Source organism: Patella vulgata, chromosome 7, assembly GCF_932274485.2.
Source record: "Patella vulgata chromosome 7, xgPatVulg1.2, whole genome shotgun sequence".
Lineage (NCBI taxonomy): Eukaryota > Metazoa > Mollusca > Gastropoda > Patellidae > Patella > Patella vulgata.
In genome coordinates this window covers 27,598,018-27,670,106 of record NC_065885.2, presented here as the reverse complement: position 1 = coordinate 27,670,106, position 72,089 = coordinate 27,598,018, and the positions used below count along the sequence as shown (strand labels likewise).

The following is a 72,089-nucleotide window of genomic DNA, read 5'->3' as shown; positions in this document are numbered from 1 at the left end:
AAGTTCACATTCATCGATTTATTCCAAATGATCGTTAGACTAAGTAAGGCACAGACTGACCATTATAAGGGTAAAATGATACCCGGGGTCAAACAGCAAAGTTACCACAGCATCACAACCAAGTCAGTAACGGGTAAATCCTCCTCTGTTTGCCAAACAAGCATTGATCCGACGTGGCATACTCCTAATGAGACGTCTAAGGTCATTTTGGTCCAGATTGTCCCATTCCTGTTGCAGCGCAGCAGCAAGTTCTTGGACATTGGCAGGACGTTGTTGACGTTGACGTAACCTCTGTCCAAGCATGTCCCGGACATGCTCGATGGGGGAGAGGTCGGGACTCAGTGCTGGCCAAGGTAATGTGGTGATGTTCTGTTGTTGGAGGTGACCTGTAACGATCCTGGCCCTGTGACATCTTGCGTTGTCATCCTGGAAGATGAAACGGCGGCCATGACGTCGTGCGAACGGCACAACATGGACTGCCAAGATGTTGTCCCGGTAGTACTGGCCTGTAACACGCCCTGCAACAACATGTAAAGCCGTTCTTCCAGCAACAGTGATGCCTCCCCACACCATAACAGAACCACCCCCAAATCGATCATGTCTGATGACGTTAACGTCTTGGAAGCGCTCGTTTCGACGACGCCACACCCTCCTACGTCTGTCCAAAAAATCAACAGTGAACCTTGACTCATCTGAAAACATCACATTGCTCCAGCGTCGATTATCCCAGTGTTGACGATCCCTACACCAACGACTTCTTGCCTGAATGTGATGATCTCTCAAACAAGGGATCACGCGAGGACGTCGGGCGCGAAGGTGACCCCTATGCAGTCGATTCCGAATCGTCTGGCCACTCACTCTCACACCAGTGTCTGTTTGAAGACGAGCGCTGATCTGATTTGCTGTGATGACACGATTTCTCAAGGCCAAGGTACGGATAAATCGATCCTGGGCTTGAGTTGTCGCCCTTGGTCGACCTGAGCGTGGTCTGTCCTGTACAGATTGTGTATCACGGTATCTGGACCATAGCCTGCTTATGACAGACTGAGAAACATTCATCGTCCGCGCACCACAACCGCCTGTGTTGTGCCGATCTGTAGCATGCCAAGGGCACGTAACCTTTCATTTTGGGTAAGCCGACGCATATCAAAATTTGTTTCTGGTCACTAAAACAATTAAACTGATGTTTCCACCCTGGAATTCAATGCCACAATGACTGTAACATTCAAAGTCAGAGTCGTGCAAATCTTGGGTTGGACCCCCATGATGATCCCAAGCATCACCTGCATTCCATGCGGTAGCTATTGGTGCGTTTGGGCGTCACATGTAACTGGAAATGTTTCTTCTGTTAGGTTCTATAGTGACTTTTTTCGTAGTCATTTGCATATTTTAGTATTATGCCCCCAAAATCAAATATCCCCTACTTTTTTTGAATATATTAGATTATACTGGGAGAAGATTCATAAATTGTATAATTTGTTCTGATCCGTTTGTATTATACGCATATACTTATATGTATGTATTTGCAAATAAACTAATTAATTATAACTGTCTGTTTTACAATAGAAGCGAACGTTACAAAAGGTATACCCTTGATCATCGTGAATCAAAGTTCTCTAAAGGTATTGCATAATTACAAACCACACTACATATGCTCCACCCCAGCTTGCAAAGATAAATCTTACGCATGGCAAATACCTCGCTGAAAGCTGGACTGGTCCCAATACCGTGACACTCAAAAACAGTGTACTGGGACATTATCTAAACTACATACAAAATGAATACATAAAACTGGTTATCGTAAAATTCACATTACCTAGTGTACACAAAATAAGGATTCAGTTTGTTAAAAAGAAAATTATTTGATGCTCGCCAACGTGTTCTAACTAGCTATGCATTTGAAAACTGTCACCGTTCAATTACAATCTGTCCTAATGATGAGACTGCCTAGAATGTAACACAAAGTCACCATCGTTACTATCTGTAATGCTTTCGTGGATTAATGTTAGGACAGTCATGTCAATTGCTTGAAAATAGAGTTGAACACCGGGGCTTGTATATTTTAGAGGGAGCAATATAACCAAGAGGGAGCAAACATGACGCAAAGCCCGCAATATACGCCTTAGGTTGGCCCCTGGAGTTGTTGTCTAATGAAGTTGAAGGGAAATTTAATAAGAGGGTGGTGATTTGAGAACAGCTAGAGAGGATCAACTTTCATTAAGAAAAGACATGTTAAACTGGGAGATTATGATACAAATACTGTACGGTAAACGGTAAGCAAATACATAAAGCGAGGGAAACACCTCTAGAAAAGTGTAAATTTTTATTATTCTTATTTCATTCTCTAGTTTAATAGTTAATAAATGTTGTATTTTTACCCTTTTTTGTAACAAAACTGAGAAGCAGATAAGATGTCTTGTAGAGTTTAAAGGAAAAAAATTTTTAGCGGAATTATTTCAGACATCAAATCAGTAAGGACTTTATGTTGTTTTGACTGGTGGAATAAGGATTATTATTTTTGTAACTCGACAAACCACCAAGGTGAAAAAATATATACCCACCTTCGCATGTTTTTAAACATGGGGAAAACTCAATATTTATACGGTCTTTTGATTTTTGGGTCACACATTACCGTCGCCTCCAGCAGATTTGCTCAGGGTTTGCAATACCTCACTAAACGAAAAGTGGTACGTGCTTCGAGTGTTCTAAACAGAATAAGCATACCGTGCTTCCTGAACAAAACCTATTAGTAATCATTGTTGGGTATTATGTTCATCGGCAAACTTTCGAATAGAATTTAAAGAGTCGAAGCTACTTCTTCAATAGTTAACCGAGTGTGTGTGTGTTTCTGTGTTTCAAGGATGGGGTTGGGTACACAGTGAAGTTTATATAATACAGAGACACTAAGAAAATTGTATCTAATCATCAACACATTAATGTAACAGATATGATAAGAAAGTTTATTTGGCTTATTCCAATGTCTAAACATGAAATAATGATGACGTAGTGGTTATGATGGTAAATTGAGATTAGAGTATTCTTTAATACGACTGGGGTCGAATAGGGCTTATCGAGAATTGAACTATTCATTAAATATATTCCATCTTCAGATAAGGCGCTCATTAATCACAGAACTAATCGTAACACCATAATATACATCTAGATTTTCTGGGTCGTGATAGTCATACGGACAAGGCACTGAACTGTATACGGGATGCCATGTATTCAAATCCCGGTGTGGTACTTGGCAAACAAGTATTCGAAAACATTTCTCACATGTGAGGGGCATCCCTGTTTAAATTAGTGCTAGCATCATACACGAAATAGAACTCTTGAATTAGAAACATTGTAGATGCCAAAGTTATACACGTCGGCATTGTTAACGTGATCATTATGATAAGCGGATACCACTCCGATGTATTGGGTTGATGAAGATTAGAACATTTTATCCTGGAACATTGTTTTTGTACAATATCTGATGAGAAAGAGTTTAGATTCTAGTACATAAAACGATCCAAAATTCTAATAGGTACTGGACCAGGTCTTGATTGCAAAGAAATTCTACGGACGGTGGTGGGTTAATGCCACCGCGAACCCTTTTGTCATCATTTTCATTTCTTGTTCAAACCCGTGAACTTTGAATTGGTAAAGCTAAACACAGTGGACCAGGAAAGCATAGTTGGGGAAAGTGTAGCACACATAAGTCTAGGGATGCGTGTGTGAAAATTGAGTACTTACCCAGTTCTTGCTTGTCTGCAACAACAGCTGATAAAGACGGACATATGCCATGTGTGTGCTATGAGAGAAGTGTCCCCTTACAGCGTTGTTAAAACGTCTACAGTGTTGCGATTATACTTGCGCACAACTACAAATATCGCTATGTTGATTCAAGCGACATTTTCGCTTGTGTACTAGTCTCGCCGTTAGTCTGTCTATATGACGTATTTTGATTGGCTGTTGCCATCTTATCATTTAGGCCCCTGCGTAGAATTATATGCGTATTTGGTTTTCGCAAATTCAATAAATGACAATAATAATCAATGATAGATTATGCTCAGTTCATGCCGCTGTGATTTACAGACTTGAGGGGTCGACAGCTGAGGTGCTTTATCTGATGTTCATTGTTGCATCAACGACCGTATGAACTAAATCGTTGCCCTGATACGATTGTTTATGCAGCACGCTAGTCATCTTGATAGAAACATGGGGGGGGCAGTGTATACCCATCAACACACAGTACGGATCAAAGATTTACATACACACACGGAATCCTAGCTTCCAAGTGACATTTTATAATACGTGCACTATTACAATTTACGTGCACTATAACAATTTACGTGCACGAAGTTCTGATTGTTGGCCAGATGTGTATATCCCGTTTCTGGTTAATGACCCACCTTAATCAAACTGCTCGTGTTAACAGCATAATTATGTTTTTCAAGGCTACGATTTCTTTGATTCAGGTCGGACATAAGAGTGTCGATTTGTTTAACTTTTTGCGTTATAAAAGTACCATATCACCAGATAAAGCTGAGTTTTCTTGGAAAACTTGGAGTGTTTTCTTTCCAATTGCTAACGGTTTTGGTAAATAACGAACCACAAGAAATTTCTGAGCCCAACTCTGAACTTTTTGTTTTTTCAACAGTTTTCGAATACAATGCATCTCAAATAATTAAGAAGACCCACTCCTGTTTCTGGACAGAAATGAACAGTGTGCAGTACTGTTCCCGTAAGCAATTAAATGGCCCAACAAAGGACTTAGAAGCTTTATTTGGACCTAAATCAAGAACGCTGTGAAAACTTGTATTCACCGTGTTAGACGGGTATGTGGGATCTGTTGCATCATATCGCCTCAATCACCAAACCAGTTTGGTTAGAATAGGGATCAATATTTGGAAATAGGTTAATTTGATATCTTTGCTGATAATATAAAACTGATCAGTTTCAAAATCATTATAATCCATAAGTTATCACTGCTATTATAGCTATATTGTTAACGCTTTATGGTCAGAAGTTTTAAAGATGCTATAAAAACTTTACCATACATGTTTAGTTAATCAGACAAAAGAAATAAGGTCTCCCTGACATTAACACCTTGTGCGTGCAGACATAATGTGGTGTGATTTTTTAAAACATAAATATATCCAGGGTCTCATGAATGGCTGTCTATTTCCTTTTATTGGATAGTGCAAATCATGACGAGTCAACCAAAAGTCGACAATCGAGTGTTGTAACATTTATAAGATTATTTCACGAAATACTGGCTATGGTAACACACTTTCTAAAACGAGACAGTCAATTGATACAATTTTTCTGGTGATCCAAAACTTCCAAGGAAGGTGCAATTCCTCTTTATTTCATATAACAATCGTGAGTGGATTGGTCACGTATTATAACTTTCTTGAGACTCATAACTGATGACACATCATTTCATAGCCAAGTCACACGCAACCTAATTAATGTAGAATGTAACATGACATAGGAAGATAATTAATGAACTCATAATAACGTATGCATTCGACTCTGTTTTCTTGTAGAACCCATATTTATACCCGCCCAGAATTGATTTATCTTCTTTGTTCGGTCTGTCTTGACGCCTCTTTTAGAGAGAATTTCAACATCCCAAATTTTTATTATTACAACGTATTTGTTTTGGTTTTTTTCGTGTTGTATTTATTATTTATTTTCATTTTTTAAAAATTTAATTACTTTTATTAGGTCTGTTCAGTAATTCAGTGCATATTATGGAAGCGGAACAGTAGGACGTTATACACCATTTCACTTCATCTCATACCATTCAACTTGCAAAAACATCACAGTGAAGGTCGCTTCCTCGTCTTTTCTTACTGGGATCACGGTGGCTAATTGGGTAAGACACTGGCTCGCTAGCCTGGAGGTCGGGTGTTCGATCCCTGCATTGACCGAGAAAGTTCATTCAGATTTTCCGGCGTGGTTCCCCCTTGTCAGTGATGCAGGGCGGACAGCTGTCTAGTTCTTTCGGATGGTACGAAAAACAAGGATCCCGTGTACATATTGGCGTGCACGTAAAAGATCCCTTGATAGTCGGAATTCGATATAAGAATTGGCCGTAGCACACTGTATGGCGTATGCCCGTCTTAATTAGCCCAGTTCGGAGCAGAACAGTAGGACCCCATTTCTTTTTATTTCTTACTTTAAAAAGTGGGCGGATAAAAACGGGTAGTTGTTTTATTCTGAGTTGATAACCTTTAATGAACCCGGACAAAGTCAAATTATCTCATTATCTCCTCTGGAAAGAATAAACCCACTTGATTTTATTTGGACAGGTTATCTTACTACAATGTGTACACTAGTATTAAATTTCTTGATTGGTTCTATTCTATTTGACCATAAAATCACTAGTATAATTAACTGGTTTGACTCTAGAACAGGGTGTCAAACTCATTTCGATTCAGGGGCCACATGAACACATGGGTCGGAGATATACAAAAATTCTGAACTTCCTTGACACAGGTAATTTTTATACGCCCACATTTTCATGTGGATGTATATTGTCGTCGCCCCTGTTTGTCCGTCCGGACGTCCGTCCACAATTTGTTTGTGGACAATCTACAGGTCACTATTTTTATCCAATTTCAACGAAACTTGAAATATAGCTTTATCTCCCTAAGATCTCGGTTCCTTTCGATATTGGCATGTATCAGACAATAACTTCATGGATTATGGCCCCTGATTGTACGAAAAATCGTGTGTTTAGCTTGTTGACACTATAGAGGTCACAATTTTGATCCGATTTTGATGAAACTTGAAATGCATGTTTATAACCCAAAGATATTGGTTCCTTTCGATATTCGCGCATATCGGATCGTAACTTCCTGAATTATGGCCCCTGAATGTACGAAAAATCGAGTTTTTAGATTGTGGACCCTATAGTAGACCGGAGGCTCAGCGCGGGTGGGTGTCCATCAAATGGGCACAAAACCAGACCCAACTTTTCTAGAGTAAAATTTTGCGTAGAATACGATGCCGAGTGGTAATCAGTCCGCCGCTGGGGCGTTTTCGAGATATTCGGGGTATTAGGAAAAGAAGCTGAAAATGATCGAAAGTAATTAAACTTTCAATAAAAATGTAAACTTGCTAAATTCACCTTTAGTCTTAGTGACCCTGGAGGTCAAAATGTGAAATTTACCGTTTTTGCACTAAAATGTCAACGTAAAATATAAAAATTAAAGCGAAAACTGTTCTAATTAATAATAGGAACATTTCAAATTTATCTTTAGGGGGTCTTAGCACCGAACTTTTACTTTGGAACGTCGAAAATGATCTTGCATAACAGAACCAACACACTTTGAAACCTGTTTCAAAAATACGTAAAAACTGTCAAATCGAAATCTCTCCGATTTATTTTCACAACGATTGTTATACATAATGATACTAGTTATCTGAAAAACAATTGAATAGTTTCAGTGTTGGACTCCAGCCTGCAGGCCGCGTGGATTTCCGAGAATCCCAGTATAGGAAAACCTACGTTAATCCGTGACGGGAAAACACGTATCTGGCGACGAGATTAAAAGTTTGCAAACTTTTAATGAGTTTTTATGAATTTCGCCGGAACATGGACGCAGATAAAACCGACGAATGCATTGTACATAGTAGTTCACAGGATATATATGTCGTATTGGTAAATGTTAGCGGGGAAAATTTTGGCAGGCTTTGTGACGCGGCCTGCAGGCTGGAGACCAGCCATTGAACTATTTACTTGTTTTTTTCAGACAACTAGTATCATTATGTATAGCATTCGTTGTAAAACTAATTCGGAGAGATTTTGATTTAACAGTTTTTACGTATTTTTGAAACAGGCTCCGAAGCGTTTTGGTTCTGTTATGCAAGATCATTTTCGACGTTCCAAAGTAAAGGTTTGGTGCTAAGACCATCTAAAGATAAATTTTAAATGTTCCTTTTATTAATTAGAATATATTTTACGCCAACATTTAAATCTTCCTAGTGCTAAAACGGAAAATGTGACCTTTTGACTCCTGGGGTCACAAAGAAAAAAGGTGAATTTAGCAAGTTTACATTTTTATTGAAAGTGTGATTACTTTCGATCATTTTCAGCTTATTTTCATGATACAAGAATGACCGCGCATTCACTTTCAGTGCAAATGAACTCATTTGACCTTTGACCCCGAATATCTCGAAAAAACCCCAACGGCGGATTGATTACCACTCGGCATCGTATTCTACGCAAAATTTTACTCTAGAAAAGTTGGGTCCTTTTTTTGTGCCCATTTGATGGACCCCCCCCCCCCCTCCCCGCGCTAAGCCTCCAGACTATAGAGGTCATAATTTTTATCCGATTTAAAAAAAACGTATTATTATATCACCGTTACACCCTAAGAACGGCTGAGTTCGAATTTTGTGAAATCGGCCCAAAACTGACAGACAAAATGGCCGCCCTTCGTTCTCAAATAGCGTAAAACTATGGTATATCAAGGTTGTGGACCCTATAGAGGTCACAATTTTAATCCGATTTTGTTGAAACTTGAAATGTAAGTTTATAACTCAAAGATCTTGGTTCCTTTCGATATTCGCGCATATCGGACCGTAACTTCCTGAATTATGACCCCTGATTGTACGAAAAATCGCGTAATTAGCTTGTGGACCCTATAGAGGTCATAATTTTTATCCTATTTAAAAAACCGTATTATTATATCACCGTTACACACTACGGACGGCTGAGTTCGAATTTCGTGAAAATCGGCCCAAAATTAACAGACAAAATGGCCGCCGTTAGTTCTCAAATAGCGTCAAAATATGGTATATCAAGGTTGTGGACCCTATAATGGTCACAATTTTTATCCGATTTTGTTGAAACTTGAAATGTAAGTTTTTAACACAAAGATTGTATGAAAAATCGCGTCTTTAGCTTGTGGACCCTATAGAGGTCATAATTTTTATTCGATTTAAAAAAACGTTTTAGTGTATCACCGTTACACCCCAAGGACGGCGGAGTTCGAATTTTGTGAAAATCGGCCCAAAACCGATTGGCAAAATGGCCGCCCCTCGTTCTCCAATAGCGTAAAAATATGGTATATCAAAGTTGTGGACCCTATAGAGGTCACAATTTTTATCCAATTTTGTTGAAACTTGAAATGTAAGTTTATAACCCAAAGATCTCGGTTTCTTTCGATATTTGCGCATATCGAATTGTAATTTCCTGAATTATGGCCCTTGATTGTAGGAAAAATCACTTTCTTTTTAGCTTGTTCTCTATCCATCTCTCGAAAATGTAGGCGTATCCTGCCTGGCAGCCGCTGGTTGAGACTGGTTTCGAAATTGCCAAGGTATAATATTGAAAACAACATTCCCTTGTAGAACACAGAACTTAGATATCTATGACATGTAGTACAGAAGTCGGGGTTTTACTGAAACCGGAAAAACAATAATAAATGATTTCCACCGCTAGTTTCTAAGAATTATCGACACGTCAGTTTGTTGAAAATTGTTGCACGGGCCATATTTAAACCCTTGGCAGGCCGGATCCGGCTGCATGTTTGACACCCCTGTTCTAGAAGTTTACATTTAACATAATTTTTGGAGAAGCCTAAAATTAGGAAATCAATTCTATATCTATTTCCACTGAACCCGAGAAAATAACCCCTTTTACAGAAACTGCCCTGTTGGAAAGCAGTTTTGGCCATTAATAATATTTTTTTTACCTTGCTGGTGTTTGTAATCTGGAAGTGAGTCATAAAGGTTTTCGTAGTTCCTACATGCGTTTTTGATCAGTCGTTATTCAACCGCAAAAATAATAGAACATTCAACCCCATTGACATTAGATAAGTTAATTCATTACGCTTGGAGATTTTATCTCTGCATTATATATGAATATTTCAGCTTGGCTTGGCATCACTAATCACAGTCCCGTTTCGTCCTATATCATCACAAAAGTTAATACTCTAACCTTGTTATAATTCTATCTTTCTATGTTAAACCTTTGAAACCGCCTAAGGATACAGAATTGCACGGAAAAACTCGCGTTACCCACTTCTTCAATATGCCATTTTCATCTAACATAATGATTAATCCTTGTATAACATATAGAAATAAATTTCACTAAAAATAAACACACTTGTATGGATATACTACTTATGAATTTTATTAACATGCTACGTTTCAATACACATACATGTATTGTTATCAAGCAAATAATGATTAATTAACAAAAACGTGGTACCATATAGCAGATAAAACAATAACAACAAATTGATTAATAAGATATAATATATAGACAACAGGTAGAAACCATTTAGCTGATAACACAATAACAACAATTAATTAACCAGATCAAAGATAGCAATTAGAAACCATTTTGCAGATAAACCAATGACCACAATTAATTAACCAGAACAAATATATAGATAACAAGTAGAAACTATTTTAGCAGGTAAAAGAAAAAAGAACAGAAATTGGGTTTGGGGGGGGGGGTGCATTAACCATACACTAATATAATTAGGGATTGAGTAAATCTACCCATAGATTTGGGAGAAAATGTCCTGAGTCTCTGTTTAATTTAGGATTATGTTTCTAGATTTCTAGGGCGTCTCTGAGAATTCTGTTTTTCCACACTGTCAAGTTCCTGGCTAGAATTCCCGTCTTTTCCTATTTGATTTCGTGCTGCGGGTTGTTGAAAATATGTTCTGCAATTGCTGTTTTATCATAGTCCTGCTTTCTAACTGCGGGGTGGTGCTCTTTAATTCGCATTGAAATCGGACGTGATGTTTCTCCAATATATGCGTCATTACACTCACATTTTATTTTTTATATAACACACTTGGGGTCGTCTCTGGGTTGTCTTATTCTGCCATTTGCGTTTAATATGGTTTTTAGTGTGGTTCTGCTGCTAAACACTAGATCTGCATCTATTTTCTCTTTTAAAATTCTTTTAATTTGGTGAATTGTGATGAATGGAATTGTGATGAATATCGTGTGATTATTTTTTAAAGCTTCGTGGTTTGCAAGTATGCGTGAGGGTTTTCTTCGTGATCGATTTAACTTTGTTTTCAGGGTAGTTATTGTATTCTATGAGGACATCGTCTAGTAGTTCTTCGTCACATAATAATTTAGCGCGTCTAGTTAAAGTACTTATAATTCCTGTTTTGACTTTGTTTGGATGGTTTGAACTGTTGTGTATATATTGGTCTGTGTGGATCGGCTTGCACATCATTTTTTACTTCCTTGTTAAATGATTAATGGAGGATGTAAAATGAAAGATTTAAGACCCGGAGCTTACAATCGGAGCCCGGGTCGATTCAGTCGTGCTGCTTAAGCTTTTATGTTTAGTATTCTAATATTTCTGTGCGTCAGGTTTTGTAAAATAAAATATTATACTAAAGGGTATTTATTAAATAATCGTATCGAAAAGAACGTTTTACTGTGTCGGTAGAGGGGGGATCACGTTGCTAAGTGGGTAAGGCGCTGGCTCGCTAGCCTGGAGGTCGGGTGTTCGATCCCTGCATTGGCCGAGAAAGTTCATCTCGATTTTCCGGCGTGGTTTCCCCCTTGTCAGTGATGCAGAACAGAGGGCCTGACAAGGACAGCTGCCTAGTCGTTCGGATGGGACGAAAAACCGAGGACCCGTGTACACTTTGGCGTGCACGTAAAAGATCCCTTGGCAGTTGGAATTCGATATAAGAGTAGGCCGTAGCGCCGCTGCCCGGGCAAAATTTCCCTCATAGCACACTGTATGGCGTATGCCCGTCTTCAATTAGCCCAGGTTAGGTGCAGAAGAGTAGGACGTTAAACCCCATTTCATTTCATTTCATTTCTGTGTCGGTAGCGCCCAAAGATATATTATACTCCCGTCAGACCGGGGTGGCGTCCTTACTGCGCTGCTATGGCGACGGAAAATGGTCTCAGATCGCGTTAAAATCACTATAAATCACTAAAAGCGTGGTGGAAACGCCAGAAATCGTACATTGATCTCCATCGTCGCCAATGATCGCCGTGTCACGGCGTTTGTTTTGAACATGTTCAAAACAAACGCCAAGATTATACGATCTGACCTCGAAAGCTGTGAGAAGGTGGTGGGGTCGCGAAGGTCGCGAGGCAAGCATGGTAACATCGCCATGAACGTAGTACACGCACAGTACACACGTGGCAAAGACGGTGTGAAAATTGTAACATTTGCGACGGGCACTGCATGGCGTCTTCACCACGACCCTCGCGTGTTACAACTGTTGCGCGATTGCACCACGTCCTCATGGCGATCTTATATGGGTTTCCCACTGCGTTTATGGAGTTCTTAATACGACCATGGCGCGGTTACCAAGCTTGCATTACGCTCCTTTGGCGACCATGCTTTTTATGTACGACTTAAATTGCTATAAAAACAGGTGATTCAAAGTTCATACATCAGTGTGTATGTCGTCATCTTGAAATTTTCAAAAATCTGACCAGCTGATATAGTCGCCGTGATTACCGTGTGGTTCGCTGAAGATCGCCGTTGCCACGTCAATAGATCACAATAAAAACGCCATAAGCGCAGAGAAGTCGTTACGAACGCGCAGGGAGAACGCGATTTTTTTCAAGTTTGTAATTTTGGGGGGGACATTTTCTCGCGTTGTGTTCACATTTGCCGGCGACCGTGTGGATTTTCTGGTCACCGTACGGTCGCAGCAGCGCAGTAAGGACGCCACCCGGTCTGACAGGGGCTTTATAGATATTCGTTGCATATTCTACAAATCATATCCAAAGTTTATATGATTTTATAAACCAAATTATGACAAAATTATGAATGCGAGAAATGTTGACAAAGTGACTTAATACTTCGGTCTTAACGTCCGCTTCCATCTAGGGTAATATCGCAGACAAATAAGTAGAATATATATATACATATATATATATATATATATATATATATATATATATATATATATGGCTCCGTGTCGGTTAATTTATTTTATATACTGGTTCTTGTTTGTTGTTTTGACATGCATCAAAGGCTCATACAACCTGCATGTCTTCCTTAATTTTTATTGAACTAAACATTTAATGTTAGTGACATGTACATACACACCTATCTACCACAACTTTAGTCTTGTCTATGGATTGTATAAATAGTTTATCCAGTGTAAGCTGTAATTGTTCCGTGTCTGCCAGCGTAAGCTATAGTTCTTCCGCTTGATTAAAATTTCAACTGTCTATACATTTGTCCATTTTCTTTATGAATTAAATAAATTCTGGATATAATGTGTATAATATATATTATGCAAATCAATATATATATATATATATGGCTCCGTGTCGGTTAATTTATTTTATATACTGGTTCTTGTTTGTTGTTTTGACATGCATCAAAGGCTCATACAACCTGCATGTCTTCCTTAATTTTTATTGAACTAAACATTTAATGTTAGTGACATGTACATACACACCTATCTACCACAACTTTAGTCTTGTCTATGGATTGTATAAATAGTTTATCCAGTGTAAGCTGTAATTGTTCCGTGTCTGCCAGCGTAAGCTATAGTTCTTCCGCTTGATTAAAATTTCAACTGTCTATACATTTGTCCATTTTCTTTATGAAATCAATTAATTCTGGATATAATGTGTATAATATATATTATGCAAATCAATAACACATCCGTGTTTGTCACCTTTCGCAATACGTGGGGTGTTTTTGACAAAAGAGAGTTCCCGTCGGTGATTAGTAGGACCAATAAAAACAATATGGGAAGTGGAATTTTTATGTACCAAAAAAAAAAAAACCCCAAAAAAACTGGTATTCCTTATAGCCTACTGCATCTAGTTTGAAGTTATCTGTCTTTATCTATCACAGTTGTCCTATAAAGAATTTAGACAAAATTCTGCACAATGACAAAAGTTACGAGATAACTAGTGCGGTTCCATTAATCACTTCGTCGTTCTTGTTTTGTCTCCGATCTACGTAATGTAGCGTGTACCAGACAGGTTTTGTACGGTATTATTAGTACCGGGTGAATCAGCCACGTTTTAATTAACTGACTTTGGTTCATGTCCCTCATCCTTGTTTTCTTTTACTTCTACTGTAGCAGCAAGTGTCTGGTCTTTTATGCGTGTATATTGTTTACAGGAACTGTCTTCCAATTTACACCCAGTCACGCAAAACACGATTTTTGTAATATTAAGACATTTCGTTTTTTAACGTGATTATTTCACGTCTGCGTGCACTAATGTGTTCAGACGTTTGTAAAAAAAGAAGAGGATAAGTCTTTGTAATCTTTTGATACTCAAAACTATATAAGATGAAATCAGGGACAGTGTCATTAATGTTTGTAATTAGATTCAGGAGATCCTGGAGCAATGTATTTTTAACTGATGAATGGATGAAACGTATCTCGACCTTTTATGTATGCCACATAAACTAACTTTCAAATAAAGATATACATATAAGAGAGAGAGAGAGAGAGAGAGAGAGAGAGAGACCAGTTCATTTCGGGACTAACCTATGGTTCAGTTTTATTTCAATAATTTGCTTGCGCGTAGGGGTCTGTGGGGGGAAAACTGGAATACCCGGAGAAAACCCACGAGGTTGGAAGGCGGGAATCGAAACCACGCCAGTTGACTCAATGACAGATCTTATGATACAACGTGCACGCGCCAACCATTCGCCCCCCCCCCCCCTTACATGAAAAGGGCATTTGAAAATTCACTGATATACATCATGATGAAAAATATAACGATGCTCTATTGAAATTTGAAGGGCTGTGCTCTACGTGTGATGTCTTGAACCTTGTTATATTGAAGATATTTGGATTTGATGTTAATTACAGCGTGAAAAGGCCCAACCCACCAAACGAGAAGAGAGAAAACAGAAAAATGTGATTGTACCATTTAAATAAGGGGAAGCAGAGATCATTAGAATTTCGCTTCATCATATTCTTGTAAATATTGAATTCCAATAAGGTATTCCAATAAAACTTTGACTTTGACGATATGATAGTTTGCAATGGATCCCTGCAAATTTGACACTTCAAGGAAGGGTTGATGAAAACTGCCGCGTGCTGGTTTATCCTATCCATGTTTGCTCTCCTATCGGTTCTAGCATAAGATTTACAATTTAGCGTATCTTTGCTTTAGTGTGTTACGTTTAATTTGCAATGAGACGTCTTCAACATGATGAACGTCTGCGTGCTATTGGCATGCTTCAAATAGGTTCAACACAGCGAGCAGTAGCCAACATGCTTAATGTGTCAGTCTGTGATCAAAAGACTGTGGAACCGGTACCAATAAACACACAATGCTGATGATAGACCTCGTTCGGGTCGTCCTAGAGCCACTACACAAGCCCGGGATCGATACATTCGTACACAAGTCCTGAGAAATCAAGGACAAACGGCCAATCAGCTTTTTGTAAACTTGTACTAAGTTACAGGAATTCGAGTTACACGCCCCAAGCGATTAGAAATCCCATGTGCATGCGTGTTCTGCCTCTATTAACTCGCCAGCACATGTCAAACAGGCGTCAATGGTGTAGGCAGCGTAGAAATTGGGGTAATCGTCGATGGGCGCGTGAGTCCAGATTTACTCATGTAATCTGAGCTTTGGCATCCTACTTGCAGACATGTTTGACATTCCAATCTTGTTGGCGATAATGTGCTAAGCCCTCTCATGAGCGATGCCCATAACCCTGGCAATATGTCGAGCACTCGGGTAATGTTTTCTTGAGTGGCTGCTGTTGATGGCCTTCCAGGATGCTGGTCATCACCAAGGCTCTCCATGCCACGCTTAAATTACGCAGCCCACGTCTTTACTGTGGGGACCGTGTCGGATGTATCTGTGTTGGGGCAAGTCCTTTCAGTTGCAGGTACTTGATGACCGGCCTATAGCCAGTTTTGTCCATTTCTGGTGATTTTGATGGGAAGGTTCACAAGATGGCTTGGTACGAAGACAATAATAACACTACAATTGCAGTTTTTATGTCTATGATTCATTCAATGATTGTACTTGTAGGTGGCTAAATTTTGTTTCAACCCAACTAATCTATTCTCTTCGGGCTTAGAACTTTTCATCCAGCCCTTGCACTTTAGCTTCAGATTGATTGTGCATTTCTTTTGTGGTCCAGTGTTTCGTTGGGGCAGTTCAGGAAGACTGAATACCTTCCAGGACGCAAAATAGCTAACATATCTGATCCAACATTTGCATTATAGGGGTCTTGCGATGTTTTTTCTTATTTTTGTATAGTAAGGGAAGAATTATTTGTCCTCAAATGTCCCTTAAAGAGATGTGTAACTTACTTTCACAAAGAAATGCTACAATAATCAATAATCCAATTAGCAATCTTCCACCAGCTGAGATGAACACTCCTGTTGTAAATATGTTTGAGGGGGGGGGGGGGGAGGGTACGTAAACCTATAAAAGTGTTAATTGAAGAAACGTGTGTATTTTAATGTAAATTACACACCGATTCCGGTATAAAGTTCGATGGCTAAACACTCGAGTAAGTTGTCTTTGCGAATGTGTACACTTGTTTTCAATTCAGCGGTTTATCGGTTTACCTCAAGGTTCGGTCTGGGGGACTTTAATGTTTCTGGTTTATATCAATGATATATATTTTGTACAACCCCTATGCTTAATGTCACATGTCATGTCCATTAGTTCGAATGTACTAAGCTCGTTGTACACATTGGCGTGCACGTAAAAGAACCCTTGACCGTTGGAATTCGAAATAAGAGTATGCCGTATTGCCGCTATCAAGTCAAAATTCCCCCATAGCACACTGTATGCCGTATATCTGTCTTCATTAATCCAGTTCGATCAAAACAGTGTGGCGTTAATCCTTATTCCATTTCATTTCGAACGAGCTATCTTCAAAAGATATTGCAACCTTATTAAATTTAAATATATTGCAGATACTGAAGCTGGAACAGATGATTTATTATCTACAAGACAACCACTAAGTTGTTGTGAACGAAATGCTGGAAGTAGTTGATTCTTGTAAACATAGAGTAATTACATTATTGCAGATCTTCAAAACATTTGAATACCCTTATGTATTATCTATAATGTATTTATTATTGCGACGGTGGTAATCGTCTAGTAATAAAGAATCTAATAAACGCCTAAAAAATACAGCTCGAAAAAGAATGAATCATCACCGGTCTAACTTAAACTTGTGGCGGGCCATTTGTTTCAAAACAAATCGTCGCCGATAAGTAATGAACGTCACCTTGGTTTAGTGTCTAAACGTAATTTCAGAATCAACCGAATCTTTTTCTTCCCGAGATAATTAAAGATCGTCGAATAAAAGTAAGTGCCCCCATGAGACAAAGTTCCCTCGTACCCAGTCCCAAAAATTTAAAAGGTCAGTAACATATCTGAAATTTGTTCGCGCCGACGGCCCTCAATTCCATTATGTCATCATTCTTCCACTCCTGTGTCTTATATTCTCTCATCACTATCATATTCACGGTTACAGTGAATCGTCCAGTTAGTAGTACCACTAGTGAGTGGTTCGTGGGGCGACAGACTGTAGAAATGTTAATTTAACTCTCACAAAACAGGCGGAATTGACAGACAGGCCTCAAGATTCCATCCCATTTCTTATCCTCTCGTTCACGAGAATTTGGTCCCATTTGCCATGAAATTGACTAAAACTTTCAGGCCCAGTTCCAAACAATAAAAAGGGGATTTTGGGAGATCAGATATAAAGCTGACAGTTCTCCTATAATAGTTAAATAGTTTAAAAAAAGATAACGTAAAGAGAACATCCTGAAAACTTCAGTCAAAATGCTCCACTCTGAACCGAGATATTAGCGATTGAATTTTAGGCCTAGCCTCGATCATCATTACTGAAGTCGGTACGATAAAAAACTAAGTCTCGATTATCCATTTTGACCTTAAATCATTCATCACTAAATGTATTCAAATCCAGTAAATATGGTAAGCTAGCGATGACATCGAGAATTGATTTTGATCTGGATAAGTTAATTAATGTCTAATTAATAATTTAGATAAAATTTCAGGCCTAAAGAGAGACCTGCAATAGGCAGATTTGCATAATGTATGTTTAAGCCCGCCCTTAGTTACATATCATACGTTGCTATCTTCCACTCCTCTGTAGTCCTATACTGTCTCAGCACTATCATATTCACGGTTAGTAGTTCCATTGGTGTGTGGGTCCTGGGGCCACAGACTGGAGGGTTGGATGGCTGAATGGTTAGCATGCGCGCGCTGTATCATAAAGTCTGTCATTGAGTCGACTTGCGTGGTTTCGAATCCCCGGTTGTACGTGACAAGAAGTAGGGTCGCCTGTCCAACCTCGTGGGTTTTCTCCGGGTCTACCGGTTTCCTCCACTGCTAAAGACCCCTAACAAAATCAATAACAATCATCATGACATGAACTTTATATCGACTTAAATAAAACTGATTTCCAACAACGATCTCGACGAACAACCATATATGCAATACGATCTATGCTCTACCAGGACGCTCAGTGTTATAGCAAGTATTTTGTTGATATTCATTATGGGGTGGGATTGTGGATGGTGCCCTAGATTTGGAACCGCCCCTGCGAGGCGATGGGGAATATAAAAACTGTAGACAAAATATTCATCCATCACACTGAAAATATGAAAGCGCCATCAATCAACTTTTCTATTATACTTTTATCTATACGAATGACTTCAATCTTGTTTGTCACGATACACCATTTAAAATCAATTATATTTTTTATGGTAGACGACGAGTCCCTCGCTTAGTTCAAACTCGCCAGTTATCTTCTCAGCTATAATAGTGTATAAATGAACCAACTGAAATAAAAATTAAAATAATTTGGGAGGCCGTGGGGGGGGGGGGGGGTGATTAACTGTAATTTTAATAGGAAAAAATGACATCATTTTGTTCTAGGATAGTAGGATAGAATGAAAATGACCTAGAACGCACTAGTCCCCGTTTCGAGGACTGGTCAATGCTCGTCATGGTACCGGTCAATATACAGTGGGTTTAACACTGGTTAATTCTTCAACTGAATGCGACAGTTTGCATAATACGTGGTTGACAATATGTCACATATTCCATGACAAATCTGTTCATGGATAGTCGTTTTAGTTGTATAATTAAGTCACTCACGGAATTGAAGAACTGAAGTGAAATGAGGTTTAACGTCCTACTGTTCTGCTCCGACTGGGATAATGAAGACAGGTAGGCGTATACGCCATAGAGTGTGCTATGAGGGAAGTTTTGGCCGGACAGCGGCGCTACTCTTATATCGAATTCCAAATGCCAAGGGTTCTTCTACACGCACACCAATGTGTACACGGAATCCTAGTTTTCAGTCCCATCTGCACGACTGTAGGCCTACATTGTCATTTGTCATTCCATCCGTCCTGCGTCACTGACCGGCCGGAAAATCTCGATGAACTTTCTCTGCCAACATCTTATTCATTGAGCCACGGTGGCTCCCTGAATTGAATAACGATGTTCCTTAAATCTAGCGATCAATTCAGAAGTCCTGAATACATGTAAATTCAACTGAAAGTTTCAGATAAGGTTACGCAGTTTGACGTTTTATTTGCATACTTAAACGCACTGTTATAATGTTCTGCGGAATCTGGTACTGTTCCTTTAAAGAGTTGTAGGACCGAGTGAATGAACTGCGGGTCAGAGAATGTTTATGGGAGAAATGCTAGTCGTCATTTAAGGGGTCTCTAAATCATTTCCATATTACTCAACATTATGGAAGGTGAAACTCGAAAAGGGATACGTGTCCAAATATGGTTCAATACATCTCAGTATTGACAAAAATATGGTTCATTATTTATCAGCATTGACCAAATTATGATGAATTGAAAATTCGACATCTTCTACAGACAATATAAACGAGCCATTACCACCTATAAGTGTTGGATAACCATTTTTCGATAGACCTCTTTCTTATCCGATTGAATTCAAGCAAGGAGATTATCTATCGTGGATATTTTGGTTTTGATTTTTTAATTAAATGTTCAATGATGTTGATATTGGGGGGTGGACTAAGCAGTTAAAAATTTTGATATTGTCGGAAAATGCAAATGACAATCCGTGACTTTAAAAATTACATAGCATAACCTTTTCAGGACCGTGCTAAAATGATGAATTATTTGAATTCTCATTCGCTACAGGAAAATAATGATTGACATTCAATTATTGTCAGAAGATATTTTGTTCGGTATTAAACCATTAAGTATACTATCAATTAAACCGTTTGTCTTGGTAATCCGTCTTTGAATTTGGAGCCGCGATAGCTCGGTGTTCAAGACGCTGACCCACTAACCATGAGGTCCGGGGCTCGATCCTAGTTTTGGCCGAGAAAGTTCCCTGGGATTATCCAGGGTGGTTTCAGATTGTCAGCGTCTAGTCATTGGAGTAGGAAGAAAAGATCCCATGACAGTTGCAATTCGACAGTTGCAACATTTCCCTCATAGCACACTGTATGGCGTATATCCATCGTCCTTAGCCCAATCTTTCCAGAAAAGTAGGACGTTAAACTCCATTGTATCTCTGAAATCTCAATACTTCTCTTTCTGTGCTAAAAAACATAATGTCCAAGATTTGATGTTTTAACCAAATGTACGTGTCTGTTATTTCTGTTTAAAGGGGCTAAATCGCTAACATTTGGGACCTAGAAATTGATACAAGTGGGTCGGAACTCATATAATACTGTAATATGAATGTATATAAACTGATATACATTCAATGGTTTCCGTTTTTACTCTAATGTCAAATCAGTTATTTTCCGCGAAATAAGCCAGCAGTCTCAATCGAATGCAAATTTCTAGCGCCTGGATATTCCAGTCTACATACGCCGTTTGGTTTGGTGCAATATGTCTAGCCTCGTTCCTCGAGTCTCTTGCTAGAACTGGGGCTGAAACGCATTATGGTACACGATTCGTGTACCAATGGTAAAATGTTTATTTTGTCTTAAATATTGGATATCAGAAGCCCATCTTTTCCCGGTAAGATCACAGCATCAATGTTGATTTAAATTGACAAATAATTTGTGTTTTCAATGTTGAAGATTTTGGATGATATTGAGTTAGAGACTTAGCTACTTTAAGTGTTCTCCACATTTTTAAAAGATTATCAGGGCATCAAGAACTTATCTATGACAAAATGCCAATACTTCTAATAATTACTACTGACTTTGGTTTTTTTTTGGAAAGTCACCAATGGGCACTATGCCACTAAAATGGTACATCACGTCTAAGACAGTCATTGAAAATCACTGCACATATAGCCTTAATAAACGGAAACATGGCAGGCTTTTCTTTTACAAAAAATCTGGAAAATCGAACATGGATGAATACCCGTTGATTTGTTCCTCTTCTAACCAAACATCAATTCCACCTCGATGATTCCATACTGCCAAATAGATTTCATTTATCCTCAATTATCCATCTAGTGAACGAACTAATACATTTATACTGTTGATTTATCTTTCCTCTTGAGCACATAGCCCGCAAATAATTGGGTAATGATCCTGTAACCAACCTATAGGCTGACTCCCCTAGACCTTTGCATTACAATTCTAAATCTATTCAATAAATCTACTTATATATGCCCACAGTGTCCCGATTTAACACATTAGAGTTTATAGTCGTCAGAAATATCATTAAACCCCCCTTCTTAAATGTTCAAATACTAAGACTGGCCAGTTGCACAGTTTTAGAATTTAAACACAGATAAAAATTGTGCCGTCTTGTATTTGGAATTTGAGCCAAAGAGACAAGTTAATTGGGTTAAGAAATGATAAAATCTAACTGCAGCCAGTATACTTGACGATACAAACTTAAACTACAAGATCCAATCAGCTATTAACTGTTCGAACTTGTACTCAGGAGAAAAAAAAGTAGACGGATTTAAATTCAATAATGAAAACAATATATATATATTATAAGCACGGGCGAAAACTATCATTAAAATCAAATAAATATTTGGATCAAATCTATCACTGAATTTAACTCCCGCAACGAGAGATCAATTCCATGAGATTTTATTGTCGTAGGAGGTCGTTAAGATAATAAATTTGTTACGAGAACATTTTCAATTATTAGATCAAGTTACCTATGCAAATGCTCGTATAAGAGATGAAATCAATACCCACTGAGGATTTTAGTACGCTATATCCATGGAAGTTGAGTGTCTTAGTTTAGCATTTACTCACGTTCGTCTAAACTCTACATATGCAGCTACATATCGGTAGTGGGATGGTTATAGGTTCGCGGATGGTCACCTAATCCTAATTCCGTCCCTACTATTTCATTATTACAAAAATACAATTCGTATACACCAATGGCGTCCTGGCCCCGAAGGGGCCTGTCGGTTGCCGACGGCGACCCGAGCGCCGAAGGCGCGCCGCTGGTAGGCGGGCCGGGGGGTTCTCTGCCCAGAAAATTTTTGAAATTTGACAACGGGAAACGCGTTTTGCAAGCACTTCTGGGAGAAATCTAGGTATCATATTTTCCAAATTTATGCTGCTATTTTGACTATAAGACATAATACTGTACTACACAAGACACTCATGACAGGTCTGCTTAATATAATGCTAATACAATGTATTTCTATCCAAATAATAAATTGCATCTTATACATATCGAGGCATGAATAAATGTATGAATCTTTAGTCTCTATGAGACATGATACTAACACAAAAATGCAGGAAATGCAATTTTTAATCAAAGACCATTTCACCTTAAGGTGACAGACATTTGCACGTCAGCATAATATATTTTACTAATCGTTGTGTATGTATGATTTTTCGCGTGCGCACTCTCAATTTTTTGAGGGGATTCCGCGTGAAAATTAGAGCTCTCAGGGGGGCCCGCTTATACGGGTGGACTTATTGTTTAATGGGGGCCTGGGGGGACACCGTCCTCCTAAACTCCCTGCCAGCACGCCCCTGGTATACACTTTCAACGATTAAATACCACTATCAAATTGTTAGAACGCCGAGGATTTGAGGGACGCCCAGTGCCCTCGTAATTTTGTCATTGTACCTAGACTACACAACCCCCCCAACTTTTCGAAAAGGCTTGATTCATCCCTATTTGAACTGTTGTGCTTCGTTGTACATGTATATCGGTGGTGAGACCTTTAGCTTTAACTGGGGGTCCCCTCGTCTCGGATCATAATGAATTGAATGCCAAATTGATTAACATTATTACACTTCGTTGGGTGACCTAATAAACGCGATATGGACCTTTGATAAAATTGCGGTAAGAATATAGAGTGCAATAAGAGAACCGTCTATCAACCACACAGGCAAATATTGTTTTACTTGTAGTTGTGACAAAATCTATTAAAGTTCGTTGACTTGAATATATCTTTGAGCTCTTAAGTCGCAAAAGTGCAATGCAATCACAATGTCAATATTTCATCGCAATATTATTATTCACAATATAGAAATGTGGGATGATATTGAATGCACGAAAAAAAAAGTACATTTGTCAATTTAACATTTGTATTATGTGAAAGCTTCAAAAACAATTGGTCTATGTTCTTTCTCCTAATCCAGAACCGAACAACTGTGAAATGCTACACAAATATCCATCGTCCAAGACAAACATAAAAGGTAGCAGAATTTATCAACAAATGTCATTATACAAGATACTAAAGTAAAACATTATGCATACTGACGAATATCAAATTGTGAACTGTCAAATCTTATTCCAGTACAGCATTCGACGGGTGCCACGAGGTCTCTTCTTATAAAATCCGTAAAATGATTTTTCCTGGCGCAGCTTGCTGATGAGCCTCCAGCGTATAAATCAATTCTAGTTAATATTTGAAAAGCGTTTTTTCCCTATGTTTTTTTTTCACGGGGTTCTTTGAAATTAATGAATATGTGTGTGTCGCGGTATGATGAACTTTCCTCGTGAACATAAAACGAGAATTTAGAAGCTTTTTTATTTGTGTACTTTTTAATGTACGTTATTCAACATTGCCCCATGTGATCGTCCAGAATGAAATATTCGACAGAGCAAACACAAACCTCTCCAGTTTTCTCAACTCAAGGACAGATTTCTGTGTTCTGTGTGGATAATTTAAAAATAGAATTGATAGCCACTCGTAACACTTCTTGCCCTTAAACCATTTTGATATTTTTTAAACTCCAGACCACTCCATCACATCGTCACTGTTAAAGTCAAGTAATATGTCCGCTGATATTTGAATCATCCTTTTTTATCTCAAAATCTTCTCATGAGATTTTACCAATAAGGAACAGAGGGATTATCAGTCTGTCTAATGTTTTCTGATAATCAATTTAGAAATACTTATGAAACCCCATTGCGATACAAACCAGACATAAATTGCTCATAAACAGTAATTATTATTAATAATAATAGTGAGTTCTTTTACTGCTCACAGGTCATTTAAAGTTAATGCTCAAGGCGCATTCAGCTCTCCGCTTATCACAAGATAAAAAACACAGATAATGTTAACAACTAATAAGCAGTCGAAAAAACAATGAGTCTTTAATTGCTTCTTAAAACAGCTAAGCGATTGTGAATTCTTTAATGTCAAGTGTAATGAATTCCATGGGTTAGGTACAGTGTATGAGAAGCATCTATAGACCAGGAGCACAGGGGGTCAACCTAGCTGAAAAGTGTACCAATTTTCTCCTATATGGTATCAATGTATGTATATCTGGTATCATCAGAATGTAAGTCTGCCGGGTTTCTGGTGGTGGGTGTGGTATTCCACGCCCTAATTGTCAGACCCCCAACAAGGCTAGATTAGCTCAAAAGTGTACCAAATGAAAATCGTACAGCAGTGTACCATACATCTTCAGGTATTACAAAAACACCCTGACAGACATGTCTAGTGGTGGGGTACCCCTGACAGAGATATGTAATTGCCAGATATTTGTAGTGGTGGAGCATCCCTGACAAGAGTTATCTAATATTTAGACCAAAGCTAGGCTAGATTAGCTGAAATCTGTACCACCTAAAACAGCTTTGGAGTTGTTCAGTACCACCACAGGAATCATGAATGACCACTGCCGGCAGTTTGTGCGGTGGGTTACCCCTAACAGACACGCCCCAAAATGCCACGCCCCCAACTAGGCTAGGTTAGCAGGCACTGTTCCCGTGTTCTAAAAAATTAGATTTTTAGCCAGGATGAGTAGGATACTACTAATAAGAGGCGATAAACTGCGCAAAAAACATATTATGGGGCTAAAAATGCGTTTTTGAAAAATAAAATTGTTCCTACAACGGCAGTTTATCGCCTCTTCCATATGTGCTAGGTATTAGTATTCTACGCATCCTGGCACAATTTTTAATTTTTTGGACCACAGGAACAGTGCTGACTAATCTATCCTAGTTGGGGGTCGTGTTATTTTGGGATAAACCCACCGCACAAACTGTCTGGCAGTGGTCATTCATGATTACTGTGGTGGTACTGAACAACTCCAAAGCTGTTTTAGGTGGTACAGATTTGCGCTAATCTAGCCTAGCTGTGGTCTGGAAATTAGATAACTCTTGTCAGGGATACTCCATCACTACAAATGTCTGGCAATTAAATAGCTCTGTCAGGGGTACCCCACCACTAGAAATGTCTGTCAAGGTGTTTTTGTAATACCTGAAGATGTATGGTACACTGCTGTACGATTTTCATTTGGTACACTTTTGAGCTAATCTAGCCTTGTTGGGGGTCATGACAATTAGGGCGTGGAATACCACACCCACCACCAGAAACCCGGCAGACTTACATTCTGATGATACCAGATATACATATATTGATACCATATAGGAGAAAATTGGCACACTTTTCAGCTAGGTTAACCCCCGGGCCTCCCGCTCTACTATGACCGAATGTCTTAAGTCTATAGTTGGGTACCACCAGACGTAGTTTGTGTTCGGACATATGATTTCTTTGGGGGGGGGGGGGACATAATCAATTAGCATAGTTTGAACATAATTCTGCTTTCCACCCGAAACCAATGTAAATGTAGCTTTGAATATATACGGTAGACTTGTAGCATTGCACATACTCAGTCTCGACCTAATTAACAAAATGTGGCCCTAAGATGTTTTTGTCATTGAAAGTGACATATAAACCCAACACACCTAAAATATCTATCCCCCCATCTTAAGGTTAGTGAAGATTACCACAAATGAGATGCGCTGTTGAAAGCAGAAGGCTGCAACATGCCTAATAAATTAAAGATGGGTTGCCAGGCAACAAAACATATGTCCACAGCAGCTAAGTCGTCCAGGTAGTCAACAAGGGTTGTGGCATATTGTTTTCTATGTCAGAAATGAAACATTTACAACACACTAGTTCTACCCTATTCTAACAATTAGCATACAAAACATTTAATATCAATTGCCATAATCATTGGAAATCAATGAAAATTGAATGGCTTCTTCATCTCATGACCTTAAACACTGTATCAAACAAGCCAACAGTGAGGCTGATGTCCCCCGCCGAAATAGGAAAATAATTAGAGGACACATATAAAAATCAAATTGCGTATCGCTCTGCTTACCCTGAGCAGAAAATGCTCATTATCAAACTTAGTCAAGGTATTACTGTAATGAAACTATACACCAAGTTTCATCAATCTCACTTAATTAGAACTAAAGTTATCGTGTCCCAAAGCATCAACCAATCAAATTGCTTATCTCTGCTTACCCTTAGCGGAAAATGCTCATCTTCGAACTCCATCAAGGCATTGACCTAATCAACACATACACCAAGTTTGAACATTCTAGCCCAATTAGGAAGAGAGTTATCGTGTCCCAAAGCATCAACCAATCAAATTGCTTATCTCTGCTTACCCTAAGTGGAAAATGCTCATCTTCGAACTCCATCAAGGCATTGACCTAATAAACACATACACCAAGTTTGAACATTCTAGCTCAATTAGGAAGAGAGTTATTGTGTCCCAAAAAGTGTGACGGACAGACAGACGGACAGACAGACGGACGAACCCATTTTAATAGTCCCCTGCTTTCTTCGAAAGGCGGGGGACAATATAAAGTAAATCAGATATTAACTTTAGCCTCTAAAGCATCCACAAAATTTTTCAAAGTGATCAAGAGCCATAACTATGGCAGTAATTATTGGAAATCGTTGAAAATTAGGTTTCTTCATCTCATGACCTTAAACACTGTGTAAATCATTCAAAATCAACAGGATTCTTCATCTCATGACCTTAAACACTGTGTCAATTGGATATTAACTTTTTCAAAGTGATCAAGGGCCATAACTCAGATAGTAATTATCGGAAATCAACAGGGTCCTTCTTCTCATGACCTTAAACACTATGCAGAAATATATAAAGTCAATTGGATATTAACTTTAGCATCTAGAGGGTCCACAAGATTTTTCAAAGTAATCAATGGCCATAACTCTGGCAGTAATCATCGGAAATTGTTGAAAATCAGTAGGCTTCTTCGTCTTATGACCTTAAACACTGCGTATAAGTCAATCGAATATTAATTTTTGAGTCTAGAGCATCCACAAGATATTTCAAAGTAATCAAGGGCTATAACTCTGGCAGTAATTATCTGAAATCATTAAAAACCAATAAGTTTCTTCGTCTCATGACCTTAAACACTGTGCATAATGTGAAGTCAATCAGATATTAACTATAGCGTCCACAAGATATTTCAAAGTCATCAGGGGCCATAACTCTAAAAACGAATCGAAAAGAAAATCATTTTGATTATAAAGATCCGAATATATAAATAATTAGAGTCGGTTCAGAATCGATCACTTCTAACTCTTACTTCGCTTTCCTAATTATCCGGGACTTGCTCTGTTAATGCCTTAAAGTAATGGGATCATAACCGAGAGAGAGAGAGAGAAATGGGGTTTAATGTCCACTCGACACAAACTAGGTCATTTCGGGGCTAACATATGGTTTAATTTTATTTCAATAATTCGCTTGCGCGTAGGGGTCTTTAGTAGTGGGAGGAAACCAGAGGACCCGGATAAAACCCACGAGGTTGTCACGTACAACCGGGGATTCGAAACCACGCCAGTCGACTCAATGACAGACTTTATGATACAACGCGCGCACGCTAACCATTCAGCCATCCAACCTCCTGGATCATAACCGAACACTTCAAATTCTTGCATCGCTATCCTTATTGACAGGACCTTATTGCTGGTGAGGTACTATTAAATGGGGAAATGGTACAAAGAAATCCTTTTTTTTTTGGTATATAAATACTTATTAACTAAGAGACGACATATTTTCAAAAGATTGATTCGTTTAATTCAAAGAACTAAAAAAAAAAACGTTGCAACATTTCATTGTACAAAATATGTTTTTCTTTATATGGTTGTTTAGATTCAAAACAGACATAAAATACAATTAAAGACTCAAGCCTGGATTATACATCTTTGAGATCATACAATTATATAACAGGAATTGAAGTTAAAATACATTCTAATGTACAATTGCCAATGCTTTATGCTAGTACAATGTATGTTCAGATACAGCCTATACCCAAATATTGGGTGCACATTCAAAGCACAGGTTTAGTTTAACAAGAATGGTTTTGCTTTAGCTCAATTTAAAATTCGAAAATTAATTATGATTCTTAGTAATAAAATACAGATTTTTTGACAGACATCGAACAAGTTGACCTGCAAGATTGTGATGCGTCCATAAGAGTTAACATTCTTAGTACCCCATAGCTGTAATGCAGCACTTTGCAATGGGGTCAGGTAATAATTTTAATGCTAATGATTGTCTAGTGACACAGAATTATACAGAATAACAAAAGCCAGTTTAAAATTACAAAAACTTTATATTTATGGTCTGTAGAACCTGCACAAATTGTGGATGAACGTACAGACATACCAACGAAGGCAACAATATACAACTATATGATCTCAACTTAAAGATGCATTATGTAATAGCCAATTCTACCTATTTTGTGTCTTTCCTTTGGCCTCAAATGTTATACAGATAATTACATATTTATTGACAAGACAAGCCTATAATAAGCTCTCTTGAACATAAGATGGTCGTGATGTTCAATGGATTAAAACACGATCGCCACTTCATAAATTAATTTAAAATTGGATAATCGAGACTGCTTTTTATCAGAACAGTAGTACTTGACAACCAAGACTATATTGTGAACACTTCCAAGCCTGACATCTTCCTTTAGAAACGAGTAATCTAACTGAAATTTTCAAATCATTTTTCATTACCCTTTTTTTTTAAAAAGTATTATAGCAGAATGGCCAACTCTTTATCGAAACCTTACATAATGCATCTTTATTTGAATACCATATACGAAATTTAACGCATTTACAATGTACTATTCCTGTTGGTAAGAACACAAAACAAAACTGTCTAGAGGAATTGTTGCAACGTGTTTTCGGAATATCTAACTGAATATAGTAAATATCTGTATGATGCCATCTTACTTACAAATAGTATATGCCCTAGAGACAAGTCTATGCGCCAACGTATTATATTGGGATTGAGATGACATCTATAAGCCTGCTAGAAAATTCTAAATAGCAAAGACTTTCATAAAATATTCATTCTTTGTATTCTCTTTTGGCAACTAAATACCAAAAACTGGAGACACCTCCGGCTTCAAATATCTGTCTAGGGATTTCTCTTAAAACAGTCACTAAGACGTAGGTTGTTACATTGCCAAGACATGTGTTTAATTTATAAAAAAGACACACTGATCAGGTTTACCAGAAAGTAACTTTATCAACTGAAGCCTCCATATTCCCAGATCAGGCCTCTTACTTGGTACCAACGAATGGGCATCATATATGACGTTTAGGACATAATTTTAATGGGGCCCATAAACTTGTCCAAATTGTTCTGTGGTTCAAGGGTGCAATATAATAATAGTGAAGAGAAATATTTAAAAAAAAAATCCTTATTACATGTAGGTATATATTATAAATAATATATATTCTAACGAATATAATACTAATAAAACCCAATTCTTTTTACATGCACAATTGCACATCAAAAACTATAATTGCATAAATAGCTTTAGTCGAAACTAAATAATATGTTGTATTATAATATATTGAAAGGCTATAATATATCTTTATAGAACCATACATACTTTTATTTACAAATTCACAATCAAGCTTTAGACACCACTTGTCTACATAATAAATAATGAAGAACATATATTGTATGATTTAAAAAAAAAAAAAATAAGACATAAAACTAATTTAGTTTATAGACTACCATAAATAAATATAAATATATTGTTATGTTAACAATTTCTCTTCATAACAATTCCTTCTATATCTTATAAAATTCTCACTATGTCTTATGAAGATTTATATATAATTTCTATCATATAGTTGACATTATTCAATCCTCTTATTCTATGACCCTTCTCATAAACGTCATCTCTTATTACCTTATTATCATTATCACAGGTCCTTTTTCTTCAATAGATATGTATATTCAGTAAATATTCTTTTGTTGGGTTTCTATTATTATTACCAAATAAAGATATATTGACAAATCTACTGTTTTATTCCATATTTGTTGTGAAGGAGACAAATATCTTATTAACTAAGATTAATTTTGGTATAGGGCCCAAAAAATTATTCAAATTTGCTTTAAAGTAAAAATTTCTGAACATGGCCTTTATACTACATGTTGAAAAAAAATTGTGATGTTAGGAACAAGGTTTACTTATTACACAAAATTTAAATGAGCTTAAACCTCTTTGAATGGGTTGATCTGACATTGTATTTCATTTAGTGATGGGACAATTAAATTTCTAGTTTTCCATAAAGTTATTAGGCACAATATAGCCCAGTTGGTGCTGACATGTCATTAAACATCAGTTCATTCATACGATAAAATTAAGTGAAAGTTGTTTTTTTGTTAATTTTAGTTTTGTTTTCGGTTTAAACTGTCAACAGTGGAACACAAATTCATTTATATTTCAACACTTTCTTTACTCTGGGCCTAAAATTTCCAATGTAGGCAGATACCTACTTCACAAAGCAAATTAACACATCAAAACTAATTAACACTAATTAATCATTCAAATCAAAGAGGTCTAATCATTTCAAATCAAATTTCCTTAGCTTCAAAAAATATACAAATACTATATTAAAACAAATATTCAAATACAATATAATTTAAACAAAAAAAACCCCAAAACTCATACACATACATACAGGTAATCTTTTGATTAATAACAAAAAAAACCCTAAAAAATAACTTTGGCTTGGAGCTAAATGACAGAACTTGTGATTTATCCAGGAATTTCCTTATCCCCAAATATTACATCATTCAATTAAATTGAACACGTGCACCAATATGTATTGGACTTCAATACAATTCATCTTTTGATTTTCGTAGCATAAATAAAGCACCCCTTTTTCCAGTTCCAATTTTGAATGTTCAGCATTGAAACTTCACATTTTGGAAAGTCCAATAAACCGCCTTCTTTACAATTTTAACTGTTGACATAGCACATTAGGGTATGAGTATACAACTAGTATTTACAACTAAAGATAATGAAGCAATTTATTGTTCGATTTTAACACAATAGTTTTTTATTTTTAACAGGGGGGTTGGATGGCTGAATGGTTAGCTCATGCGCGCTGTATCATAAAGTCTGTCATTGAGTCAACTGGCGTGGTTTTGATTCCCCAGTTGTACACGACAAGGAGTAGGGTCGCCTGTCCAACCTCGTGGGTTTTTCTCTGGGTCGTCCGGTTTCCTCCCACTGTTAAAGACTCTTACGCGCAAGCAAATTATGGAAATAAAATTGAACCATATGTTAGTCCCAAAATGACTTAGTTTGTGTCAAGTGGAGGTTAAACCCTCTCTCTCTCTTATTTTTAACACCATTGAGAGGCTGTTTAAGTAAATCAATCTTGAACTTTGAAAAAATTTATCAGGATTGGCAAATTCTAAAGAGAAGCAGATTTATATTTATCCATAAAATGTCTACAGCCATAGAAGTCCACTGAAACTTGCCTGGTACAATCACCAAAAATATGATAGATCCTCCTGGTCATATCAAGCAATAAGTATTAAAGGGAGATAACAAGGTTATTGGATGGGACTAGCTCACCGTTCACAGACAAATAACAATGGTTTATATCCAAAAAGATTAAATCTCAAAAGAATTAAGAGAACTTAAAACCTTAAGCAGTGGACACATTAGCCAAATCATTCCACTGAATCCATCGGTGCCAAATTGCAGCCGAATGAGTGGACACACCAGCTTTCACCCGATCCACCAGTTGATTGCATCACCTTTCACGTCACATGATTAAACAAGGCAGCGACCATGTTTTCAATCATGTGACTTCTGGATATAAGTGGTGACTGGCAATCGGGCGAAAGCTTCGGCAAAGCAGACACACTAGGTGAATGTAATTCGGTTGAATATGTTTGATTCTGGTGAATCATTCGGCCGAATAACAGTGGACAAACTAGACGAATTTCAACGCCGATTGATTCAGCCAAATCATTCTGCTAGTGTGTCCACCACTTTAATCTACAGCATAGCAATTAACAATGTGAACCAGTTAACTGTTCATGGTCCAATTGGTTTTAAGAGATTTAGTTCTGCTAAATTGAAAAATAATTAAGATTAAGTAATCTAAATCAGTAAAAGTGCAGACTTTAAGATAAATCTGAATAATATAGTGTAAATACAGATACATACATGTAGTGGATCTATAATACATGTGTATAAAATAGCTGGGACTAAAAATACCAGCTTTCAAAAGGCTGTAATACTATTATTAGATCTTTATACTGTATGTGCATTCAATACTACTACTAGTAAGTACTAGTCTATAGCTACTGCATAGTTAGTTATAATAGTTCATCTTAAATGTTCATGCCATTATTACACCATATATAATACACTATTTGAGGTAATGTACAAATTATGGCTATACTGCAATCTAATACAAATCTGATCTTTATTTTATTTTGTTTTTAAGTTTGGTGAGTTGGCCTACACTACATCAAGTTATAACTACTTCTTTGTGAATTCTCTGTTCTTTTCAAAGCTAATTTGTGATTGGCTAAAATCATTCTTGGCTAGGTTAGGTCAATTGAATACAAACGTCTTAAAGATGTTAGACCTTAATGTAAAGGTGAAAAAATGCACAAACAAAAAACCTTAGGCAACCTTAGGCAAGGCAACATTGTAAAAACCATGCTGAAGTTACAACATATTAGCCATAAAAGTATGTTTGATTTCTATCTCAATACTCGTGTCAGTATCTTGATATAAATGTAGGCTCATATATCCAGAGCTGTTGATCAAACAAAATCTGTTATATCAAATGTCAATCAACAGATTGAAAATAACACTCTTGATTAAACAACATACATGTACAATTCACCACAAATAAAACTCAATATTGTATAAAAGATGAGTAATCATACATTTCTCATACATGTATACAGTCTTCATTTGTTTCTTATAAGTTATTTTGGTGGTTCAGTGGAGATAAAATTATTCTTTATATTACTTCCATAAAAAGTGTATTATTTATGATGATAAATCTATTGCTAGGTGTCAAACTGAATAAAACACAGACCTGATACCAAATTGTACCTTCCGGACGGGTGACAAAATATGCACCAGCTAAATAAATCTTCACCAATCAACATGTTGATTGTGTTTGTTATGATGCTCTCACCCCATATTAGTTATGGGGACTGACAACTCCATAACATGGCACTCAATTGTATTTCTATGAACCCAAAAGATTTGGAACTGACAATTGAGTATCTCCATGCAGAACAGTTAGAAATAAACTAATACTTTTGGTTCATCGCTCATTTATAAATCAAAATGTATATTATACACAGTTTACAATATTATATACACTTTTACTGTACACAATTACTCTTGTGTATATTATACAAAGTGTACAATATTATATACGCACCACTACTGTGCACATTTACAAGATAGTGTATATTATACTCAGTGTACTATATTATATACACACCACTACTGCGCACATTTACTGTGTACAATATTACCTATACATCCTGATTGTACACATTCACTCTAGATAGTGTATATTATACACAGTGTACTATATATACATGTCTCTATTGTACACATTTACTCAAGATAGTGCACAACATTACAATACACCTCTACTGTACACATTTACTCTTGTGTACATGTATATCATACACAGTATGCAAATTGCAATATTATATACACCTCTACTGTACATTTACACATTTACTCTTGTGTATATTATACACAGTGTACAATGTTATATAGACTTCTAAAATACACATGATTTACTCTAGTGTATATTATATATACACTTCTATACACATTTACTGAATATACTCTAATGTATATATTAATTATACACTGTGTACAATATTATTATAAATACATTTTTACTGTACACATTTACATTAATGTAATGTTACCCCTTTTAAAGTGAATAATTTAGAAAAATTTCATGGTCTCATACTTTGAATGTAAAAAGTACCATTGTGAACTAAAACTCTTTCAATGTCAGGATTGGTGGCGAATATTTCCTTAAAACTACCCTGTAAATTGAAAATGAGAGTCACTGATCGTCATTTGCATTTTTTGGACAATACTGTATCACATTTTTAAAGGCTATATCCATTGTAATATGTACTCAAATTGATTATTTAACAATTATGAAAACAAATTACAAATGGTAGACTACATTGTAGGTTGGATTTAATTGGATATAAGAGGCTGAACAAAAGATTTTAGCAAAGATTAAAAGCTGGCTTGTTTCGACTATGTCATTTATATCATCTGCTGAAAGTTGACAAACTTTATATTCATCATATCTTTGTAAATACTGAAAGGAATTGAGCCATATTTGGATTGAAATGTCTTTCAGAGATTCAACTTTTACATTATTGTACATGTAGTTTGAAAGGAATTAAAATCCATCAAATGACGATTAGAGAGTTTAATCTTGTTTTGTAATATGAATAAAAGATCAACCGTCTTCATTAGCCCAGCAGAACAGCAGGACATTAAACCCCATTTGATTTCTTTTCTATATATCATTTTAACTGATGTCATAGTAATGCTTTCTGATCAATACAAATTCAATATTTTTATACTTTGGACAAAAGTTATTTTTTATGGTTTTATATCCATATAAGGACCGGTGTGATAAATAGTGATTGTGGATCATTCTACATGTATCACACTATTTGAACACATTTGTGGAAAAAAAATGAGTGCTGAACTACACGGATTCACTGTCTGCTGGAAATTCACACTTTGTTTTTAATAGAGATCTATACTGTAATTTTCATATTAATACTATTAATTGTATACAAAGCTTTTATTACAGCTCACTTAAGTTAGACCTAACTAAATGTATGTGAAGGTTATGTATAAACATGTATACTGTATGCCTCCAAGTTTATTTTCTTATACAAAAACACATTCACTTTGCAAATAAATAATTAAAATACATATATGCAGCATTTACATGTATTTAAACGTGAATGTGTGCAGAAAAGGACTGAAGTATAAACATTGAAACCAATGTTTTGATAATTCTACTAAATCTGAATCTACGAAAAAACAATGCTACCTGATATTATGACAAGCCTTATATAGGTATGACTATAACAACAATGTCTAAATTGTACATGCATGATCAACTCTAAAAATGAAACGACAGAATTTTTGCAGTGTGGAGTTAAAACTAAAATCTAAAATCACATGATGTGCACCAAGTCCGTTTCATCGAGGTAATCAATGATGAATGTTTCAATAAAATAATATCACAATTTAACTTTCATATAAATAAATGCAGGACATGTATATTGCATAATAAAGCTAGGGACAAAATAATTGGGTATTTCAATATAATGGGTCCTACATTGTAGTTACATGAAATGTACATTGTACACTCCAAATTAACTTATAATTAACAGACTACATAATGATTCTGGAATAAGACCACTGATTGACAAAATGTTTAAAACCAGCTTTCTAGTGAAACAAGTAAAAAACAGAATGGATAAAAAAATCTTGGATTCAGTTGGATCCAACATAATAACAGTCAGACTGACCTAAATTATTTACTATACTATACATGTATGTCGACTTTTCAAGTGTTATGTGCATACATGTATGTTACAGATTAGACAGTAGCAAGAGTAAAAGCCTAAATCAAAATCAAAAAGATGATGTTCATACATGTAGTCAACTCCCCAGATGATTGGATGGCTGAGATTTAAACAAATTAAAACAGGGTCGCTATTTAATGATTTAATTTAAAAATGGTGAATCGAGGCTCAGTCTCAAATAACAAGTATTGTTGTTACAATAAATAGAGAATCTCCTACTAGTCTGTTTTTTTATATCAAAAAATATCAACACAAGCCGATACAAATTTTTTAAAACTTTATTGATGAGTGTTGAGATTTTTTGATATCAAATAAGACGAGTAGGAGATTTTATTTATCACCCAAACCTTTCTTGCTCACACAAATAAATAATATAATTCTTTGGTATAGATTTAATTTTACTGAACTCGATTACATTACGGCGTAGTGATACATCATTTTTTGACAACAAGTCACCCGTTGCAAAGTTCTATATATTGACACAGTATTTCCTTTAAGGTTATGGGGAGTATTGTAATTGTTTATGGTAATTGAGAACTTTTCTCAAACAATATTACTGGATCCAAAAAGTAGTTCCTTTTTTAATAAAACAAGCAGTTGCCAGACAAGATATGCCCACATTTTGCAAGAGATGGATAGAGAACAGGATAAAAACAAAAGCGTTTTTTCGTACAATCAGGGGCGATAATCCAGAAAGTCTGAAATGCACAAATATCGAAAGGGACTGAGATCTTTGAGATATAACAATATATTTTAAGTTTCATCAAAATCAGATAAAAATTGTGACCCCTAGAGGTCCCCAAATCCTTGTACTAAATACTCCTACACAATTTGCATACAAAGAGCGTCCATTTTAGTTTCGATTTTCCTGAAATTCGAATTCAACCTTCATTATGGTGGAATGGTGATATATTTAAACAGGTTTTAAAATCAGATAAAAATTGTGACCTCTAGAGAATCTACAAGCTAAAAAACATGCTTTTTCATACAATTAGGGGCCATAATTCAGGAAGTTAAAGATTGATATATACTAACGTCAAAAGGAACCAAGATCTTTGGGTTATAAACATACATTTCAAGTTTCATCACAATCGGATCAAAATTGAGGCCTCTAGAGGGTCCTCAACCTTGGTATACCATATTTTTACACTATTAGTATTTGTGTACGTAGGGCAGTCATTTTGTCTGGCAGTTTTGGTCCGATTTTCACAAAATTTGAACTCAACTGACATTATGGTGTAATGGTGACATATTCAAACGTTTTTTTTTAAACTGGATAATAATTGTCACCTCTAGAGGAACCACAAGCTAAAAACGAGATTTTTCTTACAATCAGGGGCCATAATTCAGGAAGTTACGATTTGATAGGCACGAATATCGAAAGGAACCAAAATATTTGAATTATAACCATGTATATCAAGTTCAATCAAAATCAGATGAAAATTGTGACCTCTATATATAGAGTGTCCACAAGCTATCAGAGGCCATAATCCATGAAGTTATGGCTCGATACATGCCCATATCAAAAGGAATCGAGAACTTTGGGAGATAGAGCTATTTTTCACGTTTTGTCAAAATCGAATAAAAATTGTGACCTGTTCAGTGTCTACGAACAAATTGTGGACGGACAAACGGATGAAAATATGGGCATATAAAAAAGTAGTTCCTTTTTAATTGACCAATTTAATTGAATAAAGTAATTTGAATGAAATTTCCAATATATTCATTTGGCATTATCCGTATTTGAACTATTATAGCAAGAACAACCAGCTCTTATCTAAACCTTACATAATGCATCTTTAACATTTTCAAATCTTAAAATGTAATTTATGTAATAGTGAATCATGATTACTAATTACTTGATAGGCATACTGTTATCAAATTTCCAGAAATGTACGAACAAAAGGATGCGTTAGTACCTTTTTATGTCAATCAATAAAAAAACAGATTTATACTGTATGAACATCATCTTCTAGACAAAGAATCAGAAAAATATCTCAATTATAATAAAGGATAGCAATTGAATAAATAATATATTATGGAAATAGAGTATAATAGTTGATAGATAGTTGTCACACTACAACATGGCTGAACTGTAAGCTAGTACTGTACATGTATATTACTCCATAACCTAAAACAAAAAAAATACAAACGTTTGATAAATAATATTTATATAAAAATGTATGATACCCTAGTACATGTATGATCTTATACTTCTACATGTATGTGTAGCTTGAATTCAGTATAACAAAACTACACATGTATGTCAATGTACATGTAAGCTTACATGTACATAATATATGTAGATTATGCTTCCACACTCAACCCAAGAAATACATGTAGCTATCAATGGTCAGTAACATTGTAATACAATAAGCAATATTTATATCATGAATGCTACAAAAGTCACAGTATGTAATTCCCAGTAAATGTGTCAGTAGGTTAAAGATTAGCAAGACAATTCGGCTACCAGTATGGTTGTTGATAATCAATCCTTTTTCCTGATTTAGTGATTATAGTTTGTTAAAATACTTACATTAGTCTATTTATATCTATACTTTTTAACACAATCATTGCCCAAATCTACTACGACAATGTAAAAATTTGGCAAAACTGCTATTCCACTTGGTCTTTTTAACTTATCAGCATTGCTGTCTATACAATATTGTAATTTACCACTTGAATTCATCACCTGTAGATTAAATATCAAAGTAGAATAATATAAATGTAAATAGACACAGCACTGATGGTAGCTAGGTGGTTAAGACGCTGGCTCGCTAGCCTGGAGGTCGGGTGTTCGATCACTGCATTGGCCGAGAAAGTTCATCTGGTTTTTCCGACTTGGTTTCCATTTGTCAGTGGTGCAGAACGGAGGGCCTGACAAGGACAGCTGTCTAGTCCTTCGGATGAGACGAAAAACCGAGGTCCCGTGTATACATTAGAATGCACGTAAAAGATCCCTTGGCAGTTGGTATTCGATATAAGAGTAGGCGATAGTGCCGCTGCCCGGGCAAAATTTCCCTCATAGCACACTGTATGGCGTATGCCTGTCTTCATTAGCCCAGTATAGGAGCAGAACAGTAGGAGGTTAAACCTCATTTTATTTCATTTCATATTTCTAAGAAGAATCAAATCCAATGAAGACTCAAGGGAGATAACTCTCATTTCTAATATCTTAGAAAGAGTTGCCTAATCCCTAGAACAAAGAAATGAAATTGGGTTTCACATCCTACTGTTCTGCTTTGACTGGGATAATGAAGACGGGCATACACCATACAGTGTGCTATGAGGGAAATTTTGTCAGAACAGCAGCACTATGGCCTATTCTTATATCGAATTCCAAATTCCAAATACCAAGGGATCTTTTATGTGCAAGCCAATGTGTACATCAGACCTCGTTTTTTTTTTTGTCCCATCCACACAACTCTACGTTACTCTTGCCAGGCCCTTTTTGTCCTGCACCACTGACAAGGAGGAGTCACACCGGAAAATGTAAAGAGAAAGCTTATTAAATTTTAAATCAACATGATTACCAGATTATAAAAATAAATCAGTCTATGGGCAAAGCTGTAATCTTATTGCATATACAATGTATATATGGTCTTTATTCAAAAGATAGTTTATACCTAATTCCTCTTCTTATTTTAGTCAGTTACATGTAGAGCATTTAGTAGTTTGCCCTGGAGTCATGCAAGGATTATTGAAATGAGAAATAATATCTCCTATAGATGTGTACATGTACAAATACTTTCTGAGTTAAATGTTCCATAATTATGCAGTATGTCTGAATAGGAATTCAAATAAACTGTAAACTAGAAACTACCAGAATTTATCAAGGAATGCCAAGCACCTGAACATATACCTGCTGAAATAGCTGCTAATTGTATAAATCAGAGGTCAAACACGATCTGCCTTGATTTTGTTCTGTCGAGTTCGTGCTTCCGGTCATTAGAAATAGAAAGATCTCTGTTTTCTGAACAATTTGATACCAATTTCATGTAAGTAGGGTTACTAGGGGCGAAGTTATGGATTTTAAAGGTCAACCGAAAAAGAGCAAATTTTGGGATGCCCCTGAAGGGGCCCCAGCGCTAAAATTTTGCACATCACGTTCTTTCGTCATGGTTAACTTGCACACCAAAAATCATCAAAATCTGTGATGGTCATGTCAAAATCTCCCGAATTTTGTGTACACTTGACATGGAATGCCCCATAATGGACATGTAACAGCATATCCTTTATAATACTAAGACAAGTAAAAAATATTTTATGAGGTCACAGTTGCATACTCTCTTTTATGATTGATTTATACTAAAAATATATACATGTAATGGACTCACCTGAATATAACACTTTCCCTTCTCTGTTTTCGTGGCCAGGATAAGTCCACTGGTATCTACAGCTATACCGCCATACTGACCTTTTCCACTATCACATAAACATCTCGAGAACTTGCCATCTTTACTAAATACTTGTATACGATGATCTGTAACTAATATCTCATCACATTTACCCACGGTCACCGACGATATCAGTTTAAACTGACCGTCTCGTGTCCCTTTACTACCAAATGTTGTGATAAGATTTCCTGCCTGACCAAATATAAATATTTTGGCTGCACCGCTGTCGGCCACGATGACATCCCCACGACTGTTGACAGCCACATCGGTTGGTTCTATGAACTCGGTGGAGGTGAATTGTTTGACTAGATCCCCCTCCGGGTCAATTATCGATACATTCTTGTTTCTCCAATTAACAACAGCAATGTTGCCGTCATGAGTGAGACTTAGTCCCGTTGCACTTTGGTTTTCTAGCCCTTCTGGTCCTATATGACGATCGATTTGCCCATCAGGCTTCATGATTTTTATGCGACTGTTACCCGTATCCAAAACAAATATGAGACCATTTGGATTAGCAGCGATACGAACAGGCTGCATGAGATTTTCGTTTCCAGATCCTCTTGAACCTAGCTTCCAGACTGGATTTATATGATCACTTACGTCAATCATAAAGGGACTATTTTTGATGGGTCTCTTAAATATATTTACACTTAATTTGAGGCGTCCTGAGGCTGGTGGAACAAAAACTATATCATATGTACCGTTGTCATTGTCCTTGACTTTACTTTCAACTAAATTCCCTTTATCTGTTCGCAATTCTGCAGTGACAGGATCACTGCCTGTTAATCTGGGATTGCCATGGTAATCTACTGTCATGACTTGTGCCGTACAGCGTAAATGGGAGGTTGCTTCGCCAACTCGTGCTGTACATAGAGCAGGGAAAGTTGTACTGATCTTGATCTGACCAAATTTGGCAATGCTACTTTCGATTTGTTTCAGAGCATCATTATGCTTGTATTCATATTTAATAAATGAGTTCTCCCGTGGTTCCGCTAGATTACTGGTTGAATCCAATTTCTCATTCAAATCACTGATCTTTTTGGTTATGTTCCTGACTTCAACCTGATATTCTAAATTGCTACAATCCAACTGAACTTTGTCCTTTTCCCCGTGAATAAGGTCCAATTGTTCCTTAAGAACTGTTCTTTTATCCTCACGAATCTTTCGTACCAGTTGCAGGCATTCATGTCGACGTTTTTCAATAACTGCTATCACATCTTGAAAAGATCTATTAATTGAATCCAAAGTTCTATCCACAGATTGTTCCAAACATCGTAATTCATCCGATATATTTTCATAAGCTCCATTGAGATTCTTAATGCACAAATGTGCTTTGTATAGGAGAATTTCGGACATTCTTTTGATCGCAATCGCAAATGGAATCACAGTGTGTTCGCTAGCACCCCGCCCATTATGATTATTGTCTGTGCACAAGGTACAGAAAACGATATCACAAGTCTCACAAAACAATAGTTCTTGGTTAGAATGAATCGAACATTTTGGAACGACATCTCGACGCTGACTAGCCATTAGATCTAGTAACTGATTGACGAGAAAGCTTGGTGGGAAAGCCGAGACTCCACCCTGTGGTACGTGGATTGTTTCGCGACATATCGGACATCTAAAACTACCAGTGTCTAGTGGTTGTGCTGCTATAATCCGTTCTAAACAGTTTTTACATACAGTATGTGAACAAGGTAGAAGTTTAGGATTGTGTTCAATACTGTCATATAAACACAAACATGTTCCGCAGGTTAGGAAACTGTCATTAAAATCGTCATAATTAATAGAGACTGTCTCTACTAGGGTTGAGGACATCATACCTAAAAAAAAATAAAGATAAACAAATGAATATCTGCTATATCACATAATGCTTTATCCATGTTACTTTAAAAAGTCTAAATTAACCATAAGACTTTTATGTTGGGAATTTAGACTACATGTAGATCTTCTAGTTATTTTAACAAAACAGAATTAAAGAAGAAATTCATCATACATGTAATAACGCTCTTTAAGATGCCCAAGGCCATTCAAGACAACATTGGACAATATAACTATCTGCTACTGACACTCGACTTCAGAAATATAAATATAGTAGAAATCTAATAAATTGTAGATTATTGAACCATGAATACAACTGTCCTCTTTCCAAGATTTTACCTTTTACCTCAAGCAGCGCCTGTCAGGCAGATACATGTACGCACGCATTTTGCAGGAGATGGATAGAGAGAGAGAGAGAGAAATGGGGTTTAACGTCCACTCGACACAAACTAGGTCATTTCGGGACTAACATATGGTTTAATTTTATTTACATAATTCGCTTGTGCGTAGGGGTCTTTAGAAGTGGGAGGAAACCGGAGGACCCGGAGAAAACCCACAAGGTTGGACAGGCGACCCTACTCCTTGCCACGTACAACCGGGGATTCGAGAGATGGATAGAAGACAAGCTAAACAAAAAGAGATTATTCCTACAATGAAGGGCCATAATTCAGGAAGTTACGATCCGATATGCACGAATATCAACAGTAACCAAGATCTTTGGGTTATAAAGATATATTTCAAGTTTCAACAAAAACAGATCGAAATTGTGACTTCTAGAGGGTCCACAACCTTGATATACCATATATTTACACTGCCATTTGTCCGGCAGTTTTGGTCCTATTTTCACGAAATTCAAACGTCTTTTTTCAATCGGATAAAAATTGTGATCTCTAGAGGAACCACAAGGTAAAAACCCGATTTTTCGTACAATCAAGGGCCATAAATCAGGAAGTTACGACCCGATATGCACGAATAACAAAAGGAACAAAGATCTTTGTGATATAAAGTTATATTTGAAGTTTCATCAAAATCGGATCTAAATAATCTCCTCTAGAGGGTCCACAACTTTGTTATACCATATATTTACACTATTTGCATACGTGGGAGGGCCATTTTGTACAGCAGTGATTTTTCGTACAACCAAGGGCCATAATTCTGGAAGTTACTATCCGATATGCGCGAATATCGAAAAAAAACTAGATCTTTGGGTTATAAAAATTCATTTCAAGTTTCACCAAAATCAAATGAAAATTGTGACCTGTACAGTGTCCACAAGCTAAAAACGTGATTTTTCATACAATCAGGGGCCATAATCCATGAAGTTATGATTTGATTAATGCCAATATCGAAAGGAACCGAGATCTTTGGAAATAGACCTATATTTTAGGTTTTGTCAAAATCAAATAAAAATTGTGACCTGTACAGTGTCCACAAACAAATTGTGGACAGACGGACATAGACAGACAGGTGCGATGAAAATATACGTCCTCATGAAAATGTGGGTGTATATAAAAAAATATTTGCCTAATCTAAAATTACTAAATTTAACAAAATAATCTGAAACTGAACCCAGCCCTTTTAAAGAAGTGTGAAGGTAATATGTGTAAATAGTAATAAATACACAGTGTGTTTATATACACCATGTATGATGTTAAAGGCTCTATAATATATCGCAACAAGAAAGAGAAGAAAAAAATGTTGGCAGTCAGTTAATATTGTTCAGTCATGGGTGTACATGTATGTAAAACTAGTATTATTCATTTACACATAGCTATTGAAACCTACACCCAGTAGTGAGTGTACACTTGTATGAAATTGATTGTATCTAAGCAAACATGTTTTTCTTTGATGATGAGGTGCCTTATGTTGTTGTTAGCTTAAAACAAAAATACAATCTAAAAATGAATCATTTTAAAGTGATATTAGAATTTATTTCATATTCACATTGTCAGAATGTTGTATTTCAAATCAAATACTTGGTTATTTTGTTTCTACAAAATGTATGAAAACAATCCTGCTCAATGAAAGGGGCAATCCCAGAGGGTTTCAGTATGCAATTCAGCAAGTTTCAAATTAAAATACTGAGTCTTTCAGATTTTATATGAATGAGCTAGATTTGATTAATGAAATTAAATGGGGTTTAACATCCTACCTTTCTGCTTCAACCCGGCCAATGAAGATGGGCTTACGCCATACAGTGCGCTATGAGGGTAATTTTGCTTGGACAGCGGTGCTACGGCCTACTCTTTTTTTTTTTAATTCCAACTATTAAGGTTTTTTTTACCTGCAGATCCTGCACAACTGACAGAAGAAAACCAAGCAGGAAAATCCTGAGGAACTTTCTCAACCTACACTGGGATCAAAACCAGATCCTCCTGGTTAAGAAGCCAACATCTTACTCAGCTACATGTACCATGCCACTAAGTCCAAGATAGATTCAGCAAGAATACAGACACATTTCATTTATTTAGACAATAACATATTTAAGAATTTGGGGACTAATCAGACTTCACATGGAAACTGCAAGTTTGTGCTTCCTCAAAAACGATTCACAGTGTTGTAGATAATTGTAGGTTAAAGGTTTTTAAATTAAACAAGTTTTATTCCCTTAATATTTCTAAGACTGGAATTTTAAGACCAGCACAAAAATGTAATGTAGGTATGTAAATAGAGGAGAATTTTCCTGCAACAGCCTGATGATTCTTTATTGGTCACAAACACTTGATGTTTAAATAGCAATCTGATTAAAATACAGATCTGTATTTTGTTTTGTTTTCTTTTATACTTTCGATGGCCTCTACTACATAAGATCTGAGCAGTTGTAGTGGAAGGTCGCATCGGTGGTCATACGAACAGCTTTTGACCCTATGGAGAGACATTCGATTAACTAATCAACGTTGATGTTTCTAGTGGGTAACCCAAAATTCAGTGCTCCTCACGCCTAAAGCTCGACTTAACAGACCGTTTCTTTGGCTGACCCCTCACATCATCCAGAACATGGGTTATATAACAACTCTTCCAGATCCTAGTGTAGTAAAGACAAAACAAAATTTTGAACTATAAAAAAAACCCCAAAAAACGAAATAGAATCTGTATTTTAATAAGATTGTTTAAGTAGCAATGAAGCTTGCTTTGTCAGAGTGAAAGTTTAACAGGTAATCTCCACTGGCCCCAACATTATCTTTTACCCAATAGTATTGAAGAGTGTCAAGCATGATGCAGGGAATCTAACTTTATAACTACAATGGTGTTGACAGTGATATCATTGTCAAACTTTCTTATATGAGTTGCCATGGCCCACAAATTTATGTTATATCTGTCGATCAGAGAGACACACATCGACCACAGGCACTTCAATGGATAAAAATAAAACTTCTTACTACTCTTTGACTATATATTACTGTAATATATAGTCAAAGAGTAGTAAGAAGTTTTATTTTAATCCCTTCAAGTGCCTGTGACATTGACATAGCAAACAAACTATGCATAATCAAGAAACTGTCTGGTGCACACTGGAAAACTACTGACAAATAACATAGATGTGTGTTAGATTTCAGATAAGAATCAAGCAATGCATGTGGCTTCAACACTGGAAATAATTTATGTTTCTACACATAGTTAAATTTTTCATGAAAACTATGCATATACTCCCTTGAAAGTCGAGATCAAACGCATTCAATTAATCAGAGAACAGACAATGATATGAATAATGAATTGATCAATTACATGATGAACAATGACCAAATGCGCTATAATCAAAACAAGAACCCAAAATAGGCCATAATTTATCATCAATTTTATTGTTTAACTTGTATATCAATACTGTACATCAATAATATAATTAACAATGTTGAAAACCTTTATGTGAATCTAAAGAAAATGTTTATATTTGCACTATCAAAGGTTCTGTTCACCCCTAATGGGTTGGCTTAATTATAGTTTTTATACTAAGTAGTAGAAAAACTATTGTTTTTGTTTGGATTATTATTTTTTATTCCTCGCTTTTTGGAAAAAGTACATGTTCTACAGAATTAAACTCTATACTATCAGAAAGGTATTTAGTTCAAAAGGTGAATGAAAAACTAAAACTTTAAAAATCATAACAGGAAGTGCATATTCTGAAAGTTTTATCAAAATCAGTTTAGAAACAAAGGTTCTGTGCACAGAGAACAGGGGAAATTACTAATGTTGAAATTTACCTGTTGCAGGTAATATTGACGTTCGGGTTATACTTATGGAAAGGATATGTTGACATAATTACTTGCATTATTTAAAAAACAATTGATGCTTTTCTGGTGACCTTTAAAATATGTTTATATCCGGAAGATTTAGGTTCCTGAAGATTCACGCATATTATGGATTATACCCACTAATTGTACACAAAATCGTTTCTTTTTATGAGCTTGTTTTCTGTCCATCTCTTGCAAAATGCGGGCTTATCTTACATGGCAACCGCTTGTTTAAAAAAATGTCAAACTTTGAAATCGGGTAAAATGTTGATGGTAAACAATTAACTAAGACTTTTGGTGCTTATTCTGAAAGTTTTACCACAATCAGTCTGTAATCATACATGTAGAATTATGTGCAATTTTTTTTTTTTATAAAAAAAAACAGGAAATTTTGCTTCATGAAATGTTTTTGCTACATGATGTAAGATAGAGACTTTTTGACAGATTTTAATAATCCTTTTTTTCTTTAAGATTCTTGAAAAAAAACCAAAACAGGACAACAAAACATATTAATCTACTAGATGTTGAAATTAATGTACATGTATACGTGTATGACTGGGTTGTATAAATACTATTCTTTCTAACTTCTTTTATGTTTTAAAATTTCAGTTAATCTACTAGGCAAGTTTGATGCCAAAAAACAGCTAGGTTGCCAGTCAATGAAACATACGCCCACAGCAGCCAAATTGTCTAAGCAGTTGACAAGGGTTATCTCATATTTATTATTTTGTGGGAATGAATAATGCACAGATATAAATTTAATACCAATCGGATAACTTTTATCGTTTGAGCATTCACAACTACATTGTACTACTAAGTGAAACCAGGTTCGTAACTCCAAAAGTTATAAAAGGAAACTGTTTATATTCCATACAGATCGAATGATAACTTTTGCCATTCACAAGTTTCTACAAAGTGAAACAAGGGCTGTAACCGAAGAAGAAATTAACGGAAATGATTGAAATTTGAAAGACTTCTCCATTTTACTAATCTAAAAATGCACATAAATTTCATGCAGATCAAGATCTGTTTTTACACATTTTCTTTCTGCTTTTTGTCTGAGAATTCTTTCTTGGGTGAATAACATGAGTATACCGGCGGTTGGGATGGTTGCCTTTACTTTTGCAGGACTTTACAAGAGCAAATACATCAAGTGTGGACTCAATGATAGATGACGCAAATAGGCTTCTTCATCTCACTCATGTGAACAACATACATAAATTTCAAAACATTGGATGATATTATAAATGTAGTCTGTAGAGTGTTCACAAGAAATTATGGATGACTGACATACAGACTTAAAGACTACAGACAGGCATATAAAAAGGAGTTAATCCCTGAAAATTTAGCTTCTGAAATCAAAACAACTGTACTCCAATTAATTAACTACGTGTAGTGTACATTACAACTAAACATCTAGTATCAATTCTTATTGAAAGCATAACAATTTTTGTTACTTACATGTACATTCAATACATACGTATCAATTTACTGCTCAACAATCATGACAGTTTTTGTTTCCTATCTATGTCTAGCATTACGTGTAGTATGTTCATCCAGTCATGGAACCATCAGCTCATTTTACAATGTAATAATCAATGATTTATTATCATCTTTCTGTGTATATACCTTTATACAACACGAAGAGAGCTGATACATGCAGGTGAATGTTTTGTATCATTATAAATAATCCAATAGAGTTAATTAACTAAATGAATTATCCAATCCCTGTAACACCAGCTGCCTGTAGGATGGTTCTCGATTTTATTGTACATGGTACATGATTAAAGATAGTAAAACCATTTTACAACCATGCCAATTTATTGGTACCAGACCTGGATGAACATTATACAGGCACATACATGTATCCGTGTTGTGCTCATGAAATTTGGTAAACAAAAGAATAAGATCGTGCATAAGGACAGAGAATGAATGGTATACCGACTATCAATAAAATTCGGTGAACAAAACCTCTGCATAATTATATTCAAATTAACTAATGAATGTTGATATGCCTAAACTGATCAGTCGTTGATCAGCTGCTTTCCATTCAAGAGTTATGGGCAAAACTTCACCAACAACTGCAAGGCCCTGAAATTCCATTGCTTATACCAACCTAAAGCTTAAAAAAACAAGGTTAAACTTCAAGCTCAATTAGAGGCAAAGTTATTGTGCCACAAAATGTGCGAAGACTGACAAACAGTGTCAAGCGGCTAAAGCCAACAAAAGACACAAAAAAAAACCAGTCGATTAAGATCCAGAAACAGTCGATTAAGATCCCTGAAACAGAACCATTTCAAAGGAAGGGGACAAAAAAAAAATAATACTGTGATAATAAAACTAAGATTACTCATCCAACAACCTCAAATTACAATGACCTCTTTTGACTCTTCAAGCAATTCTGGTTAATTCTTCGACAGGTACAAAAATACATAAATTGCTGTTTGAGTCGACTTCAATTCAAATTCAATAGACCTCCTGCTAAGTGGGAGTTTCCTTTTTCTGACACTAATTTAGTAAGTCTACATGCACTATAATAATGTTTTAGATTATGATAAAATATTCACGATTATTGATCATGTTTTCACATGTTTCATACTGTCTCTACTCTCTCAATACAGAAAACATGCCATTCATTAATATACACCATATGACATCCCATTTAGAACAAAATGTACATAATGTGTGTATTTACATGGAACACCAGAGACTATCAAATCAATAGTCAATACATGTCTCTATCTATACTGTTAAAGTTATAAGGATAAAAATTGGTAAATCATAAACATTTAAAAATATATATTTCCTTGACAGTCCTCATTCTAAAAACACACCAATTGGGTGAAAAAGATATCAAAACTACCAAGAAAATATATTAGTAAAAGATGCAATACGTAAGATTTAGATAAAGAGCTGGTCCTTTTTGCTATACAGATAATGAAAAATGAATTAAACATTTCATTCAAATTACTTTATTCTGAGGGAAGTTACATGTATGGGTGTTGGAAGATGTAGCGCAGATTGTTTAGATTGTTTATCATAACAATGATTAACAACCATACTGGACAGATTAAGCTCTTCTATAATGCATGTTTAAAAAAAACAATATGGGAGAGACCTGCAATAGGCAGATTAAGCCCTAACATTACGAATCTTTAACAAAAACAATATATCACTGATGAGATTAGATAAATCAAATTATGTACATGTGGGCGAGCAGATACATGTACTTCAAGGGAAACATTTCTGACAATTGTTAAATTTCAACATAGCTGATATTATTTACATTAACATGACAAGAACAATTCTGTATGTGCACATGCCAAGATTTCAACTGTGGACACATTGCTGTTGACATTATGTATTAATAATTAACTTTAATTTATTGGGATTAGGGAATCAATGTCATAATTACCTAAAAAATCTAATCTAAACTTAACCAAATAACCAATTTATATTAAAAGTTCTCTACTCTCAAGCACCTTTATATAATATAGTCTTAGCTTGATAACAAGTAAAGGTGGTCAATCAGTGGAGTTTAAAACACAAAATGGTCAAGATGAAAATTTTATGACCTTAGATCAGAATAAAAACTTTATGCATCAAATCGTGAAACAGGAAAGATCAACTGTGCTACATGAATAAACATTCTAACCAAATATAAATTTCTGCGCGCCATCTCTGATAGAACGTTGAGGCAATGACATCATTTACATGATTTACTGTGGGTGGAATGGATGCGTAAAAAGATCATTTTAATGATTTTTTAAATCAGCTGCAACTTTATTGCTTACAAATTGTGTGCAGTTTTGATTGTCCTATTTCAAATTTATATAAGATGTATGTTAGACTGTTCATTCTAATGCATGATGGTAAGATAAATGAGATCAATAAAACTCTTTAATTCACAAGAACCAGAATGGAATATGAGATAAAACAATCAGTACAATCAATAACTATGTTTGAAAAGTAACGATGTAGAATGCACTACCCGGCTAATCACTCAATTCATTTTTTAACCTGTCTGTATCATCATATGAATATTGTTCCTTCATGTGACTACATGTACATTAAACATGTTCCAGCAAGGAATAAGGATAAGCACATCTTCACAAAAACTCTCAAATATAAAAAGTCTATTTAATTAGACAGTGGAGCTCTACAAAATCCCAGAACATTACAGGCAATCCAAAATGAGTGGTGAAATCCTTCACAACGACATGAAGTACCAGAAAAATATGGATGTCACGATGAATACTACACTCTCAGCCAGTGGCATTTGCAGCATTTCCGAAAAAGCTACCATAAAATTTTTCAAAATTAATATGGTGATGCCATCACCCACAAAGGGTTTGGGGTTTTTTTTGCATTAAATAGCATTATTTTCATTGATTGAGTCTGTTATCAGTTAATCAAATATATTTCAATGGTTTAAAAAGAATCATTGGAAGAGCATGTTGATTTCTAATTTAACTCAGGACTATATTTGTGACAGATCATTGACAAATTTAAGACAATATTTTAATGAATGAGATATATGTGCCATGAAAATAATAATAAGCTTATAACTTGTCTCTACCCTGTACATGTACCATTGGTTTTAAAATATCACCACATTAAAATGTTATCAGCAAAAGAATAGAGTGTATTAGAACTTTACTATAATTACAACAGTAGCTTTTACAGAGAAATAACAAGCCAACAGTGAGGCTGATGTCCCCCACCGCAATCCGCAAATAAATAAATAATACTAACATGTATTAACATGTCAACAGTGAGACTGATGTCCCCTGCCGTAATCCCCATATAAACAGATGACACATATTAATTAATTCCAGATTTATCTTTCTCATAAGTATCGAGCAATCAAACTGATTGTCTATACTTAGTTTAAGCATAAAATTTTCACGATCAAATGCAGTCATACATGGTAGTGAAACTATACACTACGTTTCATCACTCTCCACGGTTAGAATCAAAGATATCTTTTCTCAAGGAGGCGGGGGGGTATCTGTATCACACGGTCTGTCATTGAGTCAACTGGCAGGGTTTCGATTCCCCGGTTGTACGTGGTTTCCTCCCACTGCTAAAGACCCCTTACGCGCAAGCGAATTATTTAAAAAAAATTTAACCAAGTGTTAGTCCAGAAATGACCTAGTTTGTGTCGAGTGGACGTTAAACCCCATTTCTCTCCCTCTCTCTCTTTCCTCAAAGCATCGACCAATGAAATTGCTTAGCTTTAGCAGGAAATCTTAATCATTGAACTCAAGTCAAGATGTTCACCTAATAAACATCTACATCAAGTTTAAACATTCTGCCTCAATTAAAAGCAGAGTTATTATGTTCCAAAGTCTTGACCAATCAAACGGCTTATTGCTACTTATCCTAAGCAGAAATTCATATCTGTGAACTTGGTCAAGGTATTGATAATGAATCTATACTTGGGAGTTTCATCGCTCTCACCCAATTTGAACCAAAGTTATCATGTTCCAAAGTCTCAACCAATCACAATCTGATTAAAACACAGATCCTATTTCGTTCTGTTTTTTGTAGTTCAAAATTTCGTTTTTATTTGTCTGTACTACTCTAGGATCTGGAAGAGTTGTTATATAACCTGCGTTCTGGATGGCACAAGGGATTAGGCAATGAAACCATCTGTTACGACGACTTCTTGGCGTGCGATGAACAGAATTGTGGGTAAACCACTAGAAACGTCAACGCTGATTGATTAACCAATGTCTGACGTCATTGGGTCAAAAGCCGTTTGTACAACCTCTGACACAACATTTTACTACAACCAGTCACATCTTCTTGTAGTGTAGCCCATCAAAAGTATAAAAAAAATGGAATGAAACATAGATCTGTATTTTAATCAGATTGTACAAATCAAATCGCTTATCCTTGGTGGATAATGCGCATGACCGAACTCTGTCAAGGCATTCACCGAAAAGACACCTACACCAAGTTTGAACATTCTAGCTCAATTAGAAGGAGAGTTATTGTGTCCCAAACAGTTGGACGGACACACATTGGACAGACAGACAGACGATCCTTCAAAGACCCATTTTTAATAGTCCCCTGCTTTCTTCGAAATTTGGGGAACAATAAAAACGCCAAAATGTACTATTATCAAGCAGTTCACAATTCTTTTAACAAATGTGAGCACCAAAGCATAAACTGACCATTCTAAATAGAATGTGGATTAAATAAATACATACATGTAATACCTTCTCTATGAGTATAACCCGCTTGAAGTTGAAAGGAAAAGACTTTGTCGATCTAAGCTAGTGTATAAATAAAGTGTGTGACTTGTACCCACATGTATCAATTTATTCAGGAATCACCAAGTATCTATTTTCCTGTTTGTACAACTATTCAGTTATTCAACAATAACAATAATTAACTCATGACAATTTCTACTACCGGTTATTTCAAAACCTGAATTAATACAATACAACAAGCAATATTATATAAGATTATTTATCTGTTCGTATCTTATCTGACGAGATGAGATGAATATAATGTGGCTTCACAATCCAAGAGACATCAAATATACATGCATCTTTTATATTTTTAAATTTTCAAATATGCACAGCACTAAATATGGGAAAGACTTTTTTTTATCAAAATGACTGAAGCATTATCTGCTGTAGATTAGGCCTTAATCTCCCTTTTGTATCCTCTGAATTTGAATTAAGATTATGTGAAGTTCTTTAGCAGTTGAAGAAAATTGGAGAACAATAATGTAAGTTGTGTAGGAAATCAAGAACGATATATATTCTTAAATAGCTGCATCAATTCCACAATATAATACTTGACACTTCCATTTCTTATGAATCATTCTATAAACATGTTAGATTCCAGATACAAATTGACTCCCATTGCACTGAATATCTTACTCAAGACAATACAATAGAATATTTACACTAAGGTTCACATTCATATTATCAGTACCTAGGTTGGGTTCTGTTTAAATTTCTGAAGTTTGTAAGAGATAAAGAGTGGCTATGAAGACCTGGACATCCTGGGTGTCAGTGACTATGACTACTTTCGTTCGTATTAAAATTAATTACATGTACATATGTATATGTGTAGGCTTCTTGATCATCTCAGTAATGTAAACAACATACATGTACATAAATTTCAAATCAATCGGATGATAAATGTACCGTATTCTGTAAATCTATCGTATGATAAATGTATTCTGTAAAGTGTTTACGTAAGGATGGGGGCGATGATAATATACGACCACATTTCCATGTGACAGTGGGCATATAAAAATGTGATCTTATTTCATTTCAATTCAATAAATTCTAACAATATGCAAGTTTTATCCTAGCCTATGTGTACACCAACTTATACTAATTAATCTAATAATAATACTGAAATGGATAATTTAATGCACATTGTACCAGTCTAATACTAAGCTTATATATACGTATGGTATTATAAAAAAAACATGTTAAAAAACAACAATAACAACATGTATACAAGTTTAAGCAAAAATTAATTAAAATACTAATTTCACTACCATACCACATTCATATGTAGGCCTACTTACACTGTAAATTCAGCTGTCAGAAAGATTCTATCTGAAATTTGAAACAGGCAAGAGTCAGACAATTCCACAACACACTGTGTAAGCTAAGCATTAAATTTATTGCATGAGAATGATAAGCACTGCTTATATAATGTACATGTATCTTTTAAGAAAGAGCATACATGTACATGAATACTTGTCAACATGTCACCTTCTATAGCTTTAGTCAACTCAAATAGTGGTCATATCAGTGGCTTATTATAACTGTCAATATTTTATGTACTGCTACAATTTCTACTAGCAAAATTGTAAAAATTTTGTCATGCAGCCGAGTTCATTTAGTATCCAATCTTCCAGGGGTGTATTAATATTATTATGTCTCTGAATCAATCAAGTATGGGCTATTTGCAAAGGTGAGTTGACTCCTCTATCCACAAGTTAACATGTTGACAAATACAGCATATTATTATAAAGCATACCAAAGCCATAAGATTAAAATAAAGCGTTAAGACTCATCAAATATTAAATTATAATTGACAGGCCATGAATATTTAACCTACAAATAGTACAAACACTAAAATTAAGCCGCTCAAGACATTATAATCAAGGAAAAACGAAAATGGCTAACAACAGACCCAGATCAATATTTAGCATGAGCAATAGTAGTGATACATCTAATAATATAAGAATAAAAGCAATTTATGTGAAGATATATAGACAGAGATGTTGTTAGATAACAACTGTGAAGGTACATGTTAGTTATCTTTTGCTGCTTATGCAATCAGAAGTTTTCGTGAATGAGAAGATGATGACGACATGTATATGACTGATCGTGATAATTTTTGTAAACACGGAAACTAAGTCAAACAGAAATAAATTATACGGACTAAGCATGTTACAGTTACGGCCATTGCCCATAATTCGGATGAACATGCCCTACAAAACGGTCCAGTTACCTTAGCAGCTTTGTAGTAATTCAGTTCACCCCGAAACACGCAAAGGATTCATGCTAATGAGATACAATTTTTCTCAATCCTCTCTAATCTCTTACAGTTCTGTTTTCTATTTTCATCGACCTGATGACGCATGTTCAAAGTCACGCGAGATCAGGATAAGGGAATTAACTCCAATTATGACTGCTCTACTTTAGTTTTAGCGTTTTTTGGAATCAGACCATGGGCGGTTGCTAAGAGTTATTAAAAGTTATTTTAAAATCTTGCTATCGTGTCGTTTGTTAAGTTGTCCGTTAAATTTTTGTTGCTGGAAAGCCAATTTCATTATACGTTAGCTAACGGACTGATTGAAGTTAATCCAAGAGAAGACTGTTTGTTCACTGGCTGAATTTTAAATTTTTAAATTTAATGTCAGGTATAACAACTTCATAGAAGTTAGTATTAACAAGAAACTTGAGACAGTGGGATAACTGTGCAGTCTTTTCACAAAACTTGATTAAAGACAAAAAGATAACTGTAGAATGTACTACAGAAAACACTGTAAAAAAAAACATAGACACTGTATTTTTTTCCTTTAGAAATTTTAGCATGAATCTGTGGCAAAAATTATGAGATTTGCACTACAGAAACTGTACAATATTTGGGGTCATTATTTCCTAAAGGATCCCAAAATTCGGTACAATAATATAGAATTCCATCCTATAGGAAATGGAATAGCCCAACCCTCTAGAATGTTCTACATAAAATTACACTGGTAATCTATGATTTTGTCCTAGGGGTAAACTTCGACTGACATCCGACGAATGCCATCGTTAAACAGATAACGGACCCCAACACCTCCGGTACATATAACAGCAAATTAACGGCAAGTTAAAGTTAACGGGGCCTCCAACAACAGACTTTCTCTCCGTTAAAGATAACGATCCATTAACTCCATGTTAACGAGTCGTTAAAAGTTAACGGATCTTTGGACAACTGGCCGAAAGGCTCTTTTTTTTCTCAAAAATTGTGAGTTGGATTCATAATAGGAACACTATCAAATAACAGATTGTCTATGGATGGACTCTTTCCCTCGTCATGTTACCCAACTGGTCCGAAGTAGCTAGATCTCACTCGATCACTAGATCACTGAAAGGCATAACGGTAGAGAAACTAAGACTGTATATTAAGGTTGATTTTTGTTTTTCGTTGTTTTTTTTTAAGTAGCGGGGTTGGGAGGGGGGGGGGTAAGCTTGGCATCGACCCTGGGAAGGACTATGCATATGAATATTCATATGAATATTCATTGTTGAAACAGTGTATTGATGGTTGCGTCTGTGACTACACTCCAAGTAACTAGCCACACACGCGCTGCCTAAAATGCGCATGCATACGTCATTAAGATATGGTGCGATAAGAGATCGAATTCTTATGTGTGACAGGGACTAGTCTCGGCATTCGTAGAATATTTGTCTGAATGCTAGAGACTAAGCAGTGACAAGGTATTATTGCAGTGCAAATTTGAAGCCGCTTGTTTTGTACAGCAGCAATAAATGTTAATATAATTTGTCGTCACCTACGCCTAGCATTCCGTCATTCGTCCACAATTTCTTGTGAACATTCTACATTTATAAGGATTGTTCCTTTGGGTCCCAAAGAAAGCTCTACCCAAATTCAAATTATTTCCTTTGCAAATCCCTGAGTTATCCCCCCGTAATTGTTAACGCGATACAGGACAAAGTTCTTGACTACATGTATAAACCTCGGTGGAATTGTTCACTAAGTTATTAAGAAGAACCATACATAATTTCATACGGGATTTGAGGAGTTATCACAGACAACCCTGCGGACAAGACAAACTACATAGACATTGCAAGAAATGAACAACAAATATAGATTTTTCAGATTTTTCGAGGTCAAATTGAGGAGTTAGCTCCCCGTTTACGTTCAAAGTTATGAAATATTGTGAACACATTACGAAAAGAGTTCTTTAGGAAATCTTACAATACTTTGTTGGATTGTTTAAAGTATAAAGAAAATGAACATTTCATCGAACTATTCCAACCGCGTAGAGTTTTTAGTGATTTGTTTGAGAGCTCCCCGTTTACGTTCAAAGTTATGAAATATTGTGAACACATTACGAAAAGAGTTCTTGAGGAAATCTTACAATACTTTGTTGGATTGTTTAAAGTATAAAGAAAATGAACATTTCATCGAACTATTCCAACCGCGTAGAGTTTTTAGTGATTTGTTTGAGAGCGGGTATCACCTCGCAAAGATTAGGCTATTCGGGTGTAATTCTTAATGGGAAATAACCTCTTCGACTTTCAAGGGAAAATCTTGGGCCTGCATGATGTTCACCTGTATATATTCAAATACAAAAATACAACGGAACTTATTCAACAAATACTGAATACTCGAGTCACTTCGCGATTTTATGTTTCGAAATTCGTATTTTACACCCACTTCGAACGCTCAAGTAATGTCTGATCATTTACTATGCCTATAATATATATATATATGAATTTTGAATTATGTTACATTCAACTAAATATGATTTATAAGTGTTTGATGTTAATCATTTCTTTTCAATATTAAAAGAATTTTGAATTCGTTTTAATCAAACATAGACACATTAAATCTAGCCAAATATCAGTAAATAAAAGGAGGAAACAAACCAATAAATCGCAGGTTAACTTTACACCATTCGTAAAAGAACACAAGAGGAGTGTATAGTTGATATTGCTCATCTTGGATTTCTTTTCGGTTTAAAACGTATTGGATTTCGTTTCAATCAAATATAGACACTAATAATGTTGGTTTACCGTTACACTTTTCGTAATTCAACACTTACGGGGAAATATAACACAAAATATAAGGTAGCTTGTAGAGGCAGAAACGTATGACATTACCCCGTTAAAGAGAAAATATAGGTAATTAATTTTGAGTAACAGAATACAAAATTACACTTTTCGTAATTCAACACTTACGGGGAAATATAACACAAAATATAAGGTAGCTTGTAGAGGCAGAAACGTATGACATTACCCCGTTAAAGAGAAAATATAGGTAATTAATTTTGAGTAACAGAATACAAAAAAAAAACAACCTAAAACCGCCTAATTTTCCAAAATACCAAGTACTCTATGACTTCTAAATTGACAGCTATATATATAAACAGTATAAAAATAACTTCAGTGTCTCTTTTAACTACCTAGCTGACTCGTGCACGAAACCCGCCACTCTACTGATTGCTTATTGGAGCGATAGTTTGGATCAGGATTTCAAAAGGCGAATCAATGGAATGCTAATCGAAAGGGCTGATATATAATTTGAGGTATAACTTTATAACCTTAAAGAGCGGCCACTGCTGCCATTGGAAAGTAAAGGAATTGAATAAACAAGTTAACTATCGATGTTTGAAAAAAGTATAGTTGCTTCCCTTTGTATATCTGAGCAACATTCTTCAGATAGGCCGACGGGATTGTTTTATATAATAGAACATAGCAAATTTTCCCAATAACACATATACTGGGAATTGCACAAATTTAAAACAAATGTAGCAACAACAGAAGACAGTTTTCTTGTCATCCCAATGTCAACAAAATATTACCCACCTCTCTAATGACTCACACTTTGATTAAAAGTCTCGGAAAGTTCTCTTAATTATCACAGGGTTTGATATCCATGGTACCCGAGTATGTTGCTGAATGTTAGAAATGTAATAATAGACCTATATTTCCAAGAACACAGTTAACTTTTGTCGAATCAAAAACTTTATGACTCCAACTATGTGAGGCTTAACATTTACTTTTACCCTTGATGATTAGTTTAAATAGATTTAATTCGGCGAAGCCATTTTGGTTTTGTATTTATGCAACTCATTAGTACTGTATTGTTATTTTAATTAATCTGATGTCATTTCAGGTTTCAGTTGGATTTACAGGTATATTGTTATCTCTATTATACGCTGGTTGTTAATCTATTGTTTGATAGTCAATATTAACGAACGAGGGGTATTTATTTTGCGTTCCGCATGCGACTCCAAGGGGTTAATTTTTCATTTTCACCAATTTCTGTCGCTTAGTTACCCAATTGTCTTGTCACAATTTAGAGAGTATAATTACACTGGACAAGGAAATAGAATCGAAGTTGAACGTATTTAAGGATTATAATTGTTATACTATACCTCATACCTTTAGGCCTTTCACGTCACGTATATTCAGAATTATTGAATAATACCGTTCCTCATTATTATAGTTTTTTTTAAGGTAGATCTGTACAAATTGATATTATTTAAGTTCTATTTTGATCATGCAAATGACCCTTTTACTTGATTTTTGCCCGGTTTAATTAAAGAGAGTCACCAAACTTTGCAGATAGATTAGAGAACAGTGTAGATATTTATATACTTTTTTGGATGTCAAATTTACCATAACTGCATATCGTGTTGGATTTCGGGCTTTTTATAATTACATCGTTTTATTATGTACTATTCCTAAGATCGAAGTCAGAATCAAAATGTAGACGTAAAATGTGTTATGGCATGCACAACTTACTATATGATTTAAAAGTGTTTCGTTTTGAGAATTACTGTAATTTTTTTCATCTTAAATGATATGCGCGGGGGGGGGGGGGTAATTTTTGATCCCAAACAAAGTGCTAAAGAAACCAATACATATATCCAGTGCCAGATTTATATAAAGAGAAGCCCTAAGCTATTTAACTTGGATTCCTGCTAATTCAACACCCTCGCGACTAGAGGAAGTTGAAAGTTTGTTTTAAACACAATTGAGCATAGCCGAGTATGATGGCGGATGTTTAAGTATGCAGTTCAGTGTAAAAGTTATTATACATATTGGCCGAAGGCTTCCTAGACCCGAGACCCTATACGCAACAGCCTGTCAAGCCTATATGTAAATCTGGCACGGCATATACACGAAATTTGCAGCAAAGTTCCGTAATTAATATCATATCCAAATTCGCAGCGAAATACTGTAATTAACATTATTTCAATATGATGGTTTCCAGGAGGTTTCGATGAGGCCTATATCTCGTAATCAGTGAGTTTTAGAATTGTAATTATATTCAAAAGTAGAAGATTCCACAACGCAGACAAACGTATGAAGAACGCATAGAGCACATCTATCAGGCAACAGTTATCAATTGTTTTTTTTAACGCAATATTCTAAAAACAAAATAAAATACGGATTGGGGAACAAAGTACACCAATATGTAACCCCCCTAGTGTAGAACACAGAGCAAATAACTCATGCAACCGACAGATTGGTTGTAGAAACTGAAGTCCGCTGTGTTTTTTTGTGTTTTTGTTTATTTGTTGTTTATAAAACAAACAAAATAAAAGTGTCTGTGAGGCGGGCTACATGTATACACTCTTCAGAAGCAAGAGCCCGCGACATTGATTCACTTCACTGTCTTTATTCTATAATGAATGAAAGAAATCCATCTCTTGGGTACTGTAACTTCGTTCTTTGATTTCTTGATATGCCGCTGTGATGGTCTGTATATTATGATGAGACCATGGAATCTATTTATAAGTGATATGAAGATAGAATCAAAGAATATGATGAATAGTTAGAGATTTAATGATTGTCTCCCGAGAACAACCTTAAATAGTGATAAACACTCGATGATGATTGTGAAAGTGAAAGGAGAATATATAACATTAAAAGGCATGTTTCCAGATAGTGCTTTATGCGAGTTTAAAGCAAACCAAGTTAAACCATAAAATATCTTCGTGTTTAAGGAGTACGCTGGTGGGAAGTGAATCACAAAACTAAACCAAACATCAAATTGCCAAATTATTCCATTTGAATACTATTTGAAACTCCATGTTTCTTGGCAAGAGTACTTTGGAATAGGCGTGGTCTTCAACTCTCTCGGGCTACCTTATATTTTAATTTTAGTGTATATCTCTTTCTTGTAGTTTTATTTATGTGATGGTAGTGCGGATATGAAGCAGTATAATTCGACTGGATAGTTCCACACCACTATAGCTGATCCACAGTCGAAAGTTGCTACTCAGGGGACGTTGCTTTGTAGGACGAAGGTGGTAGCTACCTAAACTATCTGGGGGCTTGGATTTAAGTTCAGTAATTATTGAGTACGTTCATTGAGAGCATTCAATATAAAATCGTAAAACTTAAGATCGAGTTAATCCCACTTTACTATTTCGAGTTTAAGATCATTATATTAGTACCACTTTTTCTTAAATGGTAGTCAACACTATTTGTATGATCGAGTTTAAGATCAATATATTAGTACTTTTTCTTAAAGGGTAATCAACACTTTGTATGATCGAGTAGAAGATAATTATTTTAATTCCCACTTTATTATTTCTTAAAAGTTAATCAACAGTATTTAATATAACATCATAAAACTTAAGATAGAGTTTAAGATCATTATTTTAAATCCCCTTTAGTATTTCTTAAAATCGCCATATATATATAATTCATGTATTGAAATCTGGTTCTTATCTTTCAATGTTAACTGATGTAGACGGATATCTATCAATCACATATCGACAGCCAAGAATGTTGTCTAATGTAATCTATATATCTGGCTGGAGAAATCACATTGCAAATTATACCTAATCCATCTACACGTCGTCTCTTGTCTAACTTTTATCCGGACCAATCTGAAAGATCTCACGAAATGTGAACACCACCCGCGGGACTACTTCTCCTTTTATCACAAATTACACAGAGAAATTATGATATGATTCCAAAATTGTAGATCTTATAAGATGCAACCATAATAAGCGAGCCTACTTGCAGCTAACCCGTCACTGTCTTTATGTTATCTAAAAGCCATACAGGATACGGAATGGTCATAGCGTCTGATCTACGTCTTGCCTCTTTCTTATGAAATGAAATTAAGCCAAATTCCAGCCTCTTAGATTGTTCTATTATAAGTTGAGTTATAGCAATTTTGTAACTATTATCCTTATCTAATTCCATATTTCCCACTAACAAAATGGTCATTGTGAAAGGAATTATGTATTCTTATAAGAATAAGTGGAGGATTTTTGTACACTTTGTCCCTATTCGGGGGGTCGGGTGGCCGAATGGTTAGCACGTGCGTGCTGTATCATAAGGCCTGTCATTGAGTCAACTGGCGTGGTTTCGAATCCCCGGTTGTACGTGACAAGGAGTAGGGCTGCCTGTCCGGCCTCGTGGATTTTCTCCGGGTCCTCCGGTTTCCTTCCACTGCTAAAGACCCCTACGCGCAAGCGAATTATTGAAATAAAATTAAACCATATGTTAGTCCCGAAATGACCTAGTTTGTGTCGAGTGGACGTTAAACCCCATTTCTCTCTCTCTTGTCCCTATTCTGAACTGTTGCATAGTCGCTCTGCTAAAGTACAGCTGTCAACAATTCTGAGGTTTCATTCTTTAATAATAATTCTTCAAATAATTATAGCGGCAGAAGTGGAAACTTTAATGAAGGAAAAACAACAAAACCAATATTATCCCACTTTTGTTGGCACACACTCTATTGTGACACCAACCACTGCGATATCACTACCGTGGAAGCACGTGTTAAACATCAACTAGTCTGTCAGTCAATCAGCCATAAATTAAAGTATTGGATTAGGTTGAAATGATTTGTAATTTCGATAAGGGATAGAGTTAGCGCTATGATTAAAACATGAAAAGATTAACGCAAGTCGGCTTATTTATACAGACTTGGCTTAGCCTACTGTGTTGGCAGCGGAATATATCGGCATAAAACCTTTCAATGAAAATAGATTGTCGTCCTACAAATAAACGCATGCAATCCAATGAAATCGACGATTTTCATTTTTACCCAAATCAAAGAATGTTAGTCATTTTGAGTCAAATTAGTTACCCCAGCCCCACTTTTGAGTTCATACAGTGTAGCTTCATTTAAAGCTCGCCCTCATTAGTCTGGCTGGTACAAAAAAGTAGGACGTTAAACCATTCATTCGATCTTAAACATAACCAACAAAATCTTAAATATCCATAATAATATAGCTTAAAGGAGTCGCAACTGCTCATTTTTATCTTTATGTAATACCACAAGCAATTTTACGAGTCCCAGTCTGTCGTATCATATAAAAAATATAAATCCGAGCAATATACATATTTGTTAATGCTTATCATCCAAGGAACATCACAATGGTGTCTACCACTTTCATCATGCAAAATGATGATGAACGTCTAAAGTCTATTGTGCGTTATTGACCTTGCACTGCGCTGTCCCTAATATTATTATAAACCAAAATGATTATTCTGCGTGTTTTTTTAAATGGCAGAGCTACTAATTAATCTAAATAATCTATTATTTCTCACTACGCTAGAGTAATGGTTAGGTACCCAATAATTAAAATAAGAACATATTATATCAATCAAAACTATAAGAAACACCTTAAAGGATTGCATCCTCGGTATTTTCTGAAATGCAAATGACGTACATGTAGGTTTAACGTTTTACTGTTCTGCTCCGACTGGGCTAATGAAGACGGGCATACGCCATATAGTGTGCTATGAGGGAAATTTCGCCCGGGCAACTACGCTACGGCCTACACTTACATGTATATCGAATTCCAACCTGAAGGGATATTTAACGTGCACGTCGATTAGCTTCTTGAATAATTGCATCGTCGGGATTTTCTAAAATGAAATGGGTTTAACGTCTTATTGTTCTGCCCCGATTGGGCTAATAAAGACGGGCATACGTCATTCGGTGTACCATGGGGGATGTGTACACGTCAGGACCTCGGTTTTACGTCCCCTTCGAACGGCAATGCGTTATCCCTTCCCAGGCCATCTGGCCTGCATCGCTGATATGGAGGAACCACGCCGGAAAATCCAGACGAACTTTCTCTGCCAACGCAGGGATCGAACACGGGACCCCCAGTTTAGTGAGTCAACATTTTACTCGGGTGTTCGCTCCCTGCGTTGGCCGGGGAGCGGATATGTCCTGTAGTTCTTTCAAACGGAATTGGTATCCGATGTAGCAATGGCTAATGAAGCGACAATTTCGTTGTCATTGCTTTAGGAAAGTATCAAATACCATGCATCCGTGGAATTCTAACTTCCAATAATCTAAGTACAAGCTATTGCTGGGTAAAGTCTAAAAATTAGAGCCAATTGCAGATTTCGTCAGGGTCGCGAAATTAAACAGGGCCCTGTTTCACAAAAACTTAAATCTCCTTAAAATCGTCTTAAACTAAAATTCCATCCTAACTTAAGATAGATGCGTAACACAAAACGATTTTAAGCATTTTAGATAAAATCCACTAAAATAATATTGTAAGTTAAAATTGTATCTTAACTTAAAATAGTGGCGTTTCACAAAACTATTTTAAGGACAATTTTAACTTAGGAGAGCCGCCACTCCCTTTTAACTTAAATCACGACATTAACAAACATTGATAAGAGCTACGTTGTGAGATCTATTGCGACATATAGATATATTTGAAATAATGATAATATTGCCAATGGCCCGGGTTTAATAATTTAAACATACTATCATTCACAAAAATAATTTTCATTCAATTCCTTTTCATTGCATGGGAAATACAGCTGCGGCCCACCCGTTTATTTTATTGTATGGCAATATAAGCAATTAGATGACGCCCCAAATTAAAACCCCAAGAACTAGTTTAAAAGTTGTTAAATACTTTTAAAATTCGACAATACTTTAGTTTAGATTAATCGTTTGAGTCAGAAATATCACATGTTTGTGACAATTGTCAATAGTTTATGTTATCCAAAATACCATAAAACTACGAAATTCAAGCGATTTAGTTTATCGATATTGAAGCCTGCGAGTAAATCAAATGCCAAGGTCACGAAAGCGACATGCAAGTTCAAGGACAACCAACTTATACATTTCAAAACGAATAATACGAAATAAACTTATTTATTTCATCTTTCTACGACCATGTGCAAACATTGTTACAACGTATGAAACTCTCCTCATTGGTATTGTAACGGTTAGTTCAACCTGGCAACAGTTTTCAGTTCCGAAGCGTTTAAGCTTACACCCTGAGTGCCCTCGCCGGAATTGTGCACTGCGCGAGCGCAAGCAATTTTAACTAAAATCTATTAAAATTGAATTTTAAGTTACAATCGATCTTCGTGAAAGGCATAACATTTAAAATTTCATTTTGATTTTAGTTAAAATCTATTTTAGTGATTTTAGTTTAAGTTTTTGTGAAACAGGGCCCAGGACTATAAGGCACGTGACGAGATTGTGGGCTAGGATTAGAGTTAGAGAATAAAGTTAGCGCTAGCCCTGTTTACATCTCGTTACCTTTGACCAAATCTGCAGTTAGCTTTACTTTTTATACCTAACCGCTATTGCTACTGCTAGTAAGAAGTAATCACGCTATTCGAAGGCGTATGATTATTTTTTCTACACCTTTTAACACTGATCATTAATTGATTCAGTTCAAATAATTTACAACTGTTCTCGTAATTTTATTATTTTTCTGAGCTCACGTTTCCTGTTATGTCTAGCTTCAGATATACCTCAAAGTGAAAACACCTGATAACACTTCTCATATATCTGATAATTTCTGTTGCATACTTCATAATTATGTATAGTTGTACCAAATATAGCTCACGGCAGTGAAAAGCTTACTTCCGATTGCCGCTAATCATGCTAGTTGTAACTAACAATGATAAGTGAGATTAAAAAGAGGGGGGAGATAAAAACGCTGGTTTTCATTGACCGATGGTTACAACTAATTGCTAAAATTAACGGGAACAATAAAATCTAGCCAACCGCGGTAATTTTCGTAAACGCGGGTCAAAACTTTCACCCAGAAATACTTCCTATTCTCTGTCCTGCCAATCACTGTAATGGAATTGACAAGTACAAGTTTGATAGGCGACTAAATTGATTTTGACGTAAGCCGGCATGGTACATACATATAAGACCAGTTTTATATAGAGACGGCGACTATACATAGTTAACCAATGGGACGGAAAGCGTGGTTTGTTACTGTTCGGGATTTTCTAACCGATTTTTGTCGAGGAAGAAGAACACTGAAGAAGTTTTCCCTCTATTTGTCGATGGATCGATACACTCTCCGATAGATGTCGTAGAATGAATCTTGTCCGGTGCAATAAAAGCTCATTGACGTTTATTAAAGCGAGATCGTTGAAGCCCTGGGTCCTTATAATCAACGCCTGTTTTGTCGGATTTGATGAGAAATGTATATGATCTCTTTACATAAGTGGCATTTTTAGGGCTCCTCGGAAAGTTTTTTTTAAACTTAGTACTAAAAAAAATTGAATTTTGAATTTGAGATACACGGTCAAGTCTAACACTTCTGAATACTTGAAAATATCATGAAGTATTTGGTGACGTCATGGCTTTTAAGAAGCCGACAGAACAGATGTGTTAAATCTAACGCATTATTCCAGGAATAAAGGGCATCATTAATTTTTTTGACAAAATTTGAACAAAGGAAACACGTTAACATGACGTGAGTATTTTTCAGATAACCAATAACCTCTGTAATGATTTGTTGAGGATTTTCAATAGTTTTTGTTCTTCGCAAAGAGGAAAAGAAGTTCTGAGTGCCACGTTTGCTACGGGATTGTTTACGCACAATCAAGTAAGAAGACGATGGAGTTTTATTTTTGTAAGGAGAAAAACTTTCGTTCTGTTTTGGTTTTTCTTTGTTCCATTCTCCACTGTGTGTATTTGCAAGTCACGGGATGGGACACTATGTACCAGGAAAATACCATGGAATACATAGGTAAATATTCCAACTATGCCTGGCCAAACAGAGATCTATCCGCGGTTGTCCCTGGTCAAATTGTTCTTGGTGCTCTACACATGATCCACGAACGAAGCGAGGACAAAATTTGCGGTAAGATCATGCCACAGGGTGGAATTCAATCTCTGGAAACCATGTTGTATACGTTGGATTATATAAACAACCAGACAACATTTTTACCAGGTGTGAAAATAGGTGTTTTAGCGAAAGACGATTGTGATCGAGACGTGTATGGATTGGAGCAAGCGGTAGATTTTATCAGAGGTAAGCACTTCATATAATAATCCTTTAGAGCCATTTAGTAACTGGATACATCAATTGACTATAACACATACTTATGAAAGAACAATATTGTTCATTTATTTTAGCGACGACGTTTCGAAGAGTTTTCTCTCAATGTTACCAATCCAGTCAATTACTTCGACTCCTTTTGGTCAGGGTTTTTATTTTTTTTCTGGGTCTTAATAAAGGCTAGCTCTACATTTACGAAAATGACAGAAATGTTTGTGGGGAAGATCGAATGGAAAAAAAATCAGATTCTTTGTGTAGACCTTAATAGAGCAAGAAAATTCTCTGCACATAAAAATAGCTCATGGAATACGTCTCTTATAGTGTTGCAGAAACTCAAACGCAATCCATTCCATAAAACAATTTGTTATCATACGATATAAATAGCAATACAAATGGTTTATATTATTAGATACTAATATCCAAGCAGTGTCAGAATTTAAGGTATTAATTCATGATAAGACGACGATGCGTGTGAAAATATGGTACTTCCTTCAAGTCGACTAAACAATAAAAAAATTAATAGGTTCATTAAGTGCAACATCTTATTAATACCGATTGTCGAGACTTATATAAAAGTACTAAATACAGTACTGAGAAAGGAACCACTATGGACATATCTTCTTAGTTCAGTAAAAGGCTCAATACCACTCTTGTTGTAACTGAATTATATGTCCCAATCTTTATTCTAGTCAACAAATTGTACTATTTTACAACATTCCAATTAATTGATGATACAAATTTCATCTTAACATACCTAATTTAAAAAAAATGGAAAAATTCAACTAAATGATTTGAAAAGCCTGACGTAAAGCTTTTCAAATGTGACTTGGATTTAAAAATATTTTTGAACCCTCTGGACAAGTAAAATAGGATTTAATGGATAATTTACACAACAGGTAGGGCACTTACACATCTAGTACTTAGAATAAGGCTATTTTTTATTTTCTGGAGCTGTCAAGCCAGCAAGCGCGTTATTGTCCCTTTAACGTCAGCATACTGTATAGGGCATATTGCATAACGTTCAAGGCTCCGTTGTCGTAAAACACTATAGATGAATAATCTAATGCTTCGTTTAGTTGAAATGTAGATCGAATATTTAAAAATAATTGTTCGATTTTCCGGAATGATTTTACTACTTTTATGCGTTTCTTTAATTTGCATTCAATATGGTAATGAAGCGGGCTGCATCTTTAGCTTTCGATTTCAAAACAGACAAAAAGAGAAATCAATCGCAAGTGATAATGTGTCGGCAATAGTTTTTTCAATTCCTCTCCATTTGTAACACTTTCTCACAGACTAAGTAAACACATTATACATAATATTAAAAGAATTGAATATTTATTCAGTTAATTGCTGTATTGTTAGAAATAACTGTGTTGGTGTTTCCTAGGTGAATAATTATGTTTATACTAACAATAGTATAGTATTCTCGACAATAAATATTTATTCGACTAATTATTCCTTTAACCTGTCGCTTCAAACTGTCGAATTGCTTCAATTGTATTTTGTAATTAAACTGGATTACAATTCTGTAAAATACAATTACTGTTCGTTAATAAGCTATGTTTCGACTTGGATTCTCTGGTCTTATCAAGTAAAGTTTCAAGTCTTTGTCGTTTAGTAACAGACAGTGATTGTATAGAATTTTGCCCAGTGTCTATAATCTGTTGATTGTTCATTTAGAGTTAAAATAACATTTACTAATACTTAAAGGAAGGAAAATTATATTTGGAAACAAAATAAAAATAGAAACCTATTATTTTATGTCATTAGAAATAATAACACTAAAACAAACTGTCCCAAATTATCACCAATAATATCGCCAAGGTCAGATATTATTTATGTATTTTTATGTTAAAAGGAAGCAATTCTAGTCCCGTGTGCCAGGTTAGAATGGGATAGATTTCATACAACTTTCAAGGTGGGGTATGTATTTTTTGTCATGTAAGATAATTGAAAGTTGAAAACCATTTCTTAAAAATGTTTAGGGAAATAGACGAAGTAGATATGAGTGGTTTGGGATCAAAAGTATGTCACATATATTTATTGTATATGCACAAACTTATTAGAACACGCTGTCAAAAATTGAGTAAAATGTTACAGTTTAATGTGAATCCGCCTTATGCATGTAAAGAAATCGACTTATGATATTTAAATTTAGTTGCCTTTATTAATTATTCTGGAATGTGTTTTATTATATATCGGAACATATCGATTAGTAATGAGAATGGATTTTTATAGTTGTGATTTACAATTTTATCGATTACTGTAATTTTGAACGGCTGTGGGTAGTCTGAAGTGTGATGTTAATATAACCCTAAAAGCAAAAGAACTATCCCAGATGGAACCGCTGACTTGAAGTCAAGTATTACACTGGCGATTAAAATCAAGCCATCAAAAGTAACAGAATTAATAAAAAAAAAGAATATAAAATTTAGCAAATATTCTTTAATAGTCACAGAAAGCTTTCTCTCCAACACTTTAATAACAGCCCGATACTTGCCAACTGACGTAAATATTCCTATAAAAGAGTAGTTCCAGCATTCACAAGGGATCCGATTTATGTAAATGTTTTGTTTTACGGTAAAACAAAACATTTGAGTTGAAACTTTCGGACATGTAAAACTTTCACATGTCCGAAAGTTTCAACTCAAAAGAATGACCCGTTTGCAAACGATCACTGATATTTCTTAACTTAGTTCCGAAACTCAGATAAATAATTTTTACCAGATTATGTTTAACAGGAGACCTGATAACCGCGACAAAATACAACATAATTATAGAAATGGTTTTCAAACTATAGCTGTGAAACACCAAGACGTGTCATCAATTGTAAATGAAAACTGCCTGTGTGTGTTTCTATAAAAATAACCCCAGCGATTAAAATATTTGCACTAGGATAACATGCCTTTCCACTGAATTACACAGTTGTAGTCATTAAACTATATCTGGGTTGGACTTCTCCTTTAAGCAAAGACATAATCCAATTTCACTAATTACTTGATTAATATAAACCTAAACATTAATTGAATATTAAAAACTGGCCATTGAGTGCTTATTTGTTTTGTATTATATGCATGGTGTTATTACTGGATATATTTATTGTCTGCATTAATCTATAGCAGGTTACCACGAATGGTATGATAAATATTTGAATAATGACATGAGAACAAAAAAAAAAAATTAATTCCAACACTGTTTTGTGAAGAATAACATCGGTAAACCTACGGAAAATAAACACACTAATAGGAACAATTAGCTAGTTATTCATTTGAATTATTAAAGATTTGTATTACTTATTGGAGATTATGCAAACATAGTGTTAATATTTTTGATCACGATCCATAAGTGCCGTTTATTAATGTTCAAAAGTTAATTGCACTGATGACGCATTGTCTTAGTTGAGAAATAAAACAAAAATAGTAGCCTACTCGGCTTGAATTCATCATAAATACACCCCTTCCACCCCCCCACCCCCGCCAACACACACACACACTAAAAGATAAACATTATCCAAGTGACACAGAAAGGATAGGCATATTACCTGTCTTCATGATGAGCAATGGCTTACTTGGATCATAGCTACCACCGTAATCGATAAATAAATGATAATTAATATGCGACATTTCATCTTTATCCACTGGTCTGGTGTTAGTGTAGCTTTGACATAGGCGAACTGTTAATCTGGGATGTGATTCGTCAGACGACCGTCAAGCACAAATGGCTATCCTTAAGTTATTAGTAGGCTATTATATATGTAGGGAATATCAGAAATATGAAAGAAAAGACTGCCAAGGTTAACCTCTCACACGAAATCATCTACGTAGCATATGAGCCCAGTGACATGTGGTATCGGATATTCTGGAAAGCATATTTTGCCTCTTGTCTGGCACATTTACTACTCGTCGCGATGAAATTCAGAGAGAGAGAGAGACATACACACAAACTAGGTCATTTCGGTACTAACATATGGTTCAATTTTATTTCAATAATTAGCTTAGGCGTAGGGGTCTTTAGCAGTGATAAGAAACCGGAGGACCCGGAGAAAACCCACAAGGTTGGACAGGCGACCCTACTCCTTGTCATGTATAACAACTGGGGAATCGAAACCACGCCAGTTGACTCAATGTCAGACCTTATGATACAACGCGCACGCGCTAACCATTCGACCATCCAACCTCGCAGATGAAATTTAGAATGCATAGCAACGTAAACTTATGTATAGTTGAAAGGCTGCTTGAATGCGCTGCGATCGCCAAGAACTCACATTCATGTCCAAACAAATAGATGTACGTTTTATCACATATGTATAAAATTTAACTTACACACAATTAAAAGTGGTATTATGGAGGATTAGACAAGAGCTGGCAGTTCTCGGTGTAATAGTTAAAAAAATAGATAATGCAAAGGGAATATGCTGAAAATTTCAGAAAAATTACTTCACTTTGAACATTTTTACACTTAATCATTGACGGCCGTTGAACCGCAGATCGGATTTAAACCTGCTGAAAATCTAGACTATACGATTGCATCGAGAGTTGATTATGATCTTGGTAAGTTAATTAATGTCTAATTAATAATGTATATATAACATGTAAGTCCTAAAGAGAGATCTCCAAGAGGCAGATTTAGCTCTTGAACAATGCCTGTTTAACAAACGCAATCGTTGTTGATTTTATCGCCAGTGGCAAGCGTAGAATGTAATTCTATGATCTTTCTAATTAAGTATATATTTACTTAATCATGTGGAATCGTACGTTTTAGGGTACATCTTATTTTCTAGGGCAGAATTTGAATAATAAATGAAAACAAAATTGTGAGTAATTGATTTAAAAGGCTTCATCAGAGGTAATAGTGTTACGCTGATTATGCGATGAAAATTGGCTATGCGAAGAAAATTGGCTATTGGAGCATAAACCTTGATAGTAAGATCAAGTCTCTCTGAATTATTGTTTGCTATCCCATTATGATACATTTAAATAACACTGAGTATC

At 35.6% G+C, this 72,089-nt stretch overlaps 1 protein-coding gene across 2 annotated transcripts; it reads right to left on the bottom strand.

Annotated features, from left to right (window-relative positions):
- Nucleotides 1-28,205: 28,205 nt before the first annotated feature.
- LOC126828260 (tripartite motif-containing protein 2) lies at nt 28,206-55,151 on the bottom strand. Of its 2 annotated transcripts, XM_050557934.2 has the most exons (5): nt 55,047-55,145; nt 54,112-54,142; nt 40,441-42,323; nt 38,640-38,795; nt 28,206-38,234 (listed from the first exon to the last, which is right to left on the bottom strand). In XM_050557934.2, exons 3-4 carry the CDS (start codon nt 42,319-42,321, stop codon nt 38,646-38,648), a joined length of 2,031 nt encoding a protein of 676 aa, XP_050413891.1. In that variant the 5' UTR covers nt 42,322-42,323; nt 54,112-54,142; nt 55,047-55,145; the 3' UTR covers nt 28,206-38,234; nt 38,640-38,645. The 2 variants fall into 2 exon arrangements, with proteins under 2 accessions (XP_050413891.1, XP_050413892.1); XM_050557935.2 differs by lacking the exon at nt 54,112-54,142 and having other exon boundaries at nt 55,047-55,151.
- Nucleotides 55,152-72,089: the final 16,938 nt, after the last annotated feature.

Bases quoted from the DNA above. Each gene is read 5' to 3' on its own strand.
- LOC126828260 (XM_050557935.2), bottom strand. From the start codon at position 42,321: ATGATGTCCTCAACCCTAGTAGAGACAGTCTCTATTAATTATGACGAT. The intron at 38,796-40,440 runs GTGAGTCCATTA...TTTAATCTACAG, and splicing joins AGGGAAAGTGTTATATTCAG to GTGATGAATTCAAGTGGTAA.